Source organism: Falco punctatus (assembly GCF_963210335.1).
Source record: "Falco punctatus genome assembly, chromosome: 2".
Lineage (NCBI taxonomy): Eukaryota > Metazoa > Chordata > Aves > Falconiformes > Falconidae > Falco > Falco punctatus.
In genome coordinates this window covers 112,634,170-112,706,258 of record NC_137581.1, presented here as the reverse complement: position 1 = coordinate 112,706,258, position 72,089 = coordinate 112,634,170, and positions in this window count along the sequence as shown.

Sequence of the window (72,089 nt, the reverse complement as noted above, 5' to 3'; positions counted from 1 at the left end):
TTTTCAGTAGAGTAAGAGCTGTCAGAGACCCTCCTGAGTGTTTTCAATCTCCTAAAACTTCAAAAGAAGCACTTTAATTTCTTGTCTTTTAAAACAGAAAAATACAAAGAAAGTTTGCATGTAAACCTTTGGTGTATGCAATATAGCAATGTTATTTCCTTAGCAGAGTATCTTTTTCTTCTTCCTCCATAAATAATATGTCCTTTATTCTTGTTTTCCCGGTCAGTTTGACCTAGCAGGTTGTTCCTTGTCACATTTTCCTTCCTGTCACCTTGCCAGTACCTCTTTTCTACACGTCAGCAGAACTATATCTGGAACATTTATACACCTGGGAAAGACAAGATTAACTATCCCAGCTTCTTACTTGCCTACCAGTGACACTACACCACTTTTTGCCTGATAATCCAAACAATTCCTAATCATTATTTACACAGTCAAGAAATTCCCGAACTCTTCCCTTTCCCAAAGCCTTCCTTATATTCATGCATCTTCCAGTAAATTGTATTTATCCTACTACAGTTGTAGCCCACTACAGACCGTGGGGTTTACCCCATAAGAAGGAAGGAGAGATCCATTTTTCCTTCCTTCCTTCCTTCCTTCCTTCCATAAATTTTTGTGGTTCTAAAAAATGTCATGTGCTCCTCTCCATCTTCTTTTTCTGTTTGTTTTTAATTATTTTTTTATTTTTATTTTTTTGGCTATGCAATTCTAGTTTGTTCTCCGATCTCAGGTGATGGTTTCTAGGTATCTAGTACTTCTTGTAACTTCCTTTTAAAGTGCCTCCATCTGATTCAGATCTTTCTTTAAGTGAGGGCCCCAAATTCAATATAGCCCTTTAGCCTTGAGGCCCTTGAGTCTTTATCAAAGTCGAGCGGAATGGAACTATTACCTCAGGTACCTTGCTGTCTCCCAGTATGGCATTTGGATTCACCACAGCAGTATGACATTTTTAACTCATGACTCATATGTATTAGCTTGTGGTTCAGTACAACCCCTGACCCTTTTCTGTATAACAGCTTCCTAGCCAGCTGCTCCTCATTCTTTATTTATGCAGTTGACTCAGCTTGCCCACGTGAAGTACCATGCACTTCCCCCTCTTCCATTTCAGCTCATCTTCCCCAGGTTGCCAGGATCATTTTGAATTCTGCTCTTGTTGCCCAGCACATCTCGCTTCCTTCCTCTCAACCTGTTAACGCCTTGAGGGTACTGATCATTAATGAACAATGAGCAGTACAGGGCAGTTCCATATATCACTCTGTTTTGATAGGGAAACTGATAATTACCTTCTGTATAGAAGTTGCAGTTTTGCATACACATTGCCACAGATTTTTGCAGATCGTGCTTTCTTTACTTTTGAGAACGTCAGGAATGACAGGGTCAGAAGACTTCCCAAACTCAAACCACAAGGGATTCAGTGCTTCTTCTCTGGTATGCTGTAGAACACAAGTAGGTTGGTTTGACACAGTTGTTCCCAGAAAAATTCCATTCTGGAACTATTTGTCTCTACATTAACTTCCAAGTGCTTAGAATGGTTGGAGGAGCTTTTGTATAACATCTTTCTAAAACTGTTGATTATACAATACAGCCATACTTCACTGGCTCCTTCAGTTTTTAAAGAGAGGCATCGTAATATCCCCCATGATAACCACCATCTCTGACACACACACCCCCGACCTCACTTCCTACTACTGGATTAAGATCCGGGATACTCAATGTGTATTTATTAAGAGAGAGATTATTGACAAAATTGAGTTGAATTATTTAGGGGAAAAAAATAAACAAGTCACTGACTTGTCAGTACTATCAGGAATTAGTGGGGAAAAAAAATTCTATCCATATTCCTTGATGATTTATAATATTTTTGAATAAAGAAGCTCAATTTCAGCTGTAGAAATCATCACCATTTTTCTAAATTTGTCCCAAATGCATTATTATTTTCCCTGAAAAAAAGGTATTTTTTCAGAAAATCTGCCTTAGGGAAAGAAAAAGACGTAGCTGCTTTTACTCCAGGCTGCATAGTCCTGCTTTTACTCTAGACTGCATAGTCTCAGCACACATATAACTTAATTCATCATGGATCCACAGTACATTCCAAGCCTATCACGACTACTTTGTTCATAATATGATTTTCAGTGTTTGTGAGAATAGGTTATTGGTTAAACAGATGGGGGAAGAGGGGAATGAAGACAGCCTTTGAAGTTATGAGATCATAGAAAATTTATTCTGATGTTCAAATCAAGGGACTTGAACACTGGTGATAAAAAAAAAAAAGAAAGGATTTTGCAATTTCTCATGTCTAGCTAAATTTGTATCTGCTCAGGGCATTGCCCTTATACTGCAGCTGAAAAAACCTGTAAGACATCCAAGGTTACTCCGCAGCAGGGCAACTTCCCTGGCTTCTAATAAATTCAGACCAAGAGGCCCGCTAAGATACTGAGACTAAAGCTGAAATAATCTTCTGTCTGGCAGGTTAAGGAAAAGCCAATGATCCCACCCAAAGGGATGCATTTTGCTGAATGGGCACTCAGGAGTCACTCTGCTAAAATATGTTAAAAGTGATGTCAAAGCAAATATTCTTATTTGTGCCTGCAATTATGATTTCTGCTCAGTATAAAACACCAGATACAATAGAAGAAAAGTGAACTTTCAAAGGCGGGGTGTTCAGAAACTGCAGCACCAAACGGTAACTAAAAGGTTCAAGTCAGTTATCAAATAGCTACAAAGAAATTAGTTAATTCTTTTGGTTTGACTCAGCCAGGTGGGATAATGATTTACAGTGGGCTGTTACAGGTCCTTGCACCTAAAAGCCTTTGCAAAGGTCAGCCCTGCCTGAGCTCTGTGTCCTGGCAGAGGTAAAGTGCTCAGAGCAAGGGACAGGGACATCACCACCTGCCCCCAAGACACTTTGCTTTCAGCTCTTCCCTTGGCTAGCAGCCCACCAGAAACAACAGCTCTCTCCCCCTAAAAGAGGTCTTTTCTCCCTCAAAAGCTGCAGTGGCAGACAAATTGCCTTCCCTCTCACTCCAAGGATTTCCCTTCCTCCCCCGACACAAGGGACATAATTCATATCATTCTGCATCTGCAGAAATGTTCATTAAAACTTGTGGACCGCTGTCCCTATGATTATCCTGCTTTCCTGAAATTGAGGGCACACTTAGAGGAAAAAAAAAGACTGCTCATAGCTTTCCCAGGTACTAAATACATATGTAAATAGACAGACAAGGCTCCCTCAGTTTCCTTAGGGAATTTCCACACAGACTAAACAGGTATAAAACTGCTTGCTTGCTCACAATTAGAAGCAAAATACCCCTCTTTTGTCGCAAGTTCAGCATGCTAAAGCCTGTCGTCATGACTGAAATGGAGATATTAAAAAATGGCTATAGTTTTGAAAGTGCGGGTATGTGTCAATAAATTTGTGTGCCAATAGCGACAAGTAAGGGGCTCTATAAGAGCTATAGAAGTTTAGTGATCAAATATTGCTACAGGTATTTAAATAACTAAATGTGGAGATAGATCTCTCCCTTTTATCAGTTCAACAGTTTTGATGTCAACTATTTCACCCCACGTAAAGAAGTCAGACTTGCATACTTCCTTAGCCTCACACGTCACATATCCCCATCAACAGCATCATGGATGGATACATAGCCTGGGCATGTATCCTGTACAAAACCCACAGAGAAAACTCCTGCTACTGTCAAAGGGAGTTACACTTCTGTCAGGCTAGTGGAGGGTTGTTTGTTTTTTGGTTTTTTTTTTTTATAGACAAAGAATTCTCACTTCTAACCACAGCTTCACGAGGCCACGCTAATGGTAAAACAACAATAATAATAATGATAAAATTCAGCAACGCATAAAAACTTGTAGAACAGTAATCGTGATGCTTTTGCCATTTTTATGAGGCACTAATCTAGTTGCCTCATAAGGAAACAGATTATGGTCTCATAAAACAGCACAATGGAGCTACGGTATAATGACTTTAGTAGGTACAGCAGCAGCTTTACTACAGCTCCTTTCTCAACAAATTGTATGATGTAGGATGATAAGTATAAATATAAAATCAATCCAAATTTTATTTGATTGTGATTTCCACCTTATCAGGACAGAAAGAGATCACAGGAGAGCATGAAGTAGCAAAGACAAATGCAAAACCCCAACCTATAATAAAAGACAAGCTAATGCTTTCAGCTGCCTAACTGTAAAAATGTTTCAACAGACGCCCAGAACACTAAAGGTATTTACACAATTCATACAAAGTAACAGCTTTAAAAGCAAGTCATCAGCTATACAATGGGAAAGAGTAAAAAGGCAGAATTAAGTAAATGGAAGCACCCCTTCAGAAGCTGTCATTTACATCACATCAGTTTGTTTCGTTACTCTGTATGTGGAATATTAAAAATATACCTTTTAAATGACTGTATCACACAAATTTTGCTTGATTGTATATTTTTTCCTGCTTTTTGACACTGCAAAGGAATAATTATACATACGTCATTTTGTATATTCATACAAAATGACTACTAACAGAGTAAGACTCAGTATCCCAATTATTTACAGTACAAAGACTGATAAACAATATACAGTGGCTGTATGTATTTACCAAGGGCCTGATCCAGTGTTCAAAAAGGCAACTGGATGCCTTTTTGCATCAGCTACCAATATAATCTCGTAGTATCGCCTGCATTTTTGTGTGTGTGTGTGTGATTTTGAATTTAAAGATCAGACAAGGATGTAGCAGTGTGAAATCCAGGTCTGCAATTGCAGTGCCTCAGTTCTAAACACCACTGCACTTCTAAATAAAACCTGAATCTCTCTGATCATGCATGATAGGACTGTGAAAATTGAAGTTACTCCCAAATTTTTTAAACTTCTCATTGGACTTACAGTTCTATTTCAGAGCCATTAAAAAGCAGTTTGGAGGAATTGTAACAGAATAGTTATTACTGTGCAGTGCTTCAATAGCATTGCAATTTTTGACAGAGCCTTATGATGTACAATTCACAGGTATACGAATATCCTTGCAAAATCAGCCCTACCATTCAAAGGCTGCTTTGAGTCTTGGATTCTCCTGCAGCTTCCAAACCCCATTTCCCTTAAACATCTCCCATGGCTGTATGGCAGGCTCCCATACCAGCCTGATCAGGTATACTGCTCCATCCCTCCACACTGCTAAATCACTGTTTGTGTTCTACGATTAAAACCTTTAGGTGCCAAGAGAACAAATGCCACTACCTGCTCCAAAGAGTCTAGAAATTGAAACCTAAGTTTTGCAAATGGCCAGCATCCCTTGTCCATATACAGCCCTGCCCTCTAAAAATGGCCTCTCAAGTGGCCAGAAGCACTGCAATATGGCAGTTCAGGTAGATTTTAGCCAGGTTTTTATTTACTCAGCCATGCAAAGATAGTCACCTGCTACAGGAATTTACCTCAAAGGTTTTTGTTTGATTTTTTTTTTTTTTTTTTTTATCCAGCTGCCTCTGTTGCTGCAGGTTAGAGCCAAAGTGATCATAAAAATGATAGGTGACAGCTAGGAGGGGACCTGTCAGATATTTTGAGGGTCTTATACTGAGCAGAGTAACGTCAGATAATGTTGTCCCTGGTGAGACTGGGAAAAACAAGGCTCCTTAATTGCAGCTGGGCTTGCTAACAGCTGTACATGCAGAAGACCTGATGGAACAGGACAAAATGTGTCAGCAATGTGAGGACCAAACATATGGGATGTTAAAATGCATGTAGCCAGCAGAATCAGAAATGTGAATAAATAAATCTGTCTGTTAGCAAATAGAAATGCAGTTAAATATATATATGTCAGAAATGACTAAAAGAATAGCTAAAGATCTTTGAGGTTTACCTGATGGATTGTCTATGCTCCTCATCCCTTCCTTACAGTTTCCTTCCCTTTTAGATAATCAGAAGTAAGGATATGTGGCCTGAACAGCACGTTATTGCTGTGGCTTGCAACAACCAGGCAGCTGTCTAGCAGCAGGATAAACTGACACAGAAGCAAAGTTATCTTACTTTTATGTAAACTCCATCTTTGACCTGCATGCAGCTGGCAGTGCATATTTTACTGTGTTCACTGGGTTTTCATTACACCCCTTGTCATTTGCTGAAAGGTATTTTAACTTCATTTAAATCTCCTTGTGCCTCAGAAATGTCAATAAATGTCATTGTTATCATCAGTTTTGTCCTGGGTTGGCTTTTCTGAGTTTTCTGTCTTTAGATTTGATTAAAATTGGGAAATAAATAGCGAATAACATATTGATTGCAGACTGGGAAAGGTTGCAGATAATTTATTATCTGGTGAGCATGATACCAAGGTTTTTTCTACCAGAAACTTCAGACTAACAAAATCCATTCTGATGGGAAAGCGGAGTTTATAACTATTCTTTAGTGGAAAGTAGTTTTGCAAGTCTTTGTTTGGTCATCTATAGACCATAAATCAAGTTAAGATCAATGGTAGTTACCCCATACTGTTAGTTTAGCAGACCTTAAAAAAGAAGCTATTAGAGATTATTAAATCTGAAATCAAAATGCTTTGCTTACAGGGGGAAAAATAATAATCAACGGGCATTGTCTGTGAACACTAATCTAAACCATAACTCATTGTATTAGCAGTAATTTCATTATATTGCTTTATCCAGCCTTACAGAAGAGTGCGTATTTGGAGCTCTGTGTCGTAAACTGACATTTTTTCATTCTCCAATACTGCATCACTAGCCAAGAGAATGAAAAATTAACCCACCGGCATAAGCTTCTGCACTTTTCATCATAGCAATGAGCCCTCAAGAGTCTTCCTGCCTTCGACTCTTTCCATGTCTGGGAAAATCTGAGCATAAAAGTGGTGATGATTTAGAGGAAACAAAATGAGACAAAACCAGATAAGACATCAGGCAGGTTCTTCAGTCTTTCCTTTTTACCTCTCAATGAGTACCTGATCTAATGTCCATTTAGTCTAAAGAAGCTCCTTTACAGAGGAGGTGGAGTTACTGAGTGCCTTCTCTGCTTCAGTCTTTACTGCCAAGGCCAGCCCCCAGGAATCCCAGACTCTGGAGGCAAGAAAGGAAGCCTGGAGAAAGGAAGACTTTCCCCTCATTGAGGAGGATCCCGTTAGAGATCATTTAGATAAAGCTGACAGCTGCAAATCCATGGGCCCCAATGGGATGCACCCCCCAGTGCTGAGGGAGCTAGCAGATATTTCCAAGCCACTCTTCATCATCTTGAAAGGTCATGGAGGACAGGAGAGGTGCCTGAGGACTGGAGAAAAGCCAAGGAAACCCAGGAAACTGCAGGCCAGTCAGCCTCACATACCACCCCTGGAAAGGTGATGGAACAGCTCATCCTGGAGGTCATCTCAAAGCACGTGGAAGAAAGGAAGGTGATCAGGAGCGGTAAGCATGGGTTCACCAAGGGCAAACGCTGCCTGAGCAACCCGATAGCCTTGTGTGATGGAGCGACTGGCTGGGTAGATGAGGGGCGAGCGGTGGGTGCTGTCTGCCTCGGCCTCAGCAAGGCCCTTCACAGCGTCTCCCATGACATCCCCAGAGGCCAGCCCAGGCAGTGTGGGTGGGCTGAGGGGACAGTGAGGGGGGCTGAGAACGGGCTGAACGGCAGAGCTGAGGGGGCTGTGACCGGCGGCGCAGAGCCCAGCTGGAGGCCTGTAGCTCGCGGGGTTCCCCAGGGCCAGTGCTGGCTCCAGTCCTGTTCCAGTTACTCACCGGCGACCTGGACGGAGGGGCAGAGGGCACCCTCAGCACCTTTGCTGGTGGGACAGACTGGGAGGAGCGGCTGATACCCCAGAGGCTGCGCTGCCATTCAGGGAGACCTGGGCAGGCCGGGGCGTCGGGCGGAGAGGAACCTCATGGAGTTCAGCCCAGGCCAGCGCAGGGTCCTGCCCCTGGGGAGGAACAGCCCCAGGCACCAGCACGGGCTGGGGGTTGAGTGCTGTGTCTGGTTCTGGGCTCCCCAGGCCGAGAGAGACAGGGAGCTGCTGGAGAGGGGCCAGCGGGGGCTACCGAGGTGATGAGGGGACGGGCCCGTCTCCCTTATGAGGAAAGGCTGGGGGAGCTGGGGCTGTTCAGCCTGGGGCAGAGAAGGCTGAGGGGGATCTTACCAATGTCCACAAACATCTCAAGGGCGAGTGTCAGGAGGCTGGGGCCAGGCTCTTCTCAGTGGTGCCCAGCGACAGGACAAGGGGCAACAGGCACAGACTGCAGCCCGGGAAGCTCCATCTGAACATGAGGAAAAATGCCCTTACCCTGAGGGTGACAGACCCTGGCACAGGCTGCCCAGGGAGGCTGTGGGGTCTCCTTCTCTGGGGACATTCAAAACTCACCGGGATGTGACTCTGTGCAGCCTGCTCTAGGTGCCCCTGCTTTGGCAGGGGGTTGGACTAGATGATCTCCAGAGGTGGCTTCCCACCCCGACCATTCTGTGAATCTGTGATTTCTATTGTAATTACAGTTAGAGTCTTTGCTTTAAACTGCTGTCACGAGAGTCCCTTCCCTCAAGTTAACCTTATGCCTTTTGCTACTAACGGCAGCGAGAACCAACTTCTGTGACAATCCTGCTCTGATGGCTGCAGGGCCAACATCTTCAGCACACAGTATCAGGCAGGAGGCTTGCCTTCCACTTGTGGCAGCTCAGAAAAATGCCTAATTTGCAAGTGGAGACTCCAGGTATTACTGCAACCCAAATAGTAATCAGAAAACATCTTAATGTGTCTGGTGGGCTGAAGAATTACCATTATCTTCTGATATCCCCTGAAATATCAGCAGTGCTGCTGTTTATTATGAGTACAGGATAGCTCAGGTAAGCAACTGTTCTACCATGCAATAGTAAATCACAGAATGCTAGCAAACCCAAGAGGAAAATTACCAGTAACAGAGCTGTAGATGCAAGCTGGACCCCAACCACAAGCCCTCACCCCACTTTTGCCCTCCCAGAATCACAGTGACTGTTCTGTGGCTCAAATGAACTTACAGACTGGATGCTAATGTGTGTCATTGATGCTAACCCCTAGTAGTACAGGAGAAATCTATGTCACTTTTCCAGAAAAAGCTGAGATACCCCATTTCCAGTATCTATGAGTACCTGACAGTCTTTCATCTGTTCATTCTCACTTCGCTGAAGGGAAGGAACAGTCACAATCCATATCTTCAGAAATAACATTTTGCATCATATGGGATTATTTCCTGAACAGGTTGAAAGAGGTTTTCTGATTACTATAGCATCAAATTCAAGACACCCTGAATTATTCAGTTTTCCAGAGTGGATGGACCTGGCTTGCTGCATGGTAAGTCCAGAGTATCAGCAATACATATGCAAACAACATACTAAAAGGCACCAGTTTAGGCATGTTACTCCCTACAAAGCACACATATAGCATCTGTTGCTGCTGCGTTGCTATTTGTAGAAGGTAGCAATAATACATATTGTTCATTCCATTTAAGAGACATAGATGAACAATACTTAGCAACACTGATATACTCATGTAATAACATCTAATATGCAGTACTTGTCCCTAGCTTCTGATCAGATATTGCATGCATCTCCACAGTCAGGAAGACTGCCACTCTAAAGTGGCACCATCAGTCAAACAATGTATTAACAAATTATTAGTAATAATACAATGTAAGCCAATGTATTGGAATGGCTGAATTCAGTATCTCTGGAGCATTTAGGACAAAACTATTATGTGGTAATATATGAAAGGATTAAACTTAATATTTTCTTCCTGTCATTTATAAAGAATAAACTTGTTTTCATCTACAAACTTTGCATGCAGTTCAAGAGCAGCGTTACCATCTATCATAGGAAAGGACTCTTGCAGAAAAGGACTAGCCAGAAGAACTGTCTCAATGGTAAGAAATGAATTGTCTAGAGATGAAGTGCCTTTATGTAAGATACTGAGCTACATGAAATTTGTTCTGAGTTTTATTCATTTGTAATATAAGGGGGTCATGGTGTATTTACTAAGAGACCAGATGGTTGTATTGCTTTTGAGCTACTACTTTTTTGCCCATGAAAAAACAGAGGTATAGAGCATGTAGGAAAAATACCCAGATTTGAAGGTGAGCAAAATGGCAAACGGAACACAAAATCATCCCCGTGCTTCCATTTCAAGCTGAACCCTGGCATTAGCCTGTGAACCTCAGTTCCCAACCTCATTGCCTCTGTATCCAGATGCCTTCTTCCACCAGCAGGCTGCTAATGGCATTGCTGTTAAAGAAGAAACAGACTCTTACCTCAGCTGTGGTCCCTTTGGGGCAGATTCTATAAACATAAATAAAAGATAAACATTACTGAAGTTATTCTGTTTCTTTCCCCAAATTATTCAAACAGTGCCAATGACCCAAGCAACAAAAGACTACTCATTGTCAGTTGCAATCAACAGGGAAAGACAGACTCTAGAGTGTTATTTAGCATAGGAACATATCTCATATTTAATCTTCCAACATTTCTAACCAAGCTAAAAAGGGATTTTAAAGAATATCTAAGAGATTCCAGCAACACAAATTCCACTGAAACTAATGAGACTTTTGCTTCAAGTTGCTTTTCACTCTCCTTGTTAAGTCTAAGGCATTCTTTTCACCAGACTGGTACCCAGATTACAAATGTCTGCAGCATTTCCCAAGGTACAATTAGATTTAGTAGCTTCCTTCACTGCCCAAATATTAACACAATTCTAGCAGCTTGGGAAGATTAAGTCCAGATGCACCAGCTTCATGCCCTGACCACTATACTGCCCTCAAGCATTCATACATGGGGAAAGAATAATTCAACGTCTATGAGATCGAAACCTCACTGGTGTGGGTAATATATTTGGCTCATAACAAATACAGAGAGTGATGAGTAGAACTTCATTTCCATGGAGTTCACACATATCTTGAACTGCTAGAAATTAGTGTAAGACATCTGACTGAAAAGGTAATCACAGGAAAATCCTGGAATCAGGGGTTTTTTTCAGATGAATATTTTTCTTCTGTGTTTCCACTGCAGATTCCCATTCTTTCCATCCTTGTGTTTCAGGTAATGACAAACCTTTTAACCTTAAAAAAAAATCAATGAGATGTTTTAAATGGTATGTGGGGGAGGGGGATGCACGTATATAACTTTTTTTCTAATTTCCCAGGGCACCCACTTAGTAATGATTCCATGACACCCTATCTATGCACTGGCCAGCATCTGTATTTTAAACCGCAACATTGCACCACTTCAAACCTAGAATAGATTTGCTCCCTACACTCCTGGCTCTCCACTAATGCCTGCTGCTGACACAGAGGCAATGCCCAAACAACCAATGGCGCAAAGTGTTGATGGACCCCAGAGATGCTTCTCTGCCCCTGCTGTGATAGGAGGGCAAAAGGAGAAGAAACAGAGTCCATTAAAAACTTGAGGGGGATGTCAAGGGATTAAATATTGTTCTGAGTTTCAGTATGAGATGTAGAATGAGTCACAGCTCCAGCTGATCCACTGGGAAGAGAGAAGCAGGCTGCAGAGATAGATAAGGAGGAAGAGGCTGCAGGGGGAAGGTGAGCAAATGATGTTGCAGAGAAAAAAAGGAAGCCTGGGTCAGCGCACACCTTTAGGTACAAACCCTGTTGAGAAGAAATGTGTAGTTGTGTTGTCTCACACACACTCTCCTGTGGCCCTTGAAGGGTGTAATTTATACTCTTGCAGTCTCCCCTGTGCCCAGCATCAGGGAAGACTGATCAGGGATGCACAGGCTCCTTGCCCTGTTCCTCTTGGCTTTCCCTTTGCCCATTGCAGGTGGAAATACCCAGGGCATGGAGTGGCAGCATCTGCCCTGTAAGCAAAAGCAGAGTCAGCAGGGGAGGAGAGCTGTACCACTCATCTCTCTGCTTTAATGAGTAACACAAAGTCACAATTTACTTCCTTGTGACTGTCTAGAGCTTGATGTTCATGTCAGAGAAGGGATCTGGAAAGCCCCTCGTCAGGCAAACTGTCCTCTAAGGTCAAGATGTGGCAGTGTGCTTTCCTTACACGCTTTATTACAGTTAAACATCTGTTTCTTAACCCACCTCTGCCTTCTCCAGACCCCTGTATCTTTTAATTGTTCATTTCACTAAATCACCTTCTTTTTTAGGTAAGTTGTAGTTCAGAAAACCCTTTTGCAACTCTGAGTATTGCAAAGTTTGCTGAAATGAATCCAACTCATTAATCAAGCAGAAAAAAATGCATCATATCTGCACTGTCTTAGTGAATGTCACAGAGAGTATAACAAAAGAAATGTTTAATTACACTGTCACTAAGGCTTATTCAGAACCCCACCATCCTACTCATCCCACTACGATGGCAATAATCAAGCTAATCAGGAAGTTGGTGTTTATAAATCAATTAATACATCAATTAATGCACTGCTTAATGTGCTGCCTAGAGCAACTATTATTGGCAGTACATGTCAGTTAATTGTTTCCTTCCTACCCTACTGGCTCTGTGGGAACATGTTGGCAGAAGGCATCTCTTATGTTCGTTTTGCCGGTAACGAGAAACAAGCTGGACTCTGGCATTCGTGGGTGGTGGGATGCACTAATCAGTATGCCTCCCTGTTTCACTGCCAGAAGAAAAAAACTTGCTCCCTGACACCCTACCATAAGTAGAGGGTGAAACACATTACTTTGCTACCTCAGGTAGGTAGTGAAGGTCGTTGCATTTCAGACTGCACCACCCCCAGCCCCTCCTGCCCGAGCAGCAGCGTCAAGGCCTGCTGAGGGACCGCATAAGTCACCATACCAGCCTAACAATTGATGCTGTAGGATGTATCTGACATATCAGTAGGGACCCTACACCTTTCAAAACCTGTTAAATGAGTCTTCTGTGAAGTAGCTGCGAATAATTGCAACCTGTTTTCTCTCAACACAGCAGCACAGCACAAATCAGAAATTAGCCTCAGAGGTGTAGTCACAGAAGTCACAGAAGAGGTTAATGTCACAGCAAGGTAAAGGACCTTATGGACTCCTGTCCATCAGTCTCCTATTTTAGCCTTGCTGCTTTTCCTGAGCTTCACTTCCTTTAAATGTTGGTACCTAAACCACAGACTTACCCATCAAAAGCAAGCTTGATTGCTACTGAAAATTCACAATACACCTTGTAAAAGTCTACCACTGGTGTAAGACGTTGTCTTTCCTTTTCTCCTCTGATGCCAGGTACAACAATGACATGCACAAGTTTTGCACAATAAAATTTTCACACCACCACACACTTGATTCTTCAGCATTAGTTAGTGCAGCTGCCAGTACCTATGAAGTACAGCCTTGCATTACAATGGCACATGGGGAGAATTATCCACGCAGGTTACAGCAGAGGGTTTGCGAGGGTCAAGGTTAGGATTTGGTTCCATCTTGGGCTTGAACCAGAATATTGTGAAAAAAGACTTTTTTTTTTTTTTCTTGGGGGGGCATTTTTGCTTAAGTTTGGCTTTGTGATGTTTGCTTGGGTTTTTGGGTTGGTTTTTTTTTTAAAATCTGTGCAGAGAAAAGAAACACCACTACATAAAAACAGATGCATTCGGTTCCAATCTCCACCTTGCTTTCATCTTTCCTTCTTCTGCCTTCCCTTCCTGAAGTTTGAAGACACCATCTTAACTTTCATTACTGCTAAAAAAAGGATAAATAAGATTTTTTTTCTGCTGTGAGAGGTTACTATAGACTAGCAATCAAGTTCTAATTCTACTTAGCTACATAATTGTTCTAGTTAAATTATATTACATTGAGCATATGACATACCAATTTATGGGCTTTCTATACAATTAGAGTGTAATAAATCAAAGTAATTTTCTGCTATATTACATGCAGACACTTATGTGAGGGTTCATTATCTTCAACTTGCCACAAAAAAAAAAAAAAAAAAAAAAGTTTTGTACCTTCGCACATGTGAAAAATACATAATAGTATATGGAAATAATTTGCCTGATTTTAAATTCTGGGATACCTGAGGTTTCACACACATCTTGCAAGAACCTATGTCTTTATAAATGTCTCTTCAATAAAAACCAGCAAGCCAGAGAGAAACAAGAGTAGCAACAAGATATTAATGTTGAACATCCTCCACACAAAACCAAGAAAACCTCAAAATGAGCAAAACCAGATAGTGAAGTAAACCCAGTCAGCCCAGAGAGTCCTCAGACGTGGAAAAACTGACTCCAGCCATCATCAGATAAGTCATTAACTCTGAATATCATCTTTATCAAGTAAGGCACTGAAGAAGAGAACCACATACCGCAATGTACTAGAAAACACAAATGGGAAGGAAGACGTTCTGGAGCTCTGAAATTGGTGGTGAATGTGGAATGGATGATACTTTCAAAGACACTCTGTATTGACTGAGCACTGCTTCAAATGAATGGAAAGGAGCTCTCAGCAGCCGAGGGAGCTGAGCTAGTTCAGTGCTCAATACCTTTGAAAAGCTCTCTCTGTAGCATGCAAACCCCAGCAGTTTTCAAACTTGCAAAATACTGAATGATTACATGCACTCCCACTATCCAAAGTCCTGACTTTTCAGTACCGGTAGAGTTTGCAGCAGCACTCGTGTTTTTAATGAGAGCTACCTGCCAAAGAACCCTTCTTGTCTCAAGTTAGCTGCATAAATACAAAACTATTTGAAACCCATACAGCCTGTGCAATCTCAGCACTGGAAAGAGGGACAACACTTCTATTCCCCAAGTATGCCATGCCCCAAGCCAAAATGAAAGCATACAGTCATGGTTTGAAGCACAATGGTTGGCTTCAGATTGCAATATGTGAAAATAGCTGTCAAGTCCCAACACCTACTCCCTGTTGGGGAAAACACCTTCTCCAGGATTATTTTTTTTCCAGCTGCAAAAACACAAGGTTGCTTTTAATCTTACAGGAAACTGTTTCACAGGAATGGACTGTTTTGTGTCATGTAGTTTACTCTGTTGTTTTCAAGGGATTTAAACCAAAAGAATCACCACCTTTCAGAAATACACAAGAGCATTAAACCACACCAAAGCCACCCCTCTGTAGAAATTAAGGCACAGCTATCCACAGATGTTCTTCTTACAGGTAGAGGTGTAAAGTCTCAGGACTGATACTACCTGCTGTGCCCTGCCAATAATTCTGCTGAAACCTATACAAAGAGGAAATTTTACATCTGACTGACAAGGTCCAGAAAGAATTCGTTGCTCTTAAGGCCACAATTCAAAAAGGAAACACAATCAGCTGGAGCGTGATAGCATACACAACCAGAAATACTCTGTCCTCTGTGAACTTTTCATTAATGGACTTCATGGAAAAGAGTTTCCTGTGTCTGGAGATGCAGCTGATATTCAAATACACTGAAGAAATATTGGAGGAGATACAGGGCATGATTCATTGATTGCCTCTAAATCCAGGACATTGAGGGCACGTTTTGGGACAGGCATGTGAAATAGTGCTAGCTAGGCAATGCTGAAGAAGGAGCTAACAGAGGAGAAAAGGAATTTCCCATACACAATATTTAAAAATGAGAAGCTGGAAGAGGACAGGGAAGAAAAAGGCAAAGAGAAATAAAACTGATTCCAGCAAATGGAGAAAGAGACAACAGTAACCAAGGTTAAGGAAAGAAAAGAATGAAAGTAAACAAAGATTTGCCATACTTAGTGTGACTACAGGCACCTGTTAGTAAGCTTGTCATCCGTAGAAATGAAGGAAACAGCAGCATACATTTTGTCACTCTGGGGTTAAAATTGACACATAATGCAAGCATAAAGAATTATTCAAACAGGTTGTGGTCTTAAAAACACCAGTGAATGCTCATAATTTTATAAATAACAAAGTAGTAAGAGATGGGATATGCAGTAAAAAAGCAGCCTGATTTATATGCTCCACTGAGAAATCCTCTCAGTGCTGAGGACAAGAAAAGAAAGCACCAGACTGAAAATGGATGTGCCAGTTCTATACAGAAAAGATTTTCAGAGTCATGGACCATTACAGTGCCTCCTGTGAGGAGAAACTGAAGTTACACTTTCTTATCAAGCAGAAAAGGTACCAGTCTCCTGGCTGAACTAATAAATTACTTCTGAATAGCTCCAAATCTATCACATCACTCTTACCAAGCAGCTCCAAATTCATCACAAGTTGCTACTGAAATGTGAAACGGTGAGAGAAGTTTCTGGTAGAGCCCAGAATACAGTAAAAAAAGAATGCCAGGCTGCACTTTTCATAAACAAGAACCAGTTGACATGTCTCCATAGATGACTACTCAGAGATGAGATCGTCAAAAAATCCTTCTTCTGCTAAAATGGATCAAGACAATTATGCAGTGTTGCCTGTTGAAGAGACCGTAACTTTGCAGAGGGAAAAATAAAACCAACCCCCCAAACAAAGCAAAACACAAGAAACGCAACAAAAGTAGCATGCTTCAACACTATCCAGAAAGCCCACGGGGAGCTAAACTCACTTTTATAAATACAGATTGTTCAGTCCTTAATGCTTTAAGCTTGTAAAGTGTTATATAAACACTAAGAATAGATGACTGGTGGCTCTCCCTATGACACTACTGTCTCCATCAGTGTGCAGTTATGCCTAAACATTCATTACACAAAATAAGGTGGTTTTTTCTCCTACTCTCTCCTCTTGTACAGGTAATTATCTAGGCATCCGCTTCAAAGGGATCATCACCATCTCGTATGAAACATCCATTTAGTGTGTTTAAGTCACTAAACACTCACAATTATTGCCACTGGGAAAAAGACCTATTTTTGTTGCTTTCATTCTTATTACTTTTATTTCTCTAAGTGTTCCTTCATATGGAGAAAGATACAAATGGGAACTTTCTCTGTACTTTTGATTATCCGCTGTTGTAACAAGGGCTCTAGGGATGTTAATTAAAAGCCTTTGTAATGCCTTCTGTCCCTGACCAGAGGTAATAACCTAACAGAATAAACATTATCTTCTGCGTCTCAGAACTGGAAAAGCTGTGCTCATACAACTTTCACTCTTTCTCATTTGTTTAACACTATTTCTGTTCCCTAAGAAGTGAGTTATTGAAAGATTAAGGCCAATGACGATCACATGTCTATTTTGTGAAGTTGAGGAAAAACCTGCAAGGGATTCTTGAACTGCCTTTGACATCTTAATGCAACCTTTACTGTTAAGCTTCCTAGCTGATTTCCTATGCAATAGATGAAAGATTTTTATGCAATTCCTAACTTGTTTCCTACAACACGTGAATGACAGCGTATCTTAAGTGCTGTCTGCAGAGCGTAAGCCACAAAGTGTTTTTCAAGTAATCATGAAATCTAAAGTGGATTGCTTACCATGACTGAGTAATGTATTCTAGAGATATGAGTGCTTTTGTATATTTAACATTGTGATTTTCTCTTTGATCTCAGCTATCACATTTAAAAGTATCCTAATCTTGGAGTTTTACAGCTCATCTTGAAAGTTTATCAAGCAAAGCTTTCATGGAACATACACATACACTTGGATATACCACATATTCTTATTTCTTCCTTTTGGTAATCATCAGCCTTTTCCTCTCCTTCATGACATTTTCTATCAACTGCCACATCTCTTAACCGTGCTTCAGATAGCCCATTTTAACAACAGTGACCTTCTTCCTAAACTGTTGTGAATTTTGAAGCTTCTTTAAGGTAATTTGTAAACAGCAATGGAAAAAAGCATCCCCAACAGTATTATACATATTGTAATATTTTGTTTAAGGTATAAGCCACTACAGAACACAAGACGTCTGCAACAGTTTCCAAATGAAATCAGCTCTAACAAAAGAAGATTAATTGCTTTTAACAAACAAGGAGCATGTCAAAACCACTGCAAATCCAGGGTAGCAGAATCCACACTTCAAACTTTCCTCTGTGCTTCTTTTTTTTTAATGATAATGAGTTGATTGACATACTCCCCAGAGGGGCAGACTTCTGAACACATATCACTAGCAGCTGAGCAGATTCTTTCACTAACTACTTGAAATTGCTGGAACATGTAGGGTATTCCTTTGCTAGTGCTGACAGTAATGAATACCTGGTTTTGCACAGCTTCAACCACATGGGGGAATCACATTTTACTGTCTTCAATTTTCAGCTGGTAATCTCATACATGAGCTTATTTAATACCCTCCTGATTTGTACCAGAACACCCACTAGTATCTCCTCAAACTCACATTTTGGAATTCTTGCACTTGAGGACTTCACAGATAGGGGGTAAATTGTGAGGATTTGCCTTCTAAAGATTTATTAGAAGTACTTTTACCCCCTAAAGGTGTGTGTCTCTGCCCATGCAATATTATAGACCTAGATTTACAGGACCTACCATAAATCTGAATTTTCTGGGCTTCTTCATGGGAACAGATCTTGCACCTGGAATCCAATACACAGCTTCCTGCAAAAAATGAACATCTTTTCCTCCCCCCCCCCCCCCCCCCCCCAAGTGTGTGTGGATGTGTGTGAGCATGTCTTTCTGTCCAAAGAAACACACCCCCCTCATAATATCTAGCTTTTTATGAACTTTTCCTTGCTGTTACCAATGAGCTGCTAATCCAGGCTTGGTACCTTTCAGTGACAAACGCATCACTTCATAACACGGATGGATCACTGAAGCTGTAGGCGTGGCTTTGTCAGAAAGAACGGCACGGGCTCGAGGATCCTGATGACACTTTCAACTCCTGTCAAATCACCTTCAAAGAAGTCATGAGGTCTTATCCATTTCTTCAGACCTGTTTTGACAATAATGTGGCATTAATAGCTGATTGTTGCTCTAACTATCTACATAACATGTCATAACTTTGTTGGAACATCTGTTATTAATTTACATTGGGAAACAGCCAGCAGGAGCTGCTTTTTTTTTCTAGCACAGTATTTGCTGTGTGGATGCTTTGGAAAAATGATGCAAACACTGTTCACCTGGTGCACATTTAGGCCCTTTTCAGTGACTGAACTGAGAATGTGTAAAGCATCTAATATGAGAGGGCAGCTCTGCTGCTTTAATTGCAGTCAATATGTTAACCACATTATCTGTGGTAGCAGATGGGTTCTGACAATACTTTTCCAAGTCTTATTGAAACACAGCACTAGTGAACACATGAGCAAAGTTGTGATCATTCAGCTATCAGAACCATCTAACTTGTTCAACTATCTCTTTTGCAACACAAAGTCATGATCTGATGTTAGCTGTTTCTGAAATATTTTGTTATTGTCACTCAAGACACTGCGGCCCCAGAGGTTGTAGAAGATATATCCAAAGATTCTGATGTACTTTGGCCTTTGATTTCTACACAGGCTTATAAACACATTTCCAAATCGTTCATCCTGGGAATGTAACACTTGGACTGAATTTTGTATATAAGCATTCAAATGCTTTCTTTCAGCCATTGAACAGAGAAGCAAACACAATGAAGGGTTTGTCTTCTTTGTTATCAACACCACTCCACAGTTCAGGCCCAGGTTCTGGTACCTTGCTTTGTCCAAACCGTATATAAAGTCAATTCAATTCTAGGTTCTTTCCTGAAGTGAACCAACCAGTCTCCGCCAAACCAAAACTGAGTTGTTCCAAATATTTTACTGCAGGGACAGTTGCTTATATTGCATTGTAGATAACACTGTACCGCTTTGGTTCTCCTCACCAAGTGTAGTCCTCCAAGTGTTGTACCACAGAATCTTCTGCATCCTAAAATCTTTTTAAAGGAAAATAAATTTTCCCTCTGTGTTCCAAAGCATGCAATGCAGACACTTGGCTCTCATGCTAGAAAAATACTACTACTTTTATAGGTTTTTGTAATATTATTTCAGACATTTTGAATGAGGCAAGAAACCACACATATACAAATAACCTTGTTTAGGGGGCAATGGTGGGGCCCAGGTGAGGTCTGGAACAAGTGTTAAGCAGTGCTGAGACACCCTGAGATAGTGCAGATGCAAGCCATTCTGCACCATTTTGTCTAGAACCAGAATTATTTTCTTGGATGGTGGACTGTAGCAGTGCCAATATAACCAAACACAGCAGTAGATTCCGTTAATGTGGCCACATGATGATTTCAGTTTACCTCACACCAGCATTAGAAGAGCTGCCTATGTGGATTTGCTCTATCTTTTTACTTTGGGATTCACTAGCTGTCTCCAAATCTGCCTTCCAGAGCAATTCCACATTTTATTCTTCAGAGGCATCATTACTGTATTGCTGGCTTTTGAACTCATGTTGCCATAGCAAACACTGCATATTGTCTCGTTATTATTTGTGCTTTGAATGCTTCTGTATGCAATTATTTCAGAACTAAGGTATTTGCATTCTTGAGACTGAAATGATGCTGTGGATCTTGGAATTACGATCTCAGCATGTTTCAGCTAAATCAGTGTTTGCATTTGACCACTGCCGTGTTATAAATGGCTGGCTGAGATGCTCCTGGTGGCAAGATACTTGAGGGTCATTATGGTGGGAACTGGGGCCTCCCAGACTACTTTTGACAAAGAACATGGCAGCAGTTCTTGTCACCTGTGACAGACAGCAGGAAACCTTGGGATGCTGAAGTTCTCAGCTAGTAGAAAAAACCCATACAACAAAGGTATCCAGTTCAGCATGCACACAAGTCAACCCTCCTTAACTCAGCAAGAGTCAATGAATTTAACAGGAGGTTTAGTACCTAATCAAGTGCATTATTGTGTGCCGAATAAACTGTGAACAGTGAAAAGTTTCTCTGAAGCTAGTAAAGCTACACATATTTTAATAGCAGCAAACAAAGGAAAAAAGGGTTTCATGATTTAGGATTTCCTAACTTTGTAACTCCGTAAAATTGCTTTTCACTTGTGCTGACTAGGAAAGGACCACATTACCTTGCACAGAGCCTCAGGTTCTGCCAATTCTTTGTAACAAAAACCACAGAAATGTATAAACGTCAGGCATTTTCATCATCAGTGTGTTTCCCTCACTTCCCCCAAATAGCTCTACTAGTCATTTCTTCAGCAAACATACTCACTTAATATGCAGTGTACAATGTACCACAGGACAAGTAGAGTGGTCTTCTATAAATGAGAACAAAATCCTCACCCGTGCCTGGTGCCTGTTAACTGTGGCGTATTGAGGAGGAACACAACTGGGATCCAGCTTAGGTGTTATATTCCAGGGTCAGGCAATATCTTGAAGATACACACAAGATTAGGACACAACATCTTTTTTCCAGTTCAGTATTTTTGAAGGTGTCGTGTCATCTACATCAGCTGTATGTAAATGCAACCAATAAATTCACCAAATAAGTTAAAACAAAAACGTGTCAGCCTGTGCTTATGCCATGCATCACTAAAATCCTTTAGATGATCCTCATTCTTTTTTATTTTATTTCCAACTTCTACTCTGGTGATTTTTCTACATGCATAGAGTACAAAACCTGTTTTTCATCACTGGCTGTGACACCTTAAATTTGTATCTAACGTTGTTCAACTGATGATCCTAGCTATTTCTGGAGAGAAATTTGTTAACACAGCTTTGCAAGTGACCCATAAGAATTTGTGTGTCTATTAGGAAGTGACATGATCAAACAAAATTGCATTGACAGCTACATACAAGTACCTTTCTTTGCCTGAGAACGGATATATAAATGCCTGGGAGAGGTCCTTAGTTCCACATTTATTAAAGTTATCTAAATTCTTGTGGAACTCTTGCAGGGAAAAAGAAAAAAGCTGCTACTCACAATCACTTATCTGATTTCTGTGTAAGCTGAGAGTTTGAATTATTTTATTATTGTATACAGTTTCTTTTTAATATTAAATTTTTCTTTTTAAAAAAAGGTAGCCTTGCACTGGAAACACAGTAGCTGGGGATTTTTAAAGTACTGGAAAGGCTTTGATAGCACTGTAGTTACCTGAGTAGCTACAGAAAAATGGCCAAATTGAAGGATGGTAGCTAACAGGATTAATCAAAAGACAGACAAAATAAATTACTCGTTGGCACTGATTATTTGTTTGCAAAAGAGAAAACAAGTATATGTGGAGAAAATATAATTTTAACAGAAGGTTAGCTGAGTGCACTGCAGCAAGGAATTTGAGCGTAATGCAAAATTGCATATTGTTTCACTTGGCTTCCACATGCTTTCCTGCCATGCTAATGAGGAAAATGTCTTTGAAAGATCAACAGAGAAATATGAGTTTGTACCAGAGAATTAGATTTTGGATGCAAGGTCATAAAATTTAGGTCACACAGTCCAGTGCACAGAGCAGTGCTGATAAATTCTGACTGAGGTGGTAATCAGTTAGGATGAAGGGAAAATAAAGAATTAAGGAAAACAACACTTTTCACATGGCTGTAGTGCACTAAACTGCTTCTATACTCAGATGCATTATAAATAGTTTAAAAGAAAAGGCAGCCTGCAGTGTGATAGCCATTTAGCCAAATGCTCTGAAAGCTGAAGGGCAATGTTCAGACCCTTTCTGTTTTAATAAATATCACTGGTATGAAACCTAGGAAAAAGGGTATAACCAGGTAAGACCTATATATGCTTCAAACAAAGAGCTCAGATATAAACTAAGCCACCATATTACAGACTGCAGAGTTTTCAGAATTTAGAGTCTGCTATTTACCAATATCATGCCGGAGTCAAAATAAGACTACCAATGCCCAGAAAATGCATATGAATTAAAGTCCTTCGTGGAATCTAGTACAATCCATGTCCTGCTAATGTTGTCCTTTCTTGTACAAGTCTCCCTCTGTCTCACGGTCTTACAGCCTGGGCCCTACAAGCTTAAAAACAGTTTGAAATAGGAGGTATGACACAGCATTAGCTAAAGCTGTTGAAATTCTTTTCTGCAAATAAGGCTTTTACCTAATAGCAGAGCCTCAACCAAAACAAATACTAAAACTATGTCGTTTTCAGAATAAAATAATCAAATATTCAAACCATCCTAGTCTTTTAAGGCAATTCTTGTTTAAAAATCCTTAAAACTGCTTGTTTCATCTTAAAGAAAAAATGTGTGTATGAAGTGATTTTTTTTTCTTTTTTTTTTTTTTTTAAGTCACATAGTGTAAGAAATTGCTGTATGCTCACCATTGGCCTGCTGGCAGTACACACAAGCAGCGAGGCTGTGCTGAAGGCAGAGGAGCAGCACGTCTGCTAAATCCTGATGTGATGTGATATGAAAACTCAGCATTATGATAAGACTTAGGAAGATAAATAACAAATGCTCTCAATCTGACTACAGGAGCTTGCCCATTTTAGGGCTGGGTAATGCATTGCCTCAGTTTCCCTCCTTGCCAAAAGTTGAGTTGACAGGCTGTATTAACTGTTTCTTCAAACTTCCTTTTTCCTTACAAAGACTAATTAATTTTTACTTACACCTTTAAGCTTGGATGTGATTACTTATTATTTCCAGGGTCTACATTGTTTATACAAAATAGTAGCTTGTTTCAGAGTCAAAACCATTCGGCATATATTCCTATTTTTACCATCATCCAAGTCTCCCCCAGGGTTCAATAGCTCTTGTAGTCTTTATCAATTCCTCATAAAGCCTTTGGGAACTCTTCTCAAAAACCTATAGCAAATGTGTCACTCAGAATAAAAATTATGTGTAGGGTTTTTTTTTTGCCTGTATTTCACTGTGACCCTTCCAATTTCCATATGAGGATGGAATCTCCTATCTATGAATACTCTAGAGTCTCTTATTGTGCCAATGACTGAGATATGATAAAAGTTTGTCTTACGTACCTATATGCAGCACCATGAAATAGATCCTGTTCCTCTAGACATCCACACATTCCAGCCTCACTTTCTCTCACAAAACTCTAGTTTGGACCAAGCTGGCTGGTCTCCAACTCCCAGTATTCCTAAAATGGACAAGCTGGTTTGTAGCGACAATTTGGTAAACGTGCCGCAGATCAAGCTGCCAAAACCCCAGCACTAAAAGAAGTTTTGTCACTGTCCCCATGCAAAGACACCATGAAGTGGGTTAGAGTTTATGCATTGCCAGAGCATAGTAACAGGGCAAGGGAGGGCAGAAGTTTAAAGGTGTGTTGTAAGAGGCAGCCAGCACCGGCCAAAGCCACCAAAGCCGCTGCTGCCGCGCTCTGCCTCGCTTGCTGCTCGGGGAGTCGTTTTGACAGAAACAGTGCTGTGACTCACGGCAGAAGGTCCTATTTATCATAACTATGTGTAGGAGACTGAGGACCCAGTTTGAATAAAAAGTCTGATTTGCATGCTTAATGTATGATAGTTTATATTTTAAGTTATTAATGAGTATGCTGATCTGAGGAAAGAAATTTGCTAAATATTTAATGTTAAACAAGCTTTGGTTAAACAAACTGGAACAGAAGAAATTTCTGAAGTTGCAACCGCAGCATTTTTAAGCCACCAGTTTATCAATATTCAAATATATGTAGGAGATGTTCAGGAATCTAAAACCACATAACGGTCTTACATTTCTATAACACCTTTAATTCAAAAGGATGTCAAAGCATTTCACAAACTGCAGGCAAGGATCATTTCACCCATTATTAAAATGCAGACATGGTTGCAATGAGTTTTGGAAGTGCTTTAGCAACACAGAGGATCACTGCACAACAATATAGGAAAAAAAAAAAAAAAAGACTACAGCAGCTTCAGAGCTGGTATCAATAGGGATTTAATCCTCAAGGTTTATGAACTCATACCGGCATGTCTGCATCTTTAGGTCTCCATGCAATTAAAGAAAATACAACCCATAATAAATTGAACCTATTGAAAGCAACCAATCAAATAGGCAAAATACTGTGGTTAGCCTATGACTATGTTTTGAAAAGCAGTATGAGACCAAGCTCAACATTTCCTTGTTGAATTACAGATTTTTCTCTCAGCTGAGAGACAGCATCTTGGTAACAGACATATTCTGTGGTTCTGGTCATGGTGTAAAGTCAATAATAATCCCCAAAACAATGGTGTTTATCAAGTCATCAACAGTACTTGGATTTTCCTTGCTGGTCTCCCACCCATTTTCTCACCCCCCCCCCCCCCCCCAAAATGCTTCTTTAAATTATGAGTCCTGATGGAAAAACATCCCTAGGATATTGATGCATAAACACTGTCATTGCTCAGTGGCACCCCTGGCCCTGAAGTGTTTGGGTACAGTCCTTACAGTCAGCTGGAAAACAAGGGACAGAAAGGGCAAAGTAGGGATGAATATTCACAAACAGAAACAGTTTTGCTGAATTCCATTGGATTTGGTTCAGTATCTAGTCTGGTTTGGCCTTTTGCTGTTTGAGGGAACTTTTGATCTTCATGGAATGGCACTACAGCTCTGTCTTTAAGAGTATACGGATTCCTGTCTAAACCCACACAAACAAACCAACAGCAACGGTGAAGTAAACGCACCCTTTGCTTCGATCCTTGCCTCAGGGAAGGCTGACGGGAAACTAAGTGGAAGGCAGTCCTTCATAATGCACCCCCAATTCAGTTTTGATTTTAGTCAGTCTATTTTTACCTCGTTCAAAAGAGATTCATGCAGAGCTGTCCCCGCTTCTCAGCACTGCAATGTGATCAGCTTATACATTTCACTTAATGATGCTCAAATTGAAAAATTCCAGTGCAGTCCCTCGAGCACGGCGCACACTCTCAGACACATTTTTAAGGGACACCCATCCTCAGTAGGTCATAACGTCAGGTTGACATTTTCTTAATATCTTTTCCTAGTATCCTGGATCTTTTACTCTGTGGTGCACCCTGTGCTGCCTCCCCCAAGGAAGTCAAAGTCCCTGCCCCTGTCTCAGTCCAGCTGCCCAGAGTGTGGCCTTTGCAGTACTCCCAGAGAAAATAGATGGTGAAAATTCAGCCTCTTCAGGCTGCATTTCGCATTCAAATGCTCTAACCACAACACTTCTGCATAAAAGGGCAGCCCTAGAAGAAATCTGTCAATATGCACACAGACAGAGCCTGGTTCTCAGCTCCTGTCAGTAAGATGCAGAGAACAGGGATGTTCCACGCTGCTCAGATTTGATGAAGGTAACTGCAGTAGACAAGAGGAATTGCTCAGACACCACAGTAATGGGAGGATCATATAGGTATATTACAGAAATACAGGGTTGTCCTTTCTTTCCGACTGTCCATCTTCCTATGGCAACTGGAAATGCTCAGGAAGTGTAACCCATGACAAAGACAGAGAAAGTGGCCAGCCAAGCTGGATGTAGGCAGCCCCATCCTGCCCTCAGGTTTAAAATTTTATAATAAATTGGCAATCTGGCCAGTCAACCGAAGAACTGATGAGTCAGTACTGTCTCTTAAACATGCCGTCATACAAAGCCAGAGTGAAATATCCTGATCCAGCTTACATCCCAGAAAAGTTAGATAAGAGTGAATCACCCTCTTACTCAGCCCTGCTGGGAAAGAAAACAAAAAGTGTTTAACAAACTGTTAAAATGGAAAATTCCTTCCCAGCTACAAATGTGACAATTATTTTGGTCTTTACGCAAGAAAGGGGGGCCATCTCTAAGTAGGTATTCCATGCCTTGTTTCCAGGAGGCAAAGGCCAGGTCCTTCCGTATGCGAAGCTTTCTCAAGTGTGTGGGTGCAGGCACACGCACATTTCCAGGTGGTAGAATGGCATTTTTTGAGAACAAAAGACCCCTCAAATGAGACAATTAATTTAAACAGTTAATTTAGACAGCTACTACTGGAATTTCACTGGAGGACCTCTTTTTCATGAAATGAAGGTTTCTGATGCTGATAGACATTGGCCAGGCTGTTTGAATGTAGAATTTTTACATCTTTTACTTAGCTGAGTTGTTTATGAGAACTATTTTATACCAGTCACCTTCATTAATTCTGTATACTAAAATTAAAAATTATTAAGTAAAACAAACAGAACTGAAAAGATCAACATATTTCCAACTGCTACCTCAGTGGACTGCTTTTGGCTGTAGTGTTGAAAATCACAAGCTCACATAACTGACAGATCACAAACAAGTCCTCCTAGTTGAAAGTCTGCAGCTTCAACTTCAAAAAGTGCTTACTGATATTTGGGCTTGATCTTTAAGCAACATTTCTTCAGCATGTCAGTGATACGGTACAATTAGTTCCTCATCAAAAAGAAATACAGCATCTCAGAATTCAAATTTTATTATTGCGAGGGTTTGATTTAACATCCTGCATACCTAAGCACTGTCAGGCAGCTGGGATGGAATACACTGCATCAAGATCTATCCTTTTTATTAAAAACATATTATACCTTAAGGGAAGTATGTTTTTCTATAGGGATTGCTCCACAATTTAATTACAGCAGACTATCCTCTCATTTTATGAGATTCATCGGAGCTCGGGAACCACAGTATGATTTATATCAGCATACCCGGCCCTGTCAGAACAGAATGGGTAGCTGCGCTCTGTTCAGAAAAATAGGATGGTTGGCAAAAATTCTTTGGACAAACTGTAGAAATGACAGTACACTGTTGCCTCCACTAGGTAACATACATCATCCCACTAACAAACTATTACCCACTAGAAACATCTCAGAAACATGTGCTGGCTGAGGGAATATAGCACTTCACTATATCTTTTTTTTCCTATACAAGTCAGGCAACGGTACTAAATTTCCAGGGTGTTTTTGTTGTTTTTTTGGTTTGTTGTTGCTGTTGGGTGGGTTTTTCTGAGACCATATTTTACAGAAACACTGCAGAAACCCTCCAGAGAACAAATCGTCCTTTTAACATCTTTAATACGTTTCTTGTTTTAAAATTTCTTTAAGCACATGTAAGTAGTTGTATAACACGTTACTCTCATTCTCACACAAATACACACAAAAGGGATTTAAATATTGTTGAATAAACCAGCCCATTTGAGGAAGTATCATACTGTTGCTGTCCTCAGCTAAGGACAGAAAGTAGAGTAGTTAATCTGAGTAGGACAGCAAAAACTGGATCCAAGTCTGTCATTGCAGAAAACATGCTTCTACTCAGCATGGCATCCCCATCTCATGAGAGGGAACTATGTACATGTGGAAGTCACAAGCTCATACATAGAGTGGGAAAAAGGGGCTGGCTGAGAGTAGTAAGAAAGATTTCATTGGTGATGTGCTATTTCCAAACACTTGCTAGCTAAAAAGTAGCCACTCTTACTGCTGGGCAACACTCATTAAATCAGCTAAATATTCCAGAAATATAAGCTGAGGGAGCTCGATCAAGACTGCCAATCTTAGCACTTTGGTTGTCTCATGGAGGTCTGTTAGTCCTGGGTTTTTTTGTTTGGTTGGTTTGCTTTTTATTCCTCCAAGTAGTCCTTGGTGCCAGAATTATCAGAATGTATTAATATATCAACTACCTTGATTTTTCTTTCAAATGAATTTCCAGCCTACATGTTTTTGAGAGCAAGAATAAAAAAAATTACCATCATGCAAACTAGCAACACAGAAATAAAGAGCAAAGGTAACAGAAAAACAAACCTTGATGTATCATTTTTAAGAACTCTCTCATGTGTTTTAAGGTATTCTCAAGATTTTTTAAAACTTGGGGCATGTAAGAGCGTTCATTTATTATCTGCCTTAATGCCAGCTATTTTTAATGTCAAGCCTTCATGTGGTAATCACGTGCCAAGAAAGAATCACACAACCTTCTTTAATACTCTCTAGCACATCACAACTGCCTTCCCAGCAAGAACACACAAAGAAATGCTCTCCGTTGCCCTTGCCTTCCTCAGCGGGGTGGCAGGCTTGCAGGACTGCCTTTACATGTCTTCCTTCTCCATACTGGACATCTCAGACAGCATTTTAAAGATGAACCAAAAGCAAGAAGAGTGAATGCTAGCTCTTCTGAAGCTGGCTTTCTGAAACAAGAAAGGATGTAATAGGCTGCTGTGCAGCATAGCCGCTGGATAAGTGCAGAAAAGCTGTTAGAGAAAGGTGGTGGGCTGGGGGGAAACCCCACTTATCCAGCCCCCCACGACCGCACAGAATGCATGAGGGGCATAAAGGGTCCTTTGGAAATGGGACACTGTGTGGATGGAAGAATTCCTGCTCTTTATCAAGCAGGGAGGTTGTGACTGTCCTGACTTGCACAATATATCAGGCTAACGTTTCTTTCACCTGTATATACTTCTAAAAAGGTCCAGGGGCAATCTGGCAAACTTTTAAAGCGATCCCAAAGAGAAGGAATAATTCTTATGAGAAGCTCCCACCACTTCCATTCCTGCAGCAATGGCATCGCTTCTCTATATTTGTCCATGGGGGCTATCTGATCTGGAATCTGTTCTCTAAGCAATTAAACTGACAGAGGGAAAAATGATGGGGAAATTGCACACACACACACGAAAAAAAGGAAAGCTTGTATCTGAGCAGCTGTTTTGGCATCATAGGCGTTGAGCTACAGGCTACTATCAGTGAGGCCGGTGACATGGGATTTCTCTGGGCAAAGACTATGAAATGATTTATAATTTAGTCGAACTTGCATTATTAAAAAGGGACTCTGTCTCTTTTGAAAGGTATTTGCGTCTGTCAGTTATTCTCTTGATTTTACAAGGTACTGGCCTAGTTGGAGACCAAGTTATTAAAAAATAATCTTTTTTGTTGTTGTAGTTATTGAACTGATGCGATCAAAAGGACTCCATGATTTATAGCATGTGTCTCTAGGGAAGCTTTAGTCCATTTTTTTTTGGTGTGTCTCCTTTTGATGTACATTTAAATTTGCCACTCAGTGAGACATTCCATTTCTCTCTCTCCCTGTGTGAATGCAGATGTGGGGGGTACTCTATCATTCACCCTCTCTCAATTTAAGATGGGTTTAGGCTGTGGTATATCTTTCTTTCCTGTTTGGAAGTTTCTAAAATCATTCTCACAATCAGCACTTTGGTGACAATACTTCAACCTGGAAATACTTCCCAACCCTTCGCGCTCCCCCCCCCCCCCCCCCCCGCCATAGCTGGCGACACAATCTTCTGTGTTTTCTGAAGCTTTGAAAGCAATATTTGCATGCTCAGGGCAGTTATTCTGCCTTGTTTCCTTTTGTCACTAACTGTGAAAAGGTCACACTGTGCATGGTGCATACGTAGCTGTGTTTGCACTGACTGCTGCAAGGTCTGCAACTGGAACCAGTGCAACTCTAGCAGCACAGCACAGTTAACAGAACGATTCCTATGAAGAGGAAGGGTCTATTAGTCAGCATGCCTATCATAGCTGCTTGGGTTTTGGGAGTCCAGATTAATATCTTTGCATACTAGCATGCCATATAATGGTTTCTTAAAGCTAGCTCAGGACATGCAATGCAAGGCTGTCGAGCTGCCCAAGGAACCTCAAAACTTAATGAACGTACATACACCATATGTCCTCAGCCTACAGGCTAGACATGGAAGGGAATCAACTATTTGCAACCAAACATCCGTCTGCACTTGAGAGCACAGCAGGATTTTAAAAGTTAGATCAGGGCCTAAAACGCCTGTAGCTTTGACTCTTGCAGACCTCCGTTTTGTTCAACACATTAAATGTCATTATTTAATTTTTATTTAAAAAAAGGAAAAAAAAAACCCAGAAAAAAACAAAACCAAAAACGTTTTAAGCCATTCCAGGACTACTGCTTTTTAAGGAGGGGAGAAAATTCTGCAGAAACTGAGAGAGAACTGTTGTATCGCACAGAGATGGTCAGGTAAGAGTTAGAAGCCTCCTGAGCTCCTCTGGACACAGCGGAGCAGGCTGCCCAGAGAACTGCTGATTAACAGCATTTTACTCCACAAGAGGCAGCCCCTCCTTGTTCCCAAACTCTGATGAGCTCCCATACCTGGGGAGCGGCTGCCTTTCCTAATGGAAGCTGGCATGCACTCCCGTGCAAGGCTGTGGTTCTCATTACATGGGTTACCATACCCTCTCCCCTTTCCCCAGACTGGAAGCACTGCTGGCTGACCACATACTTGGCAATCAAATGGGAAAACAAAAGAAAAGTTTCCAGAGGGAAATTAGTCACAAAGCTTCTAGTTTCATGCTCAATTCACAATCCTTTCACACAGTACTGGAAACACCAGTCTCCTCCCAGTGCCTTGCAAAGGAAGATACATGAGGACCACCAAGAGTTAAAAGGAGATTCCCCATGTTTCTAGCAACCCAAATAAACAAATGTATGCCATAAGCAGTGACTATTTTTAGAAAGTCAAAGATGAAACTCAGCATTCAGCTTGTTTTTGTGCTACCATCCTACCAGCGGACATTACGTTAGATTTTGGAGTCAATAACCAGTGACCAACGGGCTGACTGGTAACTTTATGCACTGTATTAAACACACAGTGATATCTCATTAACTACTTCCCAAACCATGTACGTTGTTTTTTCACTGTGTTTTACATTTTAGAAGATCCTTGGAACTAACCAGTGCAACAGCAGGCATACAACTAAGCCTGCTATGCATGTGGTCAAACACAGCTATTTTGTAACGGACTAGGTACCTCAATACGTGTCTGTGTGCAGATGGAATATTCAGTCAGTGTAGAGAAGTATTTAGTTCTAGGCAGCGGCTCCTCTGACCCAGTCTCTGTCACTTTGAATGGATCAAATAATTTCTTGTACTGACATCTCTCTCCCTTGATGATAAGTGGAGTCTAGAAAACTAGCACAGATCTAGATATTGTAGAAATCTGAAATTAGACGACATAAAACCTTAATCTTCCCCAGCTTCCTACATAGTCAGTGGAGAAACACATACATCTTAAAAGAATCTCTAAGTTAGGCTCACATGCTGCCAAACACAGCTAAATATTTCTGTGGGAGGGAATAATTTAGGCCAGAGAGAAAAAAAAAGTGAAAAAAGTCTTTTTGGAAGGAAAACAGAAAGAAGTATTACAGAAAGAAATACTGTAAAAATAACAGGGCACTGTGCCAAACCTTAGGCAGATCCTCAGGAAAAGTTTTTAAAAGAAGTCTCATGCCTTTGAGATAGTCCCATATCTCTGTAAGTGCTGCTGACTTAAAGGCAAGCCTCAGAGATCAACATGAAAATAAATCTCAGCAGTTCTTGCCACGTCAACAATTAACCTTGTACATTATTAGGTTCAGACTTTCAAGGTCAATTATCTTGACTGGAAACAAATAATTAATCTCCAATATTTGTTTTTTAATCTATTTTACAGTATAGGGAAATGCAGCAATACTGTGTGAAGTAGGGACTAAACCCTGTATCTCTTTTCAGTCATGGAATGCCTAACCAACAGGCTGTATAGAGATGCTCCTGTCATTCTTTTTTTAATCTCTGGCCCAACAGATCGTACAATCTTTTCTGAAAACGGGAACAGCTTCACCATGAAGAGTGTAGCATGGTTTCTTTCCAGAGCATCCCATAATTGACTCTCCTCTATGAGATGGGAAATACAGAATCGAATGTATTCAGGCTGAAAAGGAATTGAAAATCTTCCACATCTGGTGCAAAAGCTTTGAAAGTGGTTTCTCAGCTTTCTGTGCTCAGCTGCAGCAAGCATCACTACCCTTACCAGTGCTCACTCCCAGCTCTGTGTAGATCTTCAAAAAGGACCAAGAGAAGGACTTTTTTTCCTCTGTCCTGTCCTTCCTACCTCACTGCTTTGCAATTCCTGCCAGGATAACCCCTCTCCCTCCCTTTGCACCTCAGACAGGGGCCTCAAGCTCCTGCTACCTCCTGCAGCTCAAGCTGGTGCCATCCTCCTGGGAGGGATGCCCAAACCCATTGTGGAAGCAGCCACCAAGCGAGGTGCCGGTGCAGCCCACCGCAGCAGCCAGCAGCAAACCAAGGCGAGCGGCCACGCAGCTGCAGCAGCTCCCAGTGGCAGCCTTCTCCCCATAGCATGGGTGAGGAACGGCATGATGTGCCTGGGAGACAAGACCCTTTCTGAGTCATGAGGGAAGTTTCTGCACCCAGGTAGGTGCTTCCACGGTCCCTAACGCAGCACAGAGAAAAAGAAACTACTTAATAACGTCTACAATTTAGGAAAGACAGGAAATATTAAAGTAACAGGTGGGAGGCTGAGAAAGAAAACCTGACAAAACCTGGGTTTTGGCTTCATTGCTGAGAACCAGCCCTCTGACCCACCAAGTAAAATGGGCCCTGAGAGCTCTTCTGTTTGCAGGTTTAGGTAAGCAGAAGGAGAGCGAGGGGCGGAGGGTGGGAATGTGAATGCTGCTGTCTTCCCTGCTGCGCTTTCTTCCACCCCATTCATACTTGAGGGAACACTTCCATTAACACACATCTATAGGAGTTACTGGAGGAAGCAAGCCAGACTGTTCCTCAGCAGGAACTGTCTTCAACAAAGGGACATCATTTCCTTGCAAAACTTTCGCTTCAGGGTTATTTTAATCTGAAGCGTAACAGAATATAGGAGCTGTTTTGGTTAAAAAAGGCCTCAGCGGACTAGAAACATGACAAAGAACCTGAGAAAGATTTTTGCCTCCTCACTTCCCCTAAAAACTAAGTCGTTTTTTGCACCTCAACATCCATTTTAGATACCGATGTCTATGTCTGAGCTATTAATAGCTGATGGGTTTGGGCTGGGACCAAAACCTGTATTCCTTCTCCTTGCCTAAGGTAACCAAGAATTCCTCTTCAATTTCAATCACTCCACAGCAACACCTTCAACAAGCTGATATCAAGATATAATTAATTTAAATTAATGAAATATTAATTTAAGAAAACCTAAAAGATTGTATTAAGTATTCTTAGAAAATTCAGTAAGTTGTGCAGAGACAATCTGGAAGAAAGGCTGCTCGGATAATAAAAAATATGTGGTATATCTAAAGCACATTGTTTATGTTATCTGTCATTGTAGGGCTTGCAAAAATGAATCCGAGCCTGATCTGTGATCTCCCGTATGTTAGCACTGCTCCAATGACCTCCCTAAAGCATATGAGTGTGAACAGGATAAACATCAAGTCTCCTTTCCCAAATAATTCTTAAGTTTCACTTTACCCTGAATTACAACACCTACTCAATATTGTATAAATATATTTCCTCACCTTGACATTCAGAAAAGCAAACAGAAATCACGTCAGCACCCACCCCAAACCATTATAATTCATTGTTTTGATTGAACAGTCTGATTTCTCTGCCTTCACCCACTGTACGAGCATGGCTGAGTGCCAGCTGAACCACAACGATGCCCAAGACCCGGAGAGATTATGCGGGTAAAGCACGTACTGCAGCTGTGATGATATACAGGAAGGGGATGGATCATGCTGAGAGTCACTTCTGCCACACAGTAATTCAGTGGAATAAACAAATATCCTTTATCTTAAGCTCTGTATCTGTATGCCCAGTGCTTTCACAGAGACTGGGGGGAGGGGGATTTGTGTTGTGTTAGTGGTGAAGTGGTGAGTGGTTTTTTTTTTCTTTTGGTGGTATGAGATGGTGTCTTTGAAAAAAAAAAAAAAAAAGAGAGAGATAAATCAGTTAATTTAAAAGGCCTGTCTGCATAATTCCAGGAAACGTTGTCTGCAACAAAGAAACAAATTGTACATTATCAGCACAAATCTGCAAAGCTATTTCATACAATCACTATATCTTCTAAAACTTCAAAACTTTCTGATTTCCATTGCCTGTTCTCTACCATTACCTTCAGCAACGCATTCTTACTCTGCTCTGAACAGGCAGCTGCTGCTGTACATCTGTAAGAAGGCAATAGGAAGAGTGTGAACCCTATGGAACATGCACAATGCACCATAGCTAATAAATGAAAGCAAGGGGGTTCCGAGCACAACAGCTACAGCCTACGAAGGGGCTGATACGTTGCTTATCAGAATCCCAGGCAACCTTTCTACCGACTACAAGTGGCTGCCGGCGCTCCGGAGCCAGCAGGCAAGAAGGCAGCTATCTGCACAGCAACTACCACATCGGGAATCAGTGCAAGATACCTTCACTAGCGTTTAGGCTGAAGAAAAGACCATAACTGGAAAAGATTTTCACACTATGACATTCATAAAAAAGTGAGACTACTTTCAGAATTAGCGCTCACTGCATTTGAATGAAATAAGACATTCTTCTGAAGAAAGCTGTGATGTTATAAGAATTATGTATTGATGAAGTGTCTAGTGCTGAGAAAAGGAAACTGCCTAATTTAACTAAAGTTAGCAATTATTTTGAGGAGAAACGAATGCAAAACAAAGAACTGAAAATACAACAAGACAAATATTTTTGAAACATAGAATAGATAAAAATTTATCTGGAAAAAATTTCGGTATTGGATGAACTATGAGGTTCTGGAAAAAAGACATATCTGAATCTGTTTTCACTAAGGTTTGAAGAATATCTCATATGTGATCACCACCGATGCACTGGATTGAAGCGGCATCTCAGTAGCCACATACTTCTAAAGCACAAACACAGAGAATATTTGAACTAATAATAAGTAGAGGAACTTTTGGGGACAGAGCTCATACCTGTCTTGTATCTACATTTTGAATGTCTCTGTACATCCAACTTTGAAGGCTGAAGTAACACGCTGGACAGGGATACAAGGTTCCTACATTACAATAAGAACTTAAATGGCTACAATTTTACAACGATATTAATCACATCTATCCGTGACATGGACAAGGGCATAAGCATATTCAAATCTGCAGAGCACAGGAGAGTTAATGGGTAGCAACCAGATGCAGCAGATCATTAAAGAGTGAAATGAAGCCCTTGGTTAAATAATAGTGGTCCATCACTATATATTTTAAGTCAGCCAAAAATTCAGGGTAATACCTGGAGATCTGGATCGCAGGATATATATTAGACATTGGGGGGGGACAGCCTTGAAAACAGTGAGTCGGGTGAAGGTGAGGTCAGAGATTGCCTGTTGATGAACTGTGAGCAAAGTATCACTGTTAAAAGGCCTAATGAAGACTTTGGAGACAGGAGATGACTGGTCCCAACATGGGTGAGACAGCTATTGGAATTTATGCACCTAGTTCCAGTGCATACTTCGTGGCAGACGCAGGAATGCTAGAAATACCAAAACGAAGATGGGTGGGATGTGTGATGATCTTTCACATTAACTGGCTGATTTATTTTCAAAAATACTAAGCTCTTAGAACTTCTGTGAGAACAAGAAAGTAAGGAAAGAGATCCTACTGAAGTTCCTGCTGAAAGAGTGCAGCATGGGTTCAAACCACAGCAGGCTCCCAAGAATTCATATCACAGGACCACCTTTTTTGGCAAATTGGTGAAATGCTAAAGCCAAGGGATATGCAGGTGGTCAGAGCAGATGATACAATGGAGTCTTGACTACTAGTGCAGACCCTGAAGAAGACAGTTCTAGTAAAGCTGAATAAACCATTTGCTATCAAAACCTGTCCTCTGCTAAATTAATTAACTTATTGAAAAGTTACGAATTCCTACTCATACCTCAAGGATTTTCTACAGAGTTCAATGTCTGACACATCTGACAGAGATAAAAATGTGTTGGATTTATAGGCTACCTTGAACTGCATTTTAAGATAAAATAAAAGCTTTTCTTGTTCTCATTCAGCCAGAAAGTAACTGCTGCAAACAGTGTTAGTGGTTCTCCACTGCCTTTGTTATTTTATCACGAACAAAACATTGCTCTCCCAGTAACAATAATAATGGTAGCAAAAGTGATAATAATTATAGTCCAATAAGATTTAGTTCTCAGAATGATAGTCAAACTTTTTACTAATTGCAAAGATAATTTTTTTTTACTCCTCACTATTATCTATAACAACATAACATTGTTTAAAGCTTTTTCCTTAGCGATTTGCTCTCTCATACTGAATGCACACAATGGTTAGTTACAAGGCTGCTGCTCATTAGTGCTGAACTATTGGCAATGATCACTAGACCATTTGTATTTTTACTAAAATAAATAATTAGCAACTGTGCAAAAGATATTGGATGTAGAGGAAAATGGAACAAAGAAGGATCAATATATTAAATCTTTGAGAAGCTCATAGGCTGATGAATGACCTCAGTGGTAGAACACCATTAATTGCCTTATATTATAAACTTAGATTGGGGTTTACTTGTTAGTGGAGAGAAGACCACACGAAATCATGGACGAGCACTGTTCAGCATTAGGCACGTCATTATTCTGACAGTGCTTATTTTTGTGGTAAATATGTATGCCATGTTTTCTGAGATTACAGTAGTGTGTTTGAATCACTGTTTTTAAGATTAGCAAAACTTGTTTCCTGGGTTCATTTTCCAGCCAAATATCTGAAGCAAGTCGAAAACAGTGCTGAGCACCAGCACTGCTAAGCCCCAATCTGTGTTTTTTAGATCTCCTAGGTTGAAGTCCTTTTTCTAGACATGCAGAAATGCGGTGTCTTTTCTGCAGTTGAAGTTTAGACACTCTAACCTTTTATCCTTCTCTTTGCAACTGATAAGGAACACAGTGTTCTTTAATCATATTCTAATCACCACGGCGATTTCCATCCCCATCTCAGTTAAAGGAGGCTTAGAAGATTATGACTCAATGATTGCATGTATAATCTCCACATGAAAAGGAACGGCAACATTTTTGGGATAAGCCAACCTTGTGCAACGGTTCTTTGCCATTTTAAAGGGGAAGGAGGAGAGCAGGTAAATAATCTGATATACAGAAGTAAAGAGGGCGAATTAAGTTAAAGTCCTCTTAAAGCAGCGCAACAAAATAGCTTAAAAAAATAAATTAAAAAAAAGAAAAGAAAGTCAAAGCACCTATGAAGCAGCTTTCAGTCCATTATCCAATGGAAAACCAGTATTTGAAAGCAAGTGAATTCATCCTTGGTTGGATTTAGGTTTCTTAAAATAAGATTCTAGTATTTTATGCACAGCAGTAGTCACTGAATCATATACCAGGTACACTAAACCTAGTCAGATTTTAGGCAGGAAAGGTCAAAACAAGACAAGCAGGTGTTTTGACCCCATGTGAAAGGAGCACCTTCTAACTCTAATCTGTCTCTGAAGGTTAAAAAAAAAAAAAAAAAAAAAAAAAAAAAAGAGAGAAAAAGAGAAAGAGAGAGAGAGAGAAAATGTGAGAGACATATAAATACACAAGGTTTTCACGAAGTCATCCTCCAGGAGAGACCACTGAGGTTCCTTGGCCATGACCCTCCTGTCCTTATCAACAGTCTGCCTGAAGGTGACATGAGAACTTTCCCTCCCACCCCTCTTCCTCTGCCATGTCTCCAAAAATTTAGATTAGTATGAACATGAAATTTGCCTTTTTTTTTTTTTTTTTCCCCCAAAGAAATCAGCAAGCAGCTTCCTTTGAAGCTTATGAAGAGACTGGGCAGGAGACCTCTTTTGAGCACTGCGCCAAGACTGCCGGGGAAGCCTCAGAACTTGATTTTCATAGCTGTGGGTCATCCCAAAAGCATGTGCATTCTGCCAGGCGTGGGAGCAAGAGCCCCCAGGCCGTGTTTCGGCAGAGTACCCCTTCCCACCAAAGGAGTGCCGACTGCCAAGCTGCAGCGCCAGCAGAGAGCCCCCTCTAGAACTGTAGTGTTCTCTCTGTCAGCTGCCAATTCTCTGAATTCCTCATTATCCACGCATGAAATCCAATGGGTGCCTAACGCCAGCTTAAACTACAAATCAACACATTACTAGCAACAGGGTAAGTAGGTGTCTTGAACGTACACAAACATGGCATTATAGGCAGGCATCTGTTCACACTAGCGTGCTGTTCTACTTTTGCAGTTACGTCTGTTACTTACAAAGAAAGTTAGAAATCCAGAGAAAATTATTTCACCAAGTAGAAATTGACAGCCTGCCTGCTGCTGCCCGTGCAGAAGCGCCACCACTTGCACTATTGTTTTCCAGACAGAAGCACCTTTCCCTAGTATTTTAATTAATTCTTATACTTCATATTCTTCAGGAGCTTTTGGAGTGCTGTGTTCACTGGAATAAATGTGGTATGACCTCATTCTTTAGCATAACCTTGCAAGAGGACTTTCCATTGAAATGGGACTTGTTCTTGCTCCTGTACATAAAGTTCCAATGCACGTTACTCCCCTGAGTCTCTCTCCAAGCTGCATTTCAGCTCTTATCTCTTGAATAGCAGAAGAGTGGGGTAGAATTACTCCCGATGAAATATTTATATTTTTTCTGATTTTTTCTATCATTTACAGATGCTCCCATTAATTATATGTCTTAAAAATACATGCCCCTAAGATTAACCTGCAGAAATGTAGTTTATGCACATACACAATGCTTTGCTTTACCGATAAAATAAAATAAAATCAATAAAGTGCTGTATCTTGTGCCGTGTTAGCACTTAACTAATGGACACTTCACTGACTAACTGTCTGGAGAGTGATTTTGCTCGTCTCTGCTTCTCTTGCTTCCCTCTGTGTTTTACCTCATTTAAATTTTGCCTCTCTTTCTAAGCAGATTAAATTTAATCCTCTTCTATTATTTGTGCCAGTGTGTGCACGAAGAGAGGCCCATGAACTGTTTTGCTCTGGTATCCCCAGTTTTATCCCTTTTTTCCTTTTTTTTTACTGACAACTCTGGGCTACTTCTTAGGTTTCAAAATAACAACATTGCAAATGGAGAAACCCAGGAACAATCTTTGCACAGATACTTAAGAGAGCAGAAAATTCATGACCTTGTGACCTTAGCCAACAAATACCTATGCTTCTTGGGTCTTTTTCAATGCTAATTTCCAAGTTTGATACTAATGCTGCTTAGCTTTTCTTGTGAGAGCAGGAAAAAGATGCCCTGGTAGGAATTAGTTATGAGGCAGTTAAGGTTAATTGAAGCCTCTACAGCTCCATTTACAACGCTTATAATGCGGTAGCCACTACACACACACACAAAAAAAAAAAACAAAAACAAAAAAACAAACCAGGGACAAAAATGGAGCATCATGCCACTGGTTTATTCCACAGGTGAGCTGTGTAGATAATTTTCAGCCTTTTTCCATGTTGCGCTGTGAGCGTGATGGCCACTGACAACCTCCAACATGGGAATCTAACTTAGTGCATGACAAAAAATCAGATAAATATATCTAGTTTTCAAGGTGAGATTTTCTTCTGTGCTTAACAGCACAGACGTGTGAGTGCCTGCCTTTACCCAACAGCCAAGGTTTTTATTTGGGTGCTCACTAATCAACATATCCAAAATGAGTAATTGAGGAGAATGTCTAGTCAGTAAAAGTTTAGGAAGTCACTTCTCACTGAGTAAATTTCCTATTCACAGGCTTGTAAAGTATCTTTCTTCTATTCTGTTTAAGGGAACAAGCCAAGTAAATGAACAAACTAAGCAAATCTCAGGCTGTGGTTGTGGAAGCATCTGTATCTGGATTGAAGAAAACGTCTGGATTTCAGATTTAGCCTTTCAGATTAGGTAGGGCTCATGAGCTTGGTTCGGGGTCAGTTTGAACAACTAGCTCCTCTTTGATGAGCTTTTCTGAGAGATGGCTGTAGGTACGGTGGGGTGGGTGCTGTTGCTACATCCACTCTTATCCCTTCCCTCATTAGCAATGTTGCTTTCAAGACCCTTGGCCCATTTCTCTCTCTCTTTTCCCAGAAGGGATAGGACAACCTTCCTAGTTCACTCTCTCCTAACCAACCCCCTACTCCAAAAGCCTTTCCAGACCCTTTGTTCACACAACCTCATCTCACCTCTGGACTCTAGGATTCCTTCTTATCGCCTTTCCTGGTCCCTCTCCTGGAATCAAAATCATAAAACAGAATTTCACATGTGCTTCTCGGAGATCTTGAATAATTTCTGTAACTGACAACATAATGTGGTATTCCACTTCACAATAGCTCCCCAAAACCATGGGAAAGACTGCCCACGGTATAACCTCAATAAACATTGCATAACTTAGAAAAGAAAGATTGTATGGAGCTGTTAGAGGTGTTCAGTAATTTTTCAGTCCATGACAAGACAGGAATTTAACCTTGACAGTACTTAACCTTTTTTTTTTTTTTTTTTTAAATATTTTCTTTTTTAATGTGCAATGAAATGGATAAGCAACAGAGAAAAAACCTGCATCTGCACTATACTGATTTTTTACAGAATCTGCACAATGTTCAGGTTTCCATACGTTAGCTCCTGTGGGGGATCCCGTCTGGAATCCCTCATGTTTATAGCAATCATAGAAGTCTCTGTGGGTCTCCCTTTCTCAATAATTTCCATATCCCTTTTCATTTAAAACTTGTTTATATACAGATTCAAATTAACAAGAAATCAGCTGATTAGAATTCTAGATACTTTTCGCTAGCTCTACTACAAATGGATTAATTTGAAAAAATACAGCAACAGCAGTTATAGGCTACTCTATATATCTGATTAAATGATTAACTGTTTGTTCAGAATTTATCCACAGATTACTGGAACAGTCATGGCAACTGGATATCAAAAAACCTGAATATCCCAAATATCGAAAGCTAATGGCAAAGTAAATACACAGAGTTTTCTGAAAAACACATAAACCCGCTTAAGAAACACCTCTAAAACAGCAAGAAGCCACCTGAACCTTTAAACAATAGGGTTTGGGGTATTCTAAGCTGTCCTTCAAATAGACTAAGCCCTACTAATGAAAACACACACACAAATCAAACTGACAGACTCAATATAAACATGCAACAAAACCTAATAATAAATCCTTCCAACAGGGACAAGAAACCAACAAAAAATCTGTATGACCAATAAATGATAAGGCTACAAAAAGTATACCCAGAGAAGATGAAAATATGGCAGAGAAGCCATATTCATTTTTTTACACCACTGCTCACTATGGAAAGTACAATAGACTCCCGTGTTGTAATCCTTTTGCCTAGGAGACCTGTCCGAGGATCCATATGAAAATGAAATTATTGTTGAAAAAGTCATGACACAAATGGACAAAATGAATGGTAGGAGTTCATCGGGACCAGATGGTGTCCACCCAGGAGTTTCAAGGGAGCTTGGGGGTGAAGCAGACAACAGTGGGTTATAAATTCCTGCCTAAAACTGTGCTTGTACCTAGGAGATAAAAAAAATGCTGTCATTAAAAAATAAAATAAAATGAAGGCAGGAAAAAGATGCCAAAGGAGCAAGATGGACAACTGGTACCTGCACGGGGCCAGTTAGTAAAAGCCTTAATAAAAGAGAGGAAGAATAGAAACCTGGACAAACATGAAAAAGCCAACATGTCTTTTCAAAAAGGAAGCAATACTTTAAAAACCTGTGGGTTCTCAGTGTTGGATTTCAACATAAATCTTGATACAGATCATATGTAACCTATTTACTCTTCCAAAAAGTTTTCCACAAATGCTTTCACCAAAAACTTTTGGAGAACTAGATGGCCATATGCAAAAGAAAAAAATCCTGGCAAGATAATTGGCTTAAGGATGGGATAAAGAAGATGTAATACGATGGGATCTCAAGCAGTGAAAGCAAACCATCAGTGGAGTTTCACTGGGACCCCTGCTGTTCTATATGGTCATAAATATAACCTCCCAAAGGGGGTGAGTGGCGAGCTGATGAAGTTTGCTGATGATACTGAGTTATTAAAGCAGGAAGGACGAGACTCATGAAAAATTGCAGAAAGATCTTATGAGACTAAAAGGCTGAGCAATAAAATGTCAGATCCTGTTCAATACAGGTGAAAGTACAGTTAGTCAGAGAAAAGAAAAATAATCTCAACTCCACGTTTAAAGAGATGGCTGCTGAACTGGGTGTTACAGCTTCAGAGCGTGATCTTTTGATTATGATCGACAATTCCATGAAAATGGCTGCTCAGTGCTCGATAGCAGTCAAAAAAGACAAATCACATCTCAGAAACTATTTCAAAAGGAAGAGAGAATAAAATGGAGAACTTCATTATGCCATTGTATAAATCTATGGTACACCCATATCTTGAATGTTGTGTATTCCTTAGTCTCAGAACAGATAGAGTAACGTGAAATACGTGCAGAAAAAAATCAGGAGCAAATCAAAGGTGTAGGACAGCTTTTGTACAGGGCACAACTATGCTAACAATCTGTGGCATGGAAATGAGGTGATTGAGGGAGGATACGAGAAAACGTTACAAAATCCTGACTAGTATGAAAAGAGTGGATAGAGATGAACTGTTTAATTTCTTCTCTACAGTATTGGAACCAGGGGGCATCAAATTAAGATAGCAGGAGCCAGGCTCCACATGCAAAAAAGGAACTGCTTGTCTGTGCAGTACCTGGGATCCTCATGATGCTGTGAGATGCAAAATCTGGATTCAAGGGGAGACAGAACATAGAAGAGAAATCCACTGATGGCTGCTAAACAGAAGGAGATCAAACTCAGCCTACAGAGTTCCCTGACTGAAGCAGCTCTAACTGAATACAGTTGGAGACCAGAAAAAATACCAAAGGGAAGCATCCTACATCCTTACTCTGCTTTTACTTTTTGCTAAACATTCACTTACAGACTGCTACAGAGTCAGAATACAGCATTAGATGAATCTTTAGTCTGATCCACTGTGACTGTATGTGCTTATAGCTTCAGGATATAAGACGTGTCACCTGCAACATATTAATCCTTGTGGATTAAAATATAACAACGGAAGAATGCAAAGTTGTTCGCAACTTCCTCTTATACTCTTGTTCCTGGGCTCTGCCCCAGATCCAGTGCTCAACTAGAAGGAGCACTGGGCACATCTGCTGTGGTTGCTAATCTGCTGTCTTTCTGCCGCATATAGCCCAGAAACCTTAATGACAGATCTTTTCAGTTTTGACTGGCAGCAGGAGAAATATCTGCATAATCTGTTATTTTTGCACGGAGTATGACACAACATTTCGCTTTGGTTTTGTTACATAACGCTATGGCCATTTACTATACTGCAATGAAAGAAAATGCTAGAGATTATGGGGGAACTAGTTTTCAAAACCAGTTGGACAAATAAAATATTTATATTGAATAGATTTTACATCACAAAGCCTGAAATTTGGCAACAGACATTACAAATCATGAGCAATATAGAGGATACAGAATTTAATTAACAAAGCTAAAGATGGAAAAGAAAACACACTGATATATGTAATATGGCTCTCAGCTTCAATATTCAGCAATAAAATAACAAGCCAGTGCTTCTAAACCAATCTAAAATGAGTAAAAAACAGAAGCAACATAGTTGGAAGGTTATATTTCAAAATGTAATTAGTGTCAGAATATTTCAGAACCACTGAAAGCAAATAAGTCACCAAGTTCAATACAAAGGGAAGCACACATGACAAAGAAGTAATTTAGAGAAGGAAACATACCTAATTATTTTTATTATTTAAATCTAATCATCATCAGATTAATTTAGGGGAAATGAAATGAAGGTAAAACACTACATCTTCATATTCCCAAATAATTGGTGTCAAAAAAATTTTAATTTACTGGAAACAATCCCTTCTGTGCAATTAAAGAGAAAAAAACAACCCTATTCTCTATGTTAAATAGCAGCTTTCACTGTAAAATATAGCTCTCCAAAGATTAGCCACGGTTTAAATGAATGGTCACAGAACAGCATTTCCTATGTTCTATCTTCATGAAATTAAAGATGACATAAAAAAGGCCTATTTGAGTATATTCAGTAAGAATAGTGAACTTTAAATTATTTATTACGGTATGGTAAGATATCTTTTGGACAACGCTAGTATTTTGTTGTGTAAAATACTGAGATGCGCTTTCAAAAAACAGATGTTCCAGCACAACCGCCAGGTGGATGCTTACTTTAAATCAGAATCCAGATATTTCCAAAATGTTCCCACAAAGCCACAACTCTGAACATAGCCAAGATGTCATTTACATGACTGAGCAAGAAGTACCGCCTCCCTTTGGCTGTGACATGCAAAGCGGCCACACCACCGAGCTTACGCAGACATCTGAGCATGATGAGAAAACACTGGCAATAGCCCACGTGGCAATTTTCAGTGCTCCCAGACCAACCTCCTCTACAGAAACTTCACAGACACTTCAAAAAACCTTTCAGGGATAGTGATATTACTGGCAGTTTTCTCTTAACTGCTACAGGTTGAATGCTCTGAAATAGAGATGGGCAAACATTCGGATACGTGGCTGGATTCAGAGAAAAATACCTCTTGTCTAGAAATCTGTCTGATGGTAGAAAGAGAGACCAAGTGACCTCTGTTCTTTCCAGTTAGCCAGGAAATGTGCCATCCTTGCACTGCCTTTCAGCTACTTTGCTACAACCAATAACTGCAGACAGATGTTAATGCGTAGGAGTGAAAATAATAATATAAGCTTTGTGTTGTTTAGCCCCTACCAAATTTAGGCTCAGTATGAGGTCTGTGCACAGTCAGACCAGTTGTTATTTTATCCAAACTAGCTCATCCATCCCTCATCAAGATGCTAGCAACCAGCTGTGTTGATCCTCTTGTATTCAGCGCACAGCCTTTCTGTGCTCCACAGAAAAAAAGATCTCACTTTAGACTATGCTCAGTCAAGAGTGTTTTCCCATCAGGAATCCACAGGTGCAAGCTCTCTGGCTTTGGCTTTGCTCCACATGAAAGCTAATTGCATACTCCTTGGATGACCATTTAGACCTGTGCCTCTTAACCTCTGCACTGCTGAGAATAAGCACCATGTTCAGCACTACAGCACAGAAATGGAGCAAGCTCACCTAATTACCCTTCCACAAGCCCTCCTATAATGACATCTTCCCATGCACTGTTCCCTCCTTGGGGCTCCACCTGTGGTCTTCCTACATCCCCAGGGTATAGGAGGTACCTTTTGCCAGTCCAAAGGAGTCATTGCACACTCCTCTCTTCAGCCCTCTCTCTTTCTAAACCCTTCGGTGGCTTTTTGGCACAATAGAGTACTTGTTCCTGTGCCAAGGCTTCAGTCAAGTTATCTAAAGGAAAGGCATTAGCAGCTGGGAAGAAGAGGAGGATACAACACCAGTAAGACTACACAGCCAGCGATGTGATTGTGTGAAGGGGTTCAGCCAAATGGGGCTTGGAACCTACAGCAGAAACATGGAGTGTGGCAGGGCTGGGTGACAGCTACGCACCACGGCATGTGCCATGGTCCTGGTGATCTGTCATGCAGACGAAGACCTGAGCAGAGCACAGTGTGCCAACTGTTTCGTCCAGATAGGGTATTTCTCTATTGCAAATCAGGATTCAAGAGCTCAATGCACACAGACCCACAATGATGAAAAAAACCTCCCCTTCAGCCTTGATTTAGGCTTAGCTGAGGAGCCTGGCTTTAGTGGGCTACCTGGTTACACCTAGCAGTAGAAGTCCATCATGGATTCCTGGTCCCTTGGGTGGAGATATCAGGTCTTACTTTGTTGTTGCCTGCAGGGAGTCCTCTACAGAAAAGGAAAATACATAGACTTTAAGAGGCTGCCCAGGGAGGTGGTGGAATCACCATCCCTGGAAGCGTTGAAAAAACTCATGAATGTGATGCTTAAGGACATGGTTTAGTGGTGGGCTTGGCAAGGCTGGGTTAACAGTTGTACTTGATCTTAAAGGGCTTTTCCAACCTAAATAAATCTATGATTCTATGATTAAACTACCACTAACAGGACTCTTCTCTGGTTCGTGTCAGCAGGTCTGACAGTGTAAAATGTACTGTGCCCTCGTCATCCTTTCAATTACAAAAACAGAGGAAAAGCTTCACTACCAGGCCTTTGCAGGGAGCCATGACACAAAAATTAAAATTTCTGCTTTGTATACTTACACTGTTGTTAAATTCACTAAAATAAGTGTACTCTTTCTTAGCACCTATTAAGAAAATTTGACTGACTGACAAGATGGTAACCCACAAGACGGAAATGAGGGAGCTGGCTCTGAGCATACGTATGACATGCATCTATAATACCGGCAAGATTGCCAAACAACAGTGGACTCAGTTCATCACAGTCTCCTTTTTGGGGTTTTGTTAGCTTGTTTTAATATTAAAAGCCAGCAGATAGCCTTGCACAGGGGATTCACTGATGAAAGGGCTTCTCACAAATGTCACAGTGTGGTGGGCTCTTTATGAGACCCTTTGATAGTCCCAGCAAAAGGATGTATTGTATTAGTACAGTGAGGGTGGAGAGAATGGAAAACCAGGCAACCACAAAGCTGTCTCAGGGCTACAGACCCTAGAAAAGCAAAAGGCTCTTGTGTGGTTTGGTTTTGGTTTTTTTTTTTTTTTTTTTTTTTTTTTTTCTGCAGCAGAGCCTGGAGTGTTTAATTTACCTGAGTTTCATTTAGATGTCACAAGCATCCACTGCCCTTGAAAAAGAGCCACGTCACACGCAGAACTGACAGCTTCCATGGGGGTGTCTGAAGCGTATCTTGGAGCTTGGGCTCCTCCAGCAATTACACTGTGATAAGAACTCATATCTTGTAAACTTCAGCCCCAAGTAGCTGAGCATAGTCCATTTGTGACAGTGTTTGTTTTCCCCACTGTGATCTTTCAGACAGTGTCGTACTCTATTTACTCACATTCTGTAGCTTTTGGAAGACTTAATTTTAATTGATATTTTACTGTTCTAAGGTAATTCTACACCATTATTCAAATAATATACACGCACGTGGTTTTCTTGTAAATATATAATCAGATACATCTGTTATGTTATTGACTCCTCTCAAATTAAGTTTTAGGTATTTTTAACGGTAAGAATACCACTGATGTATTCATGGACAGAAAGGCATAGTACAGCCTCCATCCATCTGAAATAAACCATTATTTATTCCTTAAAACCATTATTCCCCCAAACTGCTGTTTAATTAATCACTCAGTGCCTGTGCTCTGGGGATACTTTTATTTCCTTTATTTTATTGACTAAGCTCTGATCTCTCAGTCAGTTTAGTGTAATACCAGTAGGTGGAGTAATGGTAAAGCAAATATCTGCTTCAGGTATTTATATTTATAACCAGCCATTTTTAATAGGTTTTGCCGAGATTTGAATAAACCAGTTGGACATATGTCAGAAATGTGTATACATATAAATATATATTACTTACATGTACACACTTAAAAACATACAGATTAAAAGGACATACTTAATACTTCAGTGATGAAGCACTTTCTCTTAAATCTGATATTCTATGCAGTTTCCTTCAATTTCTCTGTATTGGGTAAAACATATTTTGCAAATTGTGCTTGAAGCCTGAAACCCTACGTCCCCATCCACTTCAAAAGGACTGATCAGCGCTTGACGGGAGTAAGGACTTGCTGCAAGTTCCAGTTTGGTATTGAGGTCAGTTGAGATTTGAGAGACAGCTCTGGTTAATAGTGTCGTGCCCCTTGCCAACCTGCAGTTGTGTAGCGTGCCCAAAGCCCTCAGTACGCTGGATAGGAGCAGCATTAGCAAGACCTTTGTCCTGTGTCAGGGTGGAGGATGGTTGTCGTGGATGAATGCACTCACATAAAGAAAAAGTTTCTACGAATGCAGCTGCTGTTCTTCCTCCTCTCCCTTGCACAAAATCCTCCTAGCTACTCACGTGGACTTCAGATAAACACTAGCAACTTCCGAGTGTTCAGGTAGGCAACAAAGCGGAGCCTTTACACATGAGTAAGAGCCCAACGCCACTGCAGCAGCTTAGTCTCCTAAAGCAGCAATTTTAAGCTCAAATTTAAGTCGCTCCCATACGTGCTAACAAAATATAGAAACTTTAGAAAATGAAACAGATACACACTGAAAGGAATCTCATTTGGACTGCAGCCGCTAGTCTTTGTTCAGGCAGTATTCCTACCAAAGTCAGCTGCAGGTTATTTTTCTCTTTCTGATAAAACAAGCAAGCACAAGCTCCTCGGTCACTATAAGGAGAAAAAACCATCAGTTAGTATTAATGTATTTATTGTGTCACTGCATTCAGGTAAGAAGCACAACACACTTCCGTACAGTTATCTCAGACTGATATCTGAACCATGACAAAGACAATGCATTCCCTAATATTGGTGTTAATTTTATAAGATGGCTGAAACTGAGCTCTGATCGAGTGCAAAAATTAAAAACTTGGTCAGGTTATCACCATCATTCTTCAGCTATGAGATCTGCAGGAAAAAGCATATGTGCAGCAGCTTCGGTTTGCTCCTGGTTTTTAAAAATATTAAATTGCAAATACCAACACAAAAGGAGAAAAAAAGAGGACGAGATTTCCTCTGTAAAATTAATATAGGTCTAAAGAACTGTAAATATCAGTCTCATTATATGTACTACCGAGTATAGGTAAGGTTATTTCCCCTATCACCGTTTGTTCTATGCGGCTATGTGGAGATTATTAATATTAAAGAAACTCATTCTTCCCACCAAATCCACAAGTTCAAGAAAATATTTTAAAATACTGAATCTGCCTGCACTACCTTCTTTAGGATTGTTCAAGCTCGTAATAATTTTACTATGATTTTGTTTGTAAATTACTTCTGATTCATTTGGGATTTTTTTATCCTTTTTGTATGCAGTATTCAGTAAACCAAAAATATCTGTACTCTTTCCCCTGCCAATACAAGCATTGCAGTGTGATCATCTTCTTCTACCTCCCTATTTTCCTCCAGAAGAAAGGGGGGGATGCACAGAATAACAGATATTTCAAACTAACCACCTATTTTCTGTCAGACAAAATATAGTCATATCCCTGAAAACAAACATAACCTCAACTTCTACCAGAGAAAGCAAGCAAGCAAAAGATGAAGATAAAATATAACACAATCATTCAATAAAAAGAGCTGTAAGATTAAGGGAGTCGTGAATTAGCGTGATCTCAAGAGATCGCGCTCATGATAACTGACATGTTTTGACACGTATGGAAAGGGTAAATGAGTTTTAAAGCTGAGGAAGAAAGGAACGTTTTACAGAGCTGTTGCCTAATTAGCGCTATGTTCTTGGAGCTGCTGTGCACCCCCGGCAGCCCCCCCAGCCTCGCTGGCAAGGGGAGCCGCAGCTGGGGTGGACCAAGCAGCCTCCAGCACCAGCCCTGACTGGCAACTGGGGGAGCAGCAGATGAGGGTGCCAACAAAATCCGAGGCAGCACAAGCAGGTGCGAGGCTGCGAGCTGGGGCCACAGCAGAGGTGGACGTGTCGCGCGTGGTCACCGTGCCCTTTTCTCCAAAGGTAACCCCCGTTCACCCCCTGCACTCCTCACTGCTAGCATGTCACTGGTTCATTTCTTCTTGCTTTGATGAAGTAAAAAGTATGGCTGTCTGGGGAAAAAAAAACAAACAAAAAACCATGCACCTTTTTTAGCAGCCGAGTGCATGAAATTCAGTTCACATCCAAGCCTCTGGAAAAAGGGCGTGTGTGTGGGAGCAAGCTCGTATCTCACACACTGGCGCTCGTTCTTCTGCCGCCTCGCATCTCATACATCTGGCAGAGGGGGACCCGCTACCTGAATTTCAGACTTGTCTTTTCCAAAGGAGACAAAAATGGCTTTCTTCTTCTTTAGTCCTTGTTTCTACCTTAATTGAGATGAAAATTGTTTTCTGCAGAGGCTTTTATTCCCATCTCAGGAGGATTTAGACTGAACAGGAATTCCCCCAATTTTCAAAATGATTTCTTACTGTTACTCAAATGTCATGGGTCAAAAGCCCGAGAAACAGAGATAATATTTTGGCTAAATCAGATCCTCTGGCCTGATTTTCTAATTAGTCAACATACTAATGTACTTGTCCCTTTTAATATGCTTTTCTTCACACGCCCCCCCCCCCCCCCCCCCCGCCTTTTAAATTAGCACAGTTTAGATTTTTGCAGATTGTTTGGGGGAAGGGCGTTGACCCTTTACTGCAGTTTTCTTTCTGCTCACAAAGAAGCTTGCCCAAGGGAAAAAAAATAATATAATCCTGTAACATTTATGACAAGGGCCTCTCCACTGATGACAAAAAAGATGAACCAGGTCAGTTTTGCACTCATCCTTAATCTGACTACACAGTTTTCAGATTAGGTGCTAGCTTGTCATTCACAGTTATCCACAGTATAAGGTTGGGAAGTCTGACATGAGGGGTTAGGGGATGATTTAGTGTATGAATTTGCCCTTTTGATATGTTTCTTGACGTTTCTGAGTCTAGAGAGCCCCTTTGCATAAATCTTAGCTGATGCTGCCTCAAAAAGTAAGTTTACAATATAGTGCTTTCTGCTGGTGTTATTTTGTAAAACTGCATCCCATTTCAGTGACTGCTAGGTGCTGTGTCTCTGGGTTATGGTTTGCAGCATTTTATACATTATTCTCTGGGCTCGGAGCCACCGAGAAGACAGACTTGGGAAAGCAAAAGCAGAACGGGAAGTGGGTCTTAGTCAGATTCGCTGTGAGGCAGAAATCAAGGGCAAGCCTGGAAGCTCTTGACAGAAAATGAGACAAGAGAAATAAAGTGGTGGCAGAGGGGCATGAATAAAAAGCAGACCACTTCTGAGATCTTGAATATACTGCAGGTGAAATCCAATATTTAGCTGAAATGTTTTGCTTCCTTAAAAGAACTGTAAAAAAAACTACCACAGAGATCTGCATGCAAATCTTAGACTTATAGATTAATTCAGGTTGGAAGTGACCTTGGGAGGTCATCTACTCCAACCTTCTGCTCAAAGCACGATCAGAGCAGAATCCGTTCCAACTATGCATTTGTGAACAGGCATGTAATGAATACTATATCCTCAACCAAGTGTCCAGGACTAAGAAAAAAAAAATAATAAATTGGGTATCACCTCCTAAAATAGCTTGACATCTGAGAGGTAAAGAACATATCCAGCAGTAACTAACATAGGTATCTATTACACTAGCACTTCAAAGCACAGCTTTCACGTGTTAGCAGCAGCCTTATTACAGCTTTACCTTATCTGCATTAGCACTAAATCTCAAGTAACATGCAGAAAAATGAACTACGGTAACGCTTCAGTGGTAGAAGGATCAGAGGAAACCTAAAGAAAGATGTGAGAAAAACGTCTTTAGAGTCTCCCTAAATTTTCTATATAGAACTGCAAAACACACTATAGCAAGAAATAAGATCCCCACAGAGTTCATGTAAATGAGGTACTAGAGGATTTGTTCATTATTAAACTTGTATTGTGTTTACCTGTGTAGTGCAAGATTGAGGAAGACTTAATTGCATACTATGTCCTTGCCCTCTGACCTTCCTGTTAATTACATTTTGCCACAGTAAGATTTAGATGCACCATTTTCTCTTATTTCCCTAGGACTGAGACAGTTATTAATTCCTAATAAGCTTGCTTTTTCCATCTGCAGAAGGCTATATTTTCTTTTCGTTGCATGCACAGTACTCCCAGAAGCTTTTAATTTGCATATATTGAAGATCACTTCACACATTTAACACTTCCAAAGTAAACTTGCTTAGAGCCACCATGTGGCTGTGCTCTGAGGTTTAATCTCCTCCTGATCTGTAATCATAACACCCACAGAAATTAGCAAATTGAGGAGGAGAGGTGTATATATACACACATATATATCTCCTCACACATACATTGTGTGAGTGTGCACGGGGAGCATGGCTGTCTGGTAGCTTTGCTGAGGTTCACTTTTTGAAGTGTTAAATGTAAAGACTGAACTTCAACATACCACCTACTCTCTTTTCTATGGAGCTGTTATTGCCATGTCATATGGCTTAGTTTCCAACAAAGACGAGGTTCTTTTCTGAATCAATGAAGATTTTTTTTTTAATCTTTGAGAATGTTCTTTTTATTTCAGATGGGATATTAATTGAAATTATATTCTACTCCCATCCTCACCTACTAGCTTAATAGTCATCACATTGCACAAATTATTTTTAATACCTTGAAAAATTCATTAAGTGAACAAAAGATCCTGACACAAGTCATAAGATTTTTTTTTCCTCAAATGTGAAGTTAATAAAAAAGGACTCTAGGATATTAAGGTCTACTTTTTAGGCCACCTGTCTTCCCATTCTAAAGAAGCGCTTTTCTGCTTATTTTCAGCAAATTTAGACACTAAGCTCTGACCAAAGATAATCATTAAACCAGAGGATTTTTGCATGCATGAACCTTCCAGCAAAAAAGGAGATTTTCACAATGAGACTTGTTTTCTTTGTTAAGAGACTGTGCACAGAAGGCAGCAGTTAAGCCTCTTCTCAGATTTCAAGCAGGGTAAAAACTGCCATTTATAAGAGGACTTGTGTCCACCGAAAAGTCTCTGCCACACAGGCAAATAAGGCTGGATGGAGAGGAAAAAGGAAGTATAGTCTATGTGGTGCCAGTGAAAGCATCGTGCCCTGTCAGAGCATGTAGAAGTGCTGGAAAGGCTAGAAATAAGTTGATGTCACAAGTGCAGCTCAATTTCTCTAGACTGTCAAGCATGAAGAAAGTATCTTGTCATCCTCAAAGTTCATGGCAGTTCTCCAGTCCTGGGGTATTCAGGTGGGGTTTTGTCCATATGAGCACCATCTCCTCACCCCAATGAACTGGAATTACAATCAGGCTCCCCTGTTGATGAGAAAAAACTTGCTGACTTTATTTTCAACTTCTGTCACTGTCCAACTCCAATGAGATTTGGAATGTGAAGGGATCAGTCCAGTGAAAGCCTGCAATAACGTGGATCTGGGGGGAGGGACAATTTCTATTTTGTGGTTATTGGGAACAAAGCAACAGAGTAATGGACAGATCCATTTATTCTCCCACAAACACATTTTCTCGAAGTCTTTCCCAACACGGAAAGCCATTTTAACATAGTTTCCCACTTCCTGGTCAGTGGCACTTCTCACACTGAAGAGGGTTTGGACTCAGAGATGGACCGTCACACTGTGCAGGTTCACATAGCCAGCAGGAGGTCATCTGCTACCCGGGATTATTTTGTCCTACAGGAAACAGCTGGAGCGATCCAGCTGTGCTCTGACACAGCATACCCATGCAGCCTTGGAGAAGCCTTTGTGAAAAATAGCTAAGCCAAGAGAAAGACAGGATAAGCCTCCCCTGGGTCCTCCATGCACATGATGTCCCTTGGCTCTGGGGCTGCATTTTCACTTGGCTCCAGTACCTCACTGAAGGATCACCACCTCCCTGGCCAGACACCAGCACCTGGGGGTGACCTGGCTGCAACGGACCCTGTCACCATCCCCTGCCCAGCACAGTTTGCCTTGCTGGGGACCACGGGACAGGGCTGAGGGAGGGAGACCACTACCCCACCCCACCCCTCAGGCACCTTCAGCAGTGCGTCCAGCACCGTCACAGCTCTGTGCACTACTCAAACCCACCTGGGCTCAAAGCCATTTGTGAAGTTACCGACATCGGAAATTTAGTCCAGGTCAATATCTGACAGACTCGCAACAGCAAAAGAAAAAAATTACCTCTTATGCAAAAAAATCCGTTTCCCTTTACAGTTACATCTGGTTTTGCCACAGTGTAAATACCTAAACCTGCATATACCTATTTACAAGCATACTTAGCTGAAATTTTCAAAGACTATTACATCGATCAGAAATCAACAGCGATCTCCACAGATGGACATAAATAAGTTATGTCATTATTCTTCTAATTACTTTTGATGCTAATTTTCTCAAGTTGTTTTAGATTCATCCAGTCTGCTTGACTGGTATGTAAAATTATCCTTTCGACAAAGTCATGGGCAACTGCAATAGAAACTGTTCATCCTTCCCCCCAAAAAATGCTCTCAGTACATGCTTGACTTGAAGTCTAGAAGGATTGAACATATGTTTAAGTGCTGTTTTATGTGAACTGGCACCCTTGGTAGCTCTCAAAGTTTCACAGGCGTGCACTTGTCTGGCTGTGTAGAGCAGAAGCAGTGGGAAGGCTAAATAAACCAAGAACGTCTGAAACTTCTTTTCCTTTGTTGCATTTAACAACGACAACAAAAAACTTCACTTATATGTAACCAAGCCTTTCATAAACAATCACTAGCTGGCTGATCCTTACACTGCCATGAAAATCCTTTTACAGATCATTTTATTGAAGGACCATCTGTATTCAAGGTCTTTGTCCAACTTTGCTAAACACCTTGTCTTGCCATAAATGATTGATTAACCAAAACTGTTAGTAGCACTATAACATCCCAGACATGCACTAGAGTTAAGGCAACAAATAATGCATTGCTAGACCCCGTAGAAGAGTTAGTAGCTGTTTCCAAGAGGCAGCAAAATAGGAAGTGTTGGCAGTGAAAACTTTTTACATGTATAGGAAGAAGTGATGTAAAATATAGTGACTTCCCCAGGGATTCTACAGAGCTTACTGAGTAAAATAATGTACTCCAATAAAGAATGATGCTTTTCTTCATTGACAACTGTCTTCCAGAAGTTTTCAAAGCATGTGTAGCTTTCCATTTAAATTTATGGTTCGACAATAAATTAAAAAAAAATAAATAAATCATTCTACAAGGCTTTTTAAAACATATGATGAATGAACAGGGATTTTAAGCCCTACTTGACTGTTATATGTATATTTCACATTATAGAGGAGCATCTAGCAACCTCATGTGATAAGATCTTGAAAAAATAATTAAATTCCTGGCCTTTCTACTATTACTTCCAATTACTGTCTAATGTATGATATGTGAATAAGGAATTCACTGTTGTTTTCCACTAAAACAAATTTCTGCATAGTTTTTCAAACCAGATATGCACAAAGTAGTTTGTCTCATTTAGCCTGCAGTCCATGATAACCTCTGAAAGTTTAGTCTGAATAAATTTTCAATAATCTGAGACATTTCATCATGGAAAATCAAGCTGAAGCTTCCAGTTCAAATAGGCAAGTGAATACCACAAAGTTTGGTATTTGGTACAGCAGCATACCCATTAATGAACATATGAACACACCACAACCACTATCATCTAAGCCCTCCAGGTTTTGTGGTTTGGTTTGGGATGGTTCTTTTGTTGGGTTTTTTTGTTTGTTTGTTTGTTTGTGTTTTTAAATTCTTTCATGGGTGGCATCATAAACTTTGCAGCTGGAGGCCTCAGCACTAGGTTAATAATTGCATAATGTAACCAACATTGTCTCTAGCTTTGGCATTTACTGCACACATTCTTAAATCCAAATAGGGTTGTTAAAGATTAAAAGCAAAACAAATGGTCTTTTAAAGCCAGATAAGCTAAATTATTACAAATTATACATGTCTCAGTTCAAAATCATTAATGGCTCTCAGAGTAAGAGATTAAAAGACAAAAATAACCTAATTAGAAAGGATTTACAGTGGGGAGTTAAATTATTTGTGCTCAGAGCAGGGCAGGATTGGATCTGAAGCATTAGACACAATGCATTGGCAGGGATGATGATGATCAGGAACGTTAACTAGTACAGCTCTGCCATAAACCAGACACACCTGTGCAAAGAATTGTTGCAGACAACTTGGATAAAATATCTGAAGACTTAGCCCACTTTGCATTCCCTAAACAAAAGGAATGGTTAATTATGAGCTTTCAGATATTGCTTTCACTATACCTGTCGTCTGTTAAGCAGTGAATTTCAATAGCAATTTTAAAATAAAGCATGTAAATTTATAAGCAACCCTTACGTTACATTTGTCAAGGGAATACTGAATGAAAGGTAGATACACTACTGGGTTTGGATGATTTCTTAGCCATCAGCAGGGAAGCTGCAAAATAATTTTAACTGAACTGAGCACTCAAGGGTAAATTCGGCTTTCAGTTACCCATGTGTAATGCCAGTGATTTGCATTCGAGAAACTGTAGGTAGAATTTGGCCTCAAGGAAGTAGCTTGTGTTAGTGCCATAACCTTTGTTTTACAGGGAGTACAACATCTGGCCCAGAGGACAAATATACCTCTTGTAAACCAGGTAAGCAAATGGGCACAAACCTGCTCAAGACATCACTAGCATAAATCAGAAATAATTTCACTTCCACTTAAAAGGAAACTAACACTGTAGGAAACCGAAATCCGCACATTTGTTCTGATTCTGGTCTTACAGAGGGTCTTTGGATTGCACTTCTTGGATGGGTGACCCAGGTCTGTCTTCTTCATTTAAATTAATTTGTAATTTACCTATTAGATGCTGATGGTTGGAATCTAAATAAATTATTGCTCGATTTCTTTACAGATTAAATTCTCCAGTAACCTGCTTCACCTACACATAACAGCAACAATACTGCTCCATGCTAATACTCATCAATAACTCTGCCTTGGTTAGAAATCTGAGCGGTGCCAGAACCTGTTGCCTTCCTGATCTTTTTCAGCTCTCTTGACGAAGGACAAAAAATTGTATGTATTTCCAGCATGGTGTACCTGCATACTTGTTTGGAAAGTGTACCTTCTGAGCAGAGGACCTTGGTCCTAGTAGAGCTTACACCGCAGTATGGTACCTTGTGCTCCCATTAGCACCAGCATTCTTCATGCTTCCTCCACCTTAATTTCAGCAAAAGGGAAAACATTTTATATGCACCAGGGCTATGCACAGGATACTGTATAACATTCAGCTGTGGATTTCAATTAAGTTTCATATTTAAAAAGAACTTGTCTTGCACACTAAACTGCTATAGTCAACCACAAAACAAACTTGTGCTTGATTAGGATAGGATTTCCATATGACTATCATCAGTCAGTAGTGTCCTTGCCTAAACGTTATTTAAACGTGACACTGTCAAATAGAAAAATCTTGGGGAGTAGGTAATCATATCCTTAAGAATAACATAGTAAATTAAGAATGCCAAAAATGCGTTTACAAATACATTTTAAAATTCTATTTTAGTGCAAGATTGCTTACATTTCTGGTAACGTCTATGCTTTCACCCTTGTTATTCTGTTCTTCATTTTCATAGGTTCCGTGGGTCACTTGCAGCCCATCTTATGGCCACCCCATAACACTGGTAAAAAAAGACTTAAGAGTAAGGCTGAAGAAGCTCAGTGTACTCTTTGCCCCTGCCTATAGCCAACTGGCAGAATAACTTGCTGGTCAGAGGACAGCCAAGCCGCATTAAATCTATTGTGTATTTTTATTGCTAGTTCTAGCCGGAAGGCACTGTATGAAGATGACAACCGTTGCCTTATCTAAGTGAAGCTCCATTAGGAATGAATAACAGAAATATTCCTGGGGGCACACTTTCCCTTGCTAGCTTGCTGCCCAAAATTCCAACTCAAAATTTAGCTGATATCACTGTGTTTATGACTGTTAGCTACACGTGAAACGCTTATCAATTATGTTAGCACTTCCTCCTTATTTCCTCCGGTTAAATCACCTGAAAAAGTTTTTTTTTTTTTAAAAAAAATCACTCGCTAATGATTCTCTAGTTTTTCTCTAACACTGTCAATCTGTGCAAGCATATGATTCAACTGTCACAGGATTTTATGTAACCTTAAATGCTGCTGTGCATATTTGTCTTCTTTCCCAACTCCTACCTGATTTACAGGTAAGGCTTTAGGTACTAACACAAGCAATGAGTTTGTTACCCATTGTAAATACAGGCAGAAGTGTAAATATTCTAAAGAGGTGTTAATATGCAGACAAGTTTGAAAACAGTGAAAATAGATCTACAGATATTACCTTTTTTGTTTTAGAAAATCTTTGGGCAACAAAATATGAACATTCTATTTAAATACAGTTGAGCAGCCATAATATAGAAAAAAAAAATCAGAAACTTTGATCTTATTAGCATCTCTGGGCTCCCTACTGCATTACAAAAAAATAAAAATACTTCTCTCCTTCTACTGCCATGCTGGAAAAATAACAACTGGGTATTTTCAGGTTACTCTAAAAAAGACCCCAAACAGACTCTATCACAATACCTTTAATACTTGCATCAATATGTTCATGAATGACTGAACTTAGGGTAAACAGGAATGAAGTCTGCATTTCAAATTCAAAAGCAAACCTCACAAAACAAATATTTTCATAAAGTTTCAGCCTTAGAGGCTAAGTGGATGCATATTCTCCTGCTAAGTTTCATTCCCAAGCCAAGGGCATATCTTGCTTTCAAACTTAAAGTACAAACAAAATGTGTTTTAATGAATTCAAATCATAACCATCCAGTCCCTGAGAACTGAGGAAGCATCAGTTTGTCTTGTTTAGTCAATTCCAAAGCCATAATATTTCCATTTGAAGGAGTTGCATCATCTGCAAAGAGACCATCTAGTCCCCATCTAGTTCATCATTCAACAGCATCAACATCTTTCTGGTTTCACTAAGTTGCACGTTTCCTCACATATGCCATATAATACACTTCTGTGAAAGAAAAATCTACCATCGAGAATCCTGTCCTACTGAAATGGTCATCTGCCTGCCTTCCACTAACAAATTATCTTTGTACTTACAGAGAAATACAATTTAGTAGGTTTTCCTCATTTGTAACTAATGCAATCCCACATTCTTCACCACCAAGACTGTGGAAAACACGGTTTCAGCTGGCAGGTGAGCTCCAGCTTGTCAGCTGGCTGGTTCGGTCAGCACACAGCACTGATCCCTGGGCAGTCAAGTGTAAATTTGGCTAAAAAAGTTTCTTCACGTATGAGGCACCAAAAGCATGGAGCCACCTTTGCAAAGCACGGTAAGCTAATCATGTACTGCTCAGCTCCTGCCTTGAAAGTCCAGCCTGGGGGGCATCGCTGCTGGGGGGCAACCTGGGCACCTGCTGTCTATAGTGACATGAGGGGACACACTTCACCTCAGAAGCTTCAGAAGGCACGTTGGCTCAGACTGAGCTCTGGAAGGCTGTAGGTATTGGGGATGGCTAACTTACAGCTAGTGCGGGCACCTTTGCCTTGCAGCCCACACACGTGGTGCCTGCAGAGCAGAAGTTCTCTGAAGATGACTGTGTTTTTCAGGATGGCTGTTATTTTTCCATTCTGGTCATTGATACTTAAATGATAATTAAGCATGAGACAAATCACTTCAAGACCAAAAAAGAAAGCTGTATATCACTTTTATCCAATACAATAAATACAATTAAAAGGAACTATTGCTGTCTCTCTTAGTTTTCCCTCATATATATCAGCTGTCATTCCTTGAGCTTTAAAGTGCTTGAATAATAAACCTGCACAGAATTGAATTACTTCAGTAGCAAGTTGATTAGTTCCCACATCCAATAAAATGTCTGTGGTATCTCATATATTTGGCATTTAATGTTGTAATTAATAAGTCTTGATCATGTGCCTCTTACAGCCACAGGTCAGTGACAACAGTGACATTCCCTTTCTCAGCAGGAAATTGAGCCTCCAAGACATTTTCCTAAGACACTTTCAATTATGATAAATTGTCAGATTTGCTTCAGTCATTTTGAAAACTACTTCAAGTATATCTTCCCAGGTAAAAGCAGTACAAAGATATAAAGCAGATTATTATTTTTTTTTCCTTTGTGCAAATCACATTTTGGGGAGTATTTCAGATTTTTTAGGGTCATTATAGATTCCCAAGTGAAAGGCGTGCTTTGAAATGAACTGATCTCAAGTACATATCTTTCCAACTTAATCTAGCATTTCCAATAGAGGGCCAGATACCAAATTGCTTTAAATCTGCATAGCTCCATTGATTTCAATGGGTACATGTTCAATTTATTCCACATAGGGATTTGTCCCTTTAATTTAAATTGCTTAAGAAGCAATGTTGCAAAGGAATTTGTACTCCTTTTCTTTTTAATGATGTATGCAGGAGATTATTCCTTTTTTTAACCTTAGTTTATTACATATCATGATTCTTTTAGCTCCGTTTTTTCATAGTCACATTGATAGTACGCAGGGCTGAGGATGAAAACACTGGTGGACATAAAAGTGTGGCACAGATAGAGGCATTTTTATGAGTTATCACCTAAAACATAAGATCTAGTCTAGACAAAAGGTTGGGGAAAAACAGGAAAGCAAAATGTAGCAATGGCATGAAACCAACATTACTATAGCTACACCTTTGGCACCCGCAGTAAAGGTACACTGATTTTTCTTATTTGTGAGGTTACAAAGATCACCTTGTTTACTTAAATGTAATTTTAAAATAATCATCTTGCATATCAAAATTTTTAAATACTGAAGGTAAACTAAGGCTATTAATTTCTAATTCTGGTAAGAGTGAAAGGTTGCAATAAAAATGGGGAGAAAACTTTGCACATAACTCCTCTGATGCAAGGTGCCAAGGGGAGAAGCAGAGGGAGAGGTGGAAATAGAGCATCCTTAATGTTTGCTTCCCTTGCCTGGAATTTTGTTCAGTTACACTCTCTGATCAACAAATGTTTCCTCTGAATTGAAGACAACTGGTTGATGACTCCCTAACTATCAACCTGTCTGCACATGCTCAACATTTATAGTCCTACCTTGCTGTTCATGTATGTAATCTGCCAGACTTGGCACTCACACACCATGGCTTAGGCTGTAAGATATTATTCATTTTAAGTAGCAGCATAGTTTGGGTCCTTTTTATTTCTGTCCTAATTTTTCTTTTAGTCTTCAAGAGTGACTTTATCAAGGTTTCCTTTCTTTACAACCACAAGAGCTAGAAACTTATTTCAGATAAAGCTGAAATTTTTATACAGTCATGTGCCTGCGAGAGCTGGGATGTTAAGAGAAAAATGAACATGAAATATCATGACACTTGCCATTACTGCAATAAAATCATAGAGTCATTTTGGTTGGAAAAGACCTTTATGATTATCAAGTCCAACCGTTAACCCAGCACTGCCAAGTCCATTGCTAAACCATGTCCCTAAGCACCACATCCAAGTGTTTTTTTAAACACCTCCAGGGATGGCGACTTCACCACCTTCCTGGACAGCCTGTCTCAATAATTGAGCACCCTTTTCCATGAAGAAATCTTTCCTAATAGCCAATCTAAAACTACCCTGCTGCAACCTGAGGCTGTTTCCTCTTGTTCTGTTGCTTGTTACCTGGGAGAAGAGACCTACCTACCCCTGTCCACAGTAAGAACTTAATAAGACAGTATGAATAAAATACTTTTATTTTCCCCAAAAGTAAGAATCCCCCAAGATTCAGGAAACAGGTTATTGGTCTTCTAAGTTTTACAGGCTAAAACCCTATGATAGAGAGCTTAGTGCTTTGCCCAAAACCATAGAGTCAATTAAAAAAAAAGATAAAATACTTGAAACTAAAAGTCTTCAGGTTTATCACCTGCTGACTGGGAGTGAAAAAGCTGTCTCTAGCTCTAAGCGTCTTGCTTTAGACATGGAGTTGATAACCCCCAACGAAATAATATGTTACTTGGTTTAGCAGGCAAGAGTAGGCGCTGAAGATATCAAGCACTGACAAAATGGCAAGTGAGGAAATCCAAGGCTTTGTAGCAGAGACTGAGTTACTGCAATCCTGCACAGTTTTGAGGCACCTTCACTCACCTCTTCTTTCTTGTGTCAACATCACGCAGCCGGCTGCGGTGTGAAGACCTTTCAGTTAGCACCTGCTGATGCCAGTAACCCTACATGGCACAAGCCAAGGCTGGACGTACCAGTTCTGCTGCAACTGATTATTGCCTCAGGCACTGTGCCTAAGTGAAAAAAAACATTCTGCTCCTGGACACTAGATGGGAGAGACAGTACCCACCTCTTCTGACCTGGGAGTTAGCTTGTGCAGAGCCACTTCTGACAGTACAGTATGTCCTTGGTCTCATATCTCAGAGGACACTAACATATAACACACAAGCACGTGTACTGCAGCCAGGGTTCGTGGATTTCTGAACAGAAAGTAAAAACCTATTTTAGGCCGAAGAGCATCACCACAGTTTCCTTATGTACTTAGTACGTACAAAACAGACACAAGTTCTTGTGTATTTTGCTGGTCTCAGAACCTTCTCTACATTTTAAAATACTACACAGTGAAGTTTGTTTTGACATTGGTCTCTAGTGAAAAAATTTACTGGTTATGAGTGTCTAAGACCTCTCACCTCCTCCAGATTCTGCAGTATATTTACCATTGCTCCAGAGAGGTAGTGATCGCACTTTATAAATGTGAATCATAATTCATTTAGCAAATTTTAAATAAATAAATAAACCACTGAAACACTTTAAAAAGAATATTTGTATTACATATTACTAAGAAATATTCATAAAACTTGTAGGGGACCAAAACAAACATCTCCTTGGAAACAACCACTGAAAAACACAGACACCAACATTAAACAGTTCCAAAGACATTAAAACAACAAGAATATTTAGAAGGACAATTGCTCAAATGATTAAAAAGGAAATGAGATAAATATCATAGACTGGATATATACAGAGCATAAGGAGATGAAGAGCAAGTAAGGGAATGAAAACAATAGCACAGAAATAATTCACTGTAATAGCAGAAAAACACGAAGAAGCAGCAGCAGTGAAATCTCCTTTTCCACCCTGACTCTTGTACGTAAACCACCTGACTGTAATGCTAAGATCCCACAATTCAGATCAGGAATTAAAGAAATTCCTATCCTTTGACCTTCTAATTTATATGATTCTTATTAAATTCATATGATAATCGGAGTTGTTTAATATCTCATTTCTAATACACAGAACCTGGTAAATAAATTTTAATGTAGCTAATTTGGTTTTTAAAAGAAAAAACAAACAAACAATCCACCCACAAATTAAATGATTTCTTGAAAATGACGAAAGCAGAGACCATATACAGGCTTCTCCTTTACCTAAACCAGAGATCTGGCTGTTGCATCCAGACAAGATCCTTAACTTAGAACTCATCGGATTTAAAAGAAATGTGGAAAGGAGCTACTTAAAAATGTGAGCAATAATAATCCTCACTAACTGCGTGCAAGGACTGTCCTTTTTTATCTAAAAAGCCATTCCTAGTGTCAGTCAGACACATTGACTTCTCACAACAAACTTTGCCTTCACAAAGTCATTTCGCACCCGTTTCACCCACACCAGAGATACCTTCATCACATCAATCTTCACTCACTGCTTTGTCATAAAACCCCTGACTCACCCCTATTCATCTCACTTGTCTGACTCACTGACTAGCAGGGACTGGGAATCTTACTGTGACAAGCATATTTGATGGAAATCAAAGTGCCTTGCCTAACCCAGATGCTTTATACAGGAAAATCTCTATTATGTCAATGGTTTATGTTTTCTTTTTCAGGATGGAAGGAAGGAAGATTTACTTCGGAGACCACCTGATCTGAAACAGAACAGTGCCGTCTTTTTAAACCAATCTGTGCCTCTTCATTTTGGGCTGGATCTACCACTACTGTTTTCCAGAGCTGCTACAGAAGCAATAGTTTGCTCCTTCCAGAGCTCACCTTTTCCCTGTGGACACCTTTGTCGAACCACAGCTACATTTACACACCACAGCATCCCCTCCATTTAAGCAGATAAACACACCATCTGAGTCACAAGACCACAGTGCCTGCTGGAGGATATATTTTGAGCCCAAATTTGAGACAAAGGAGACAAAGAGCTGTATTTCAGTTTTCATAAGGTGCTAGTCTCACTCAGGTGGACACAATGTAACATCCAGCCTAACAAGTTCTGGAAGTTCAAGGTTTTTAGAATTTTCCATTCTAAGAAATATTTTATTTTCCTCCCAATCCAGGGAAAAATGAAATGTTGAAATTGCAGATTTTCAAGCTGTTTCACACCACTTCAGTTGCCATCCAGCTTTCATGCTCCTACTGCCATTCACAATGTTCCTTAGCACACCCATCCATTTCTGTCCCTTCTGCCCCCCCCCCAAATCCATCCATTCACTTCCCCCACCCACCTTCTCTCTCTTGCCAGACAGGCTTCGTGGGGGTCGGAGCCACCACGGTCAGCAACTGCGGCTGCCCCTGAGCCTGAGTTAGGGCTCCAAGTCAAAACCAGAGTTAGAAATCTTGGTCCCAGCCTGCTGGGAGCGAAGGGAAAGCTGTTCCCGCCCCCCCGCCCCCCCCCCCCCCAGATGTGGGAAGACAACTAGAACAAAGAAGCCGGAGCACGAGGCAACCTATTAGAGGTACCAGCGCCGCAGGGAAGCAGATGTCCTATGGGCCGAACCTCAGCTGGTTGTAGCACGAAGAGAAACCAGCACAAAGAAGAGGCAGGAAGGATGAAGTAATTGCTGATCTTTACAAGCCCTATGTAAAATACCATTCATAATGGTGATGACAGTCACTTTCTGCATACAGGCACAAAGGGCTTTTTCTTCCATGGCACTCTGACAGTTTAGGCAGGAAGAGAGGGGTGGCTAGTGGAAGTAAATTGTCAGCGATCTGTCACCGAAGAGCAGATTGCTTTTCCCCTCCTGAATTTTCCCTCCTGAGTTAAGATTAGTCTCTATTGAAACCTGGGGTTCTGTTCATCACCAGCCAGCACCCACAGAGATGAAATTTCTTTATCACATCTCTCTAAATAACTAGTTGAAGCTCAAATCATTCTGACCTTAGGAAGAGGAGGAACGGTTCTTGCCAAATAATAAAGAACAAAGCATGCTGTAAAATAAAGTTCCATAACGAAAAATCATTAAACCTATTTTTCTACATGCAGGCTGCTGTAGTACAAATTAAACCCAATGCAATCACAAGAGAATTAAGGCCAATAAAATTATCGTAAATAAATTACTAGTCTTAAAACTACTTCGATTAGTCTATATTTAGCCATGTGTACAATAACAAAAATTAATCTGAGAAGAAAAGATTCAGTTACACATGAAACACTGGAGAGTATCAGGAGTTTCTGAAAGCAAAGGAAAGTCTCCTTTGTTTTATTTGACTTTGTTTTGATAATCACTTTGCTGTTTACCCAGGTATAATGTCATCTTCTTTCCAGAATACTAAGATCCATGCGGAAAACAGAAATGTCTGCTAATTATTTCCTTCTAAGAGCAAACAAGAGGATGAAATATCTTGTATAATTGAATTTGAAAAATGCCGAGAAAGTTTGTTCTCTTTACAGCTAAAGTTAAAGCAAATTATTTAGGTGAGGGCTGAAAGAGGGAGCGGGGGAAGAGGAACCCAAGTTTCCAGTTAATTTCCAGGTGCACACACATTTTGTCTTTAGTTGTCAAAAGGCAGCCTTTCCACAACAGGCTACAATAAATAGATGAAAAAAAGCAAAGCCTCTGTCACAGGGGCTCTGCCTTTGTTCTGTATTTGTGCAATGCCCAGAACACTGAAGCTCTGGCTTCTAAGTCAGATATAAATAAACATGGAAGGAAGTAAAAGAATAACGTGGAAAAATCAAATAGGTGGGTAACTTGAAAGAAGAAATAAAACTATTTATGCTGTTTAACCCTTACTTGTCTAGCTCTTTATGCTGCCTTAGAAAAAAGCCATTTTATTACAAGTCAGCAATATTTGCAATAGCCTTCTTTACAGCACTTCAGAGATAACACCAATGGAACATTAAACACATATGTATTTCTATAGCAATCACACTCCATAACGTAATAGCTCAGTTTTTTCCCCATGGAGCATGGCCCACTTTCACACAGCGGAACCCGTGAGAGCCCCAAGTTATATAGGTCAGTGTATTGAACTGCGGTAAGTATTGACAAGCAATCTTGTCGTTTGTTCTCTCTGGGTAGCGCAGCAGTCTTTGATAACAATTTATAGCCTCCAGAAACTCCACGTCTACTTGATCTCTAGGACAAGAATGAAAGCAGGGTGCCAGCCCACCCGGAGGAGAGGTCTGTGCTGGTCACTGACCAGATGCTGCTCCCCAGCCCATTGACCTCTACAAATACCCTGCCTGACTGGCCGGACTCTGCAGAGGTGAATCAGACCCTTTTACACGGCACAACTGGGATACACTTTTCCTCCAAAAGTTGCTGTTCTTATCCATTTCAATACAGCAACAACCACCAAAAGAATGTTGGCAATTTTCCTGAATTGGAAGACACCGATGTCTACAATAGCATTCTCTTGAAAATGATCCACCATCCATGGAAACAAGAGTTAACGAGCTTGCCTAGCTGGCTTCTTTGCAGACGTATTTGCATGGTACATAACAACATGTGTTAATTAGGTACCACGCTTAGGTATGGATCTGTGCAACCAACCAACCACAATGTATTGTAACAAAGGAGGGAAAAAGATGTTACAAATAAACTAACTAAATTTACATTCACCAGGGCATATTATGAGCTAATACCTAAGAGAACAGAGAAGCAAATACTGTCCATCCACAGCAGAGTTTGTCTGACATAGTATGATCAAGGGATAGACATATAAAATATATTGTAGTTTTTGGATTAGCACTTTTCAATATGAGATAGTAGAAAGAATTAATGGGATAGCCATGCTCATCTGAATGTTTTGCATCACAATATCTTAAGCAAAAGTTTCAGATTTTGCTGTGCTTTAGCTGCTCTGCAAAAAAAAAAAAAAAAAGTTAACATGAAAAAATAGACAAGAGAATGAAAGATGGCTGCATTCAGAGAGGTGTAGAGATGTTTTTGTGAAAGTATGACAGGAAAACTTCACCAAGTAATTGTACCAGTATTGCTAAGACAGGACAGAGCTACGGGGTACAAACATTGATATAGTGGTTTTACAATATGATGTCCCCTGACCGAGAAATGCATTCATGACAACATGCAGGAAAGGTGGAATAAAGAGACAGTAATATCCATGATTTCGCCAGATAACAGGAAATCTACAGAAAAGAAAGGTTAAAATGTCACAGTGGCATTTTTTTCTGCAGAGGAACCTGGCAGAGGAACTTTTGCTGTTGGTGCAGCTGCTGATGTGATCTGGAAAAACTGACATGAGGTTCCAATGGAGTTATTCCCAAATCATCCATGTGCAAAGAAAGCATCTGTGTTCTGTTTTCACCAGACCAGAGTGCTAGTAAGCTAGGTGCCAAAGAAAGGAAAAGCTGTAGCATCATCATGTTGCACTGAAGACAACAAGGCTATTTCAGAAGACAGCAAGCCTGATATTAGTTCATATTATAATCAAAACAAATCAAGCATGGACAATTTGGATCACCTAACCAGGCTTTATACACGCAAGAGGAAAATTTGGTGGTAGCCAGTGGTAATATGATTCTGATGTGCTGTGCTGAATGGCTACATTTGTCATTTAGTATTCAGAGTTCCCAGGCTCAAATTCTGCAATGTCCTGTGATTGCTGATTGTTTCTGTAGAAGTAGTCAACAACTTAGCTAAATAAAAAGATGATAATCCAGGAGCTTTTCAAGCTGCAGCTTGTATTCGATTTCAAGCATTTGGGATGGAAATACCAACCTGCTTGCAGCTGTTGCACTTGTTGAACAACAGAGATGAACGAAGAATTAACACTGTCACTTGTAACTGCACAGCAACAACAGAAAAGTGAAGATGTCACAGTTCAGCATGCACAGTTACATAAATACAGCCACAAAATCTATTATATATACACATATATAAAAAGACAGATACAAAATGTAGGTGTCTGCACTGATCCCAGATTAAAGCAAAGAGAATAAGACAATTATTTTGGCCCTATGGCTAAAGGGGAGCATAACAAATGACAATAAAATAATCTATACCAGAAAAAGAAATAGAACTAAGGAAAGAAATGAAGGTAGACACATTAGAGATGAGAGAAGGTGATTAAATCAAAAACCTACACACATGTATTTTAGCTTAGCAAATTCAATGAATGTCTTTGGGTTTTCTGTATTTACCAAGGCAACGCTGCTGAACATCTGAGATGAAAAGACTTCTAATTTGAGCATGGGAAGTACATTACAGGACTAAACAGTCTGACGGAAACAACAGAGGAAGCCAACAAAAATTCACCAAAATGCACACGGAGTCCTGGTAGGAGCTGCTAAATGGAGCTGGAAGCTTGATCTGATGGCTGCTGCACAAAGGCCTTAATCCACATTTATTGATGCAAGTCTTAAATTCTGAGTGGTGGAGGCTCAGATCATTTGTCTGGCTCTTTTGAAATTCACAGTGCCAGACTGTGGGCCTCTAATCAGTCAGGGAATGGCACTTTTCCCACTGAATCACTAAGCCAATAACCTGTCATCGTGTTGGGGACAGGGAGGGGCTGGTGCTGATGGAAGGCATGTATGTTTGGATTAAGAAGCCCAGCAATTTCCCCTTAAAATAGATGCACTGGCCCAAATGCTCTGGCTAAGTGCAAGTACCATTGCATTCTGCCTACCTCGATTTTCCCCATGGTTTTAATTGAAAGCTATATCGCTTACTGCCCGTCCTAAAATTTTGACTAATTCTGCCCTGCCTTGCCGGACAGCTGCTGTGTTATGGCCCAGAGGTAGGTGATGAAGTGATCCCTCTGTACCCCACAGTAGCTCTTTCACTGGGGTATAGAATGTCTTACTTAATGCTTGTAAAGCACTTGGAGATCCTTAAATGAAAGGCGTAACAGCACAAAATACCATTATCATTAGCTATAAGGGCCACTGCAGAGCAATGGAAAATATTCCTTTTCCCTGCCCATCTGGGGTTTTGCACACTGCCTAAGCAGTGCTCCCATCCCCTGCCAGCTCAGAGAGCAAGAGATCAAATCTGTGCCTCTGGCATAATAGTGCAGAGTGCTAATTACAGAACTACCATAAAACATCTGCTGTAATGCATAACTATAATTCCTTGGCATGCACAAATACAGCACCTAGATGCTCAGAGCATAGTACTGTAAGCAAATCCTAGGAACCAGAGTGTAAGCAGCCCTCAGGTGGATCTCATACCAATGAAAGGAGGCAGAACAGCATGGAAAGGCACCAGCCCCTTGTGTGCTCCCTTCCTGCAAAGGAATTGCAGCTACAGGCTCTGCACTCAAAGAAATGCAGGAGCAAAGCCATCAAAGCTGCCATCTATCTGCTCCCAGGGCAAGGTCAACTACCGAAACAGGAAGAATGGCTGTAAGCAACAGCATACAGGTAGGCACCTTCCTTTCACAGGCCAGGGTGGCCCAGAAATAATTGTTCACCAGATGCTGTGAAGCCTCGCCCCACCGTGGGAGGCTTCAGAGAGGTTATGGCTGAGAATTAGTCATCCCCATGACACCTCTCCAAGGCTTCCCATGGCCAGGCACAGCTTTCTGGTACTTCCTCGCTGTCACTGCAGAGTCGTGTATAAATTGGATGTCTTTGCCCGAAGAAAATGCTGGCATACGCAAACAGACATTAATAATTTAAATAAAGCTTCTTTTCACAGTAATTTGGAAAGTGCTACTTCTCATTTATGCTTTGAGTCAGCAGCTACTGACTGCAGGAACCAAGAGTACTCATACACCAAATATTATGCTTTACTGTTCTTAGGACTGGAGGAATCATAGACACTGTCCTTCCAACATGGTGCTCTGTCTTAAAGGGCTTGGGGCAGCCTCTCTAAAAACTCATTCAATATATCAGGCTTATAAACTGGATGATAAACACCATCAGGATGGAGTTTCAAGGAAAGTCATCAAATGTTCCCTCATTCCTAGCTGGTGTGCATGGACATCACGGCTAGTGACACGGAAGGTGCCTGCACTCTGCACCAGGGTCACAGGGAGAAATTATCTGCTGGAAACCTTTTGTTAGTGTGAAGGTTCTTTATGCCACAGCCCTGATGTGTCAGAAAAGATGTGCTTCGGTGCCTGCAGGTAATACATGTCCTAGCCTATTACATCTCTCATTTCATCAAAGAGGAAACACTTGTAGTAATCTTGGTATAATTTTAAAATATTATCACATTTTCAGCATTAAAGTAAAACTATAATAGGTACCACACCCAGACCTTGCTTTGCAAGAAAGTAAGGGACAAATGAAGCCATTAACTCCACAATAACAATTTATGTGCTAATGTAACTAGCCCTGAAGACAATCAGGCCAACATGTAAAACCAGAAAAGCACCACAGAATGGCTTTGCAGCAGTTCTGTGAGCAAGTCCTATGGAAATACAAAAGTGCATTGAGCTGTTCTGCTAATATCTTTACAGTAAAACTGGAAATGTAGACATTTCACTTATTCACGCACAATGGTACTAGAGGAAACGTTTAAGAAAGACTTTTCAGCCTGAAATGGATAAATGGAGATGAAACACTGCTTTTGATGCAAGGCTAATCAGAGAAACCAGAGGCTTTTGTGCTGAGTTGCTTGGATTTGTTTTGTCTGCATAGAAGCACCTTTAGAAATGTCAATATAAAAATAAGAAGCTTTCACTATGCCAAAATTCAATATCAAACAAGACTGGCACATATTATTCTAATCTCTGTGCTGGCTGTATCGTATTAATCTGAAAACTCTAACTACAGAAATTCTACCTAAAAAATGTGAGGAGCATACTAGACATGTGAACAGACCCTTACCTGCATTACACCATCAGTGTGTCTAGAGGGAAGACACTGTGGGGAAGACAGGAAAACTTGAGTAATAAGTTGAAACTATATTTATAACTCAATGAATAAACTAAAAATGAGCTTTCTGTTGTTGCTACAGTATTTATTATTTTCATTCATGTCCCTGATAAATTTATTTTCACTTAATAAATGCTATGTTCCCTTTCTTTTTGTATGCTGCAAAATAATATTCTTACATAGGAGACATTCATCAAAAAAGAAATAAATGTGGTTCTTCAACACATTTCTACTGTCCAAATCAGAAGTGTCTAGGAGAAATTAGGAACTATCTTGGTAACACAAGAAAGCTGTAACAGTAATGAAGGGAAGTCAGGAGCAAGCACAGAGAGAAAATAGTAAAATATAAATGCATTTTTCTGCTTTCCTGAGAGAGAATTACTGGTGCTTCCTGAACACTTCTTAGTTTGTTCTGTTGACACAAAGGTCCTTCCCTTTCATCTTTTAATATTAGATTTTGGGAGATTCAATTGACCACAGTGCTCCATTGCCTAGATCAGTCAGCAACCTAGAATGAAAGAAGTCAAGAGAAAAAAATATTTTAAAAGCTGTTGCTTCCATAAAAGACAGAGATAAAGAGATTTATTGCTTCTGTCCTCACCACTGACTCGATTCTATCGAAGACTGGATATGATGGTACATGTGTATACATGAGAAAAGCAAGCAAGAAAAAAGATCTTATCTTAGATAAGCATACGTAGAAAATGTATTTGGAAATTGTCAGTTGGGACTGTATAGATTCACAGGTATCACTGTATATCTTATTATTTTTTAAATTAATCAGTGAAATCCAGTAAGTTTTTCCAAATGAAAGAATATACAGAAGAGAAATAAATAAGCACAGCATATAAGATGGCTGCGTTAGAATGCAAAAAAAAAAAAAAAGAGGAAATCATTATTTAAATCATCTCGTAGGATCTCTGCTTGGTAATGTGATGTCAAACCGTTAAGGCCACGGACCATGCTTTGCTTGAGGTCTTTGGTATTCTTCCAGACACAAGGTATTTATCAAAGCCTGCAGAAACTGCATATGCGGCTTGACACTGAACCCTGTGAGCTGCTGAGTATTAAGGGAGATCAGTACATTTCTTAAAGTTACTTTTGTGAATTTTTTATTTTCTTTACAGAATACAGAGAAAACAACTAAAATAGCATGTGTTCTA